Below are 72089 nucleotides of genomic sequence, written 5' to 3' on the forward strand. Positions count from 1 at the left end.
ATTAGACCCCATAGCGTAAAATCTAACAGAATGTAATCAATCCTCGAGTTGTAGTTGGTTCTATTATATGTGGCAGCACCCAGGGGGTCTGATGGTGTACGACCATTTGCGGCTCTTAGGCCGAACTCCAATGTCAGAGCATTTAACTGAATCGCACTATGAGACCATCTTTTGTTCGGGGGGATAGTTAGGGCTGGAATACCCCTTCTGGTGTCATCCTCACCCAAGTCCAGGATGTCATCTGAGGAGAGTGGCTCATAGGTGCAATTAAAATCACCTGCAACTAGGATTTGGGCACCCTCAACATTTTCTCTTAGTTCAGCTTCAAGAGTTGTTACAATCGGGGACATGGACCCATGTTTGGTGCCTCTAACATATATAATGAACAAGTCAAGGGCTAACCCCCTGCGAGGACCTTTCAAAGAGAGTCCTAGAATGTCAAGACTATTAATCTGCTTAGATTTTATACAGCAATTAAGGGAGATGCTTACCCAAGTAAGCAGGCCCCCCGAAGGGCGTCCTTTCCCATTTATATGTTTTTCCGCAGGCACAAAATATGTGACATAGCCAACGCGGTGGAGTGGTACTAGGCTCCAGGTCTCCTGAAATAGGCAGATCTTATGTGCCTCCACCAGAGTGTTCCACTCAGGTGACCCCAATTTCCGATGGATACCTGCTAGATTCCAGCTAAGAATCTTTAGTGTACCCTTGGGATCATAACCATTACTATTATGAGTGCCCAGAGCTTCACTTAGAGGCATAGTCAATGTTAAAGGTATAACCTGGGCGTTACTAGACACTAATGTAGGGATAGGATGGGAGCATAGGATTGGAGTTTCCATTGGTATGTTCCCTTCCTTAGCAAATCTAGAGTCTAGTGGCAGGGTATTGATTTCCTCAGGATTGAGTCAATCCACCTCGTCCAGTGCGCAGAACCTGTTCCAGTGTGCGTACTGTGATAGAAAAGGATCAAAGTCAAGGGTGCCTTGCCAGGGGGATTGCCATTGTAGGAATCTTTGCTGGGGTGCTTGCTGGAATGTCCTGCCCATGGGTATTCTGTTTCTTTGCATTTGCCTTTGGGGTATGGTCGGATAGAAATATGAGAGATTTGTGTATTAGTTCCACTAGGGGGTGCATTACATATGTATTCCACTGCAGCCGTGTCTCTAAAATTAATGGTTATAATGTCCCCTGCTATTGTTTTAATACTTCTACCTATCCATTCCCCTCGTCTAACCGTTAATATTTCTCCAGAGATGTTGGGAGGTAGAGGTCTATTTAGCTGTAACCATTGTGCACATTTGTTCTTTAGTTCAATTTGTGTTTCCTTTTTTCCCTCCTTCATGGGTGGCACTCCTGTTAATACGACCACAAAGGGAAGGGCTTCAGGTGGAAGATTGGTTGTCTTGAAGCGTGCCAATCTTGCCTTTCCTACTTGGTTTTTTATTTGAGCATTATCTGTGCTTATACTTTTTTTAGAATGTTGTCCAGTTTTATCATGTGAGGGCGAGGCGTTTCCAATTCCTTGTCCTTGCTTCGGTTGGGCTTGTGGGATGGTACTCGGTACACTGGGGTTCAAGAGTGCAGAAGCTTTCTTCCCAGCCAGGGTGTTATTTTGTGTTGCTTCCTTAGATGTGCTGGCTGAGGATTGATTAACTGCTGTGGTCTTATCATTTGGTATATTAGTTGCAGAACCCACTTTTGTCCCCCCCTTTGATCAATATACCCTTGTTTGCCACTTGCCTAGTAGGGCCCATTCCTTTATTGTTTATAAGGGACGTCAATCTGTCAATTTTTGACATAAGTGGTTTAATATGGGCAATGATCGTGTCTTCGAGATCGGCCTTGAGATCAGCTATCATATTCGCTACCCAAAAGGTATTCCAGGTGTGGAATTGGGAATTGGGGCAACTAAATTGTGATTTGGCATAGTATTCTGGCCCTTTTTTTTCTTAATGTGTGCACGGGCTTCACAAGCTTTTTTCGGCACAGGATTGATTGGATTCGGAATCTGTCCATCCCGTAGAGTACTTAAATTGGACTGTGAAATTTCTATGTCCCCTATTGACTCAGTGGGTGCCTGAGCACACGGGAGCTCGGCAAAGGAGGAGGTGACACCAAGGCTTAAATCTGAGACATCAGTGGCATCTCTAGTGGCTGCCAGAGGGTCGATTACTGCATCTTGAGAATCATGAACAAGTATCGTTGGGGGTAGGGACATCCTCCTTTCTGTATTGGCTATTGCAGTTGATACTGCCCCTATGGTCTGCTGCAGCATTATATCAATTGCTGTAAGTGTGGGAACCGGTTGAGGGGTAACCACCTTCTGTTCAGTGTTTGACCTTAGAGTGGGCATCCTGGTGGTTTTGGTGGTCTTCCTCATGTTACTCAAAGTCAGAAAAGGTGTAAATGGCACTTGGATATTAGCTGTTCTTACTTAGGTGGAACAATGGAAGGTCCACCCACAAGCGGTATGAACAAATTAGAGCATCAGATGGATTTAGAAAAAGTATGAGTACCTTTTTTGGTGTAGCAGTGAGGTTAGGGGGGTGGCCCAGCCCAGCCTCTTCTGGCCTCTGAGGGTCGTAGAGGGCCCGCCCTTTGCCCGGGCTTCGCCCGGCGCTCCCGCGACGTGGATGTGGAGCCTTGTTTTTAAGCACCGCCTGGCGCGCTGGTTGTCAGACTCCCTTGCGGTCCCGGTGCAAGGGCAGCTGGGTGATGTAGTTAGGCGCCCTCTCGCTCTCCCTCACTCGGCGGCTGCTGTTGGTCTGCAGCGGCGGGGGGGGGGGGAGCGGAAAGCACACGCAGGTCCGGGGTCCAAAGTCAGATTTATTTACACCAAAGGGAATGAGCCGGTAAGAAGTAATGGGCAGAATCAGTGTTCCGGCACACACCTGTTCAAATTAAGCCTGTGTATGGGTATAGTGGCGCTACTAGGAATGGTGGGGGGTTTCTGTTTGATTTTGTAACGTTAAGGAAGGGCGGGGGTGGCTGCTGGGGAGGTGGTTATGTTGCTGGTTGAAATACAGAATTTAGTAACATGCAGATGTCGAGCTACTGAAGGTGCCACTAGGCGCACTTATAAAGTGTTCTATGGCATGGTATATGTTTTACTCACAAATTTGCATGTTTTATTATGCTTTGCTCATGAGTATTCCGGCAGACAGTTGTTGAAATTAAGTTCCTGTATTTCTATAGTGTGGCTACTAGGTTTGTTGTGGGTCTTTCTTTGATTTTGTAAGGCTAAGGAAGGATGGGGAAAAGGGTGGTGCAGTGGCAGTGTGCCCATTTATGAATCGCTTTATGGTATGGTATATGTTTGTCTGGCAAATTCCCATGTTTTAATACCTTTGGTGATGAGTGTTCCAGCAGACAGGTACACAAATTACACAACATTAATGTGGATAAGAAATCTTTGTGCTGATAGACACTCTTGTACTGTGGTAGAAGGCTGATAGCGATGATGGGAAATTATGAAACTTGGTGCCATTGTAGATTTCGATGGAAGCTTATACTGTTTCTTTGTTACTATGGTGTAGTTAGGGTTCTCAGTGGGAGAAAAAGGTGGGAGTGCTCTAAAAGGGGGGGGGGCAAATCTCTTAAAAGGGTGTGGGTTATGCAAGTTGGGCCGTGGTCTAAATCAAGATAAGTATCATTGTGTGCTTTAGAAAATCCTCTTCAATTATCCTACGCTCAGAAAAAAACATTCTTTAAAGGATTTCCCTTCCTTCTACAACTTGGGTAACCTAGCGTGATGTCTCCAGTTCTCAGTAGTGAGCAAAAAAAGCATGCCTACATCGATGTGCATGCTCTCACTGCAGTGCAATAAAAAAAAGTATAATTGACTATGTTTGTGAGGGCCGAAAATAGAGCCCATTGGAGACCTGTTTGGAGGCTCCCTGAAAATAAGTGCTGGTCCTCAGACCCAGCCCAATTAAATCCCAGCATCCATCCATCCTAAGCACTGCGCTATCAAAATATCTTTTAATTGATCCATACATTCCTACTTATAAATATACATACATCTGATCCGGCACTTATATTAAGCATCTATGCGCCCACTCGCCTATTGTAAGCACTGTGCCATTCAGGCAGCCATACGCCTATATATCCATAGATACATCTGTCCCAGAACCAATCCTAAGCATCTATCAGCCCACCGTCTAACGTAAGTACTGATCCCTGCATTCATTCATCCTTCCATCCATCCATACATTGATACATCCATCTATGTATCTATGCATTGATGCATCTGGCCATGCATCCATTCACCCTTTATTCAACTGTACGTTCTGATTTCCGTGCATCGTCCGCCCCAATCCTAAATACGACGTATTATACTCATCCACCCAGCCTCTTAAGGGGTCGAAAAGGCTTGCGAAAAGTATTGACAGACAGATTTTTTTTATAAAGAATAACAAAGCTTTGAGTTGCTCCCTGTGGAGTATATGTCACCACCCTTCTCTGGTGGTGTTTTAAACAAAGGTACATCTAGCGACAGAAATGTAAAGGAGCTTTTAAGTGTAAGACGTTAATTTAGAAACATAACCTTTTGTCAAGTTGTATATACGTACACTGTTTTAAAGTGGCCATGACTGACAGATACTGAATATCTGTTCTTCTTACATTTGAGAAAGTATACCAGAGAGCTAATTTGGGTTGGTGAGAACCTTGAGTTCTAAATTTCCATGTGAAGTACAGTACAGAAATATAAAAGTATTTGGAAAACTTTTATGTTCATATTAAAGAGGGGGTGTGAGAACTAAGTGAGACAGGCAAAGTTTGTGTTTTCATAGCACTAAAACAAGAGAGTGTGTATGGTCAGAGCAGGTTCATGCTGGAGTTGCCTGCTTGTGGTCATTTCCAGAGGCGCAACAAGAGTGAAATTTCGGGGGAGCCTAATTCTTTCAGCACTAGCCAGAGTGGGGATGTAGGGGCTGTACAAAGGGGTGAAAAAGAACAGAGTCTTCATTACCCAACAATTATCTTTTAAAGACCTGTGAAGTACTCAGGCGCGAAGTACTCAGGCGCGGCTGTGTGTGTGCGCCCGGGAAGCTGTCTGAGAGAGTCCTAGGCAATGGGCGATGCGCGCCTGGTGGTCTGTTTGCTAATTACCCCACAATGACGTTGCTCCTGCGTTGCAAAAAGAGAAGGGAAATTCTGAGAGAAAATTTATCTTTTTAAAGGATTTCCATTCTCTTACAATGCAAGTCACCTGGCATGATGTCTGCACTTCTAAGTAGTGAGTAATGTGCATGCTCTCACAGTCTCACTGCAGTGCAATAAAGAAAAAAAAAGGATGAGGTTTGCGAGGACTGAAAATAGACCCCCATAAAGACCTGTTTCGAGGCCCCCAAAAATAAAGTGCTAGTGCTCAGACCCCCACAGACAACCGCCCACACTTAAAGCCCTGTGTACAGTGTTCTGTTTGGGAAGTTGTAGATGCAATTGTAGGCTAATAATGGTAATTTGTGTGTGTGCTGTTTGGTTGATTATATCATCCTAAGTACATAGATTACAATTTTTAAAAATACTTTCTGTAAAGTTGTCTGTGTTGGGTTGCAGAGCGAGTGCTGTGGGGTGGTGGGGTGCAGCGGAGAGGTAGTGCAGTTACATATAAATTGCAAAGGTGTATGTAAATAATTAAATAAATACTTGCTGAATGTTCTATGGCACTACTTGTCATCCTAGTGCTCCTCTGTCATGCTTCATTAAGTTACAGCACTGGGTGTGGAAGTCGTTAGTTGAAGTTTTGTAATTGTATTTTATTATTTTAACGTAGTGAACAAATGTGAAAAATTGAATCTATTTTCTGTTTTTCAGAAAAATATTTCATTTGGATTAAAATTTGGAAATACCAAGAAGAAGTAAAAAAAAGAAAAGAGAAGAAAAATATATATTTCAGCAAAAGGAAAAATCTTCAATTAGAAAAAAATGCGAGTAGTACAGAAACAGTTTGTTCTAATATAAGTACAAGATAGTTTGTGAAAAAAAAAATATTGTGAAAATTTAATGAAAAAAGGATCACACAAGAGGAAAAAGAAGAATTTTTCAAGTAAGGTCAATTTCAAATACCAGGAAAAGGAAACATGATAAAGAAATAGTAGCATTTGGCAAGGGGGAAGGTGACGGCCGGCTAGGACGCCAGGTCGGGAGCTCCTGAATGACTGCTATTGCTATTGGAAGAATGCGCGACCCCCGTTAATTGCATTTTCTACCGCATATTGTGTGTACCCTTTTCCCTTTACCTCCGAAATTCCGCTAAATGCCCTTAAAACCTACACAACAGAAAACGGCAGAAAACACTAACCTTTGACACTGTCTCTGCCCCCACGATCCGCTGATAGACGACCTTGGGCGGTGCTTGCACGCTACATGTTGCCGCCCGTTCTGGAGAAGTTGCTGGCTGAGTCTCGCCAGTTCGATCTTGCACACCCGCCCGGTTCAGAGCTTCCTGGCTTGTGTGTGGCTTGGCAGGGGAGGTGGGAGTTTGTGGTCGCGCTGTATCCCGGTGTGTGGAGCGCTGCGAGCGAGGCTCACAGGGCTTGCAGGAGAGCAGCAAGCAGAGTCAACTTCCTGTTCCGGGGGAGCAAGGTCAGCGAGGGAAGTGGCAAGACCCGGTCTGTAAGCGGTGATGCTGCTCAAAGAGAGGAGATGAAAAAGCTGCCCACTGTGGAGTACAGAGGAGAAGGAAGGGTGAGTGATACCTCGCAGAGTGTGGGAGTGGAGGGAATAACATACTCTTTAAAAAATGCCGTCTTAGGAAGTTCCTTAACTAATGCTATAATTAACGAGACCAGGGGGGTTAAAGTATTAAAGTTTGTGCCTGGGAAAGGAGATAAAGAAAGAAGAGGAAGAGGCTTAATTGCTCACGGTGCAGCACAGTTACAGTCCAAGGAACACCCCGGTGTGCAGCAACAGCAGCAGCGGATGAAAAAAATCGACAACACTGGGGGAGCAAGAGGCAATGATGGAGATAAAACCCTAAAAAGGGGGGCTGGAGGCTCAGAAGTAGTTCAAATAGGTCAAGCGCTCGGATTGAGAGCGGAATCAGAGATAAACTGTACTGAATCAGGCGGTGCTATGCTAAAATAACAAGCGAGGGTCGAGGAGCAGTAGCATTTGTGTCTTCGGAAGAGGTATGCTCTGAAGAAGCAAAATAAGTACGTGCAGGAAAAGGGCAGATCAAGCTACTGCCTGAGAAATAGACAGTTCCTTAAATACACCACTCCGGTGGTATCTAAGCAATATATCGCCCCTCGCAGCACCAAACGGAAGTCTAAAAACACAACCTCAGATAGACTCAAATAATTACTATACCAAGAGGAAAAACCCAAAGGAAACAGGGAAGATCGGTAATACATTAGAACTTCCTCTCCAGGTAACTCCATCTCTCAGATCCTTCTTTAAAGTCCAGGAACAAAGTCAAGCGCCTCCCTCTAAGGGGGCCCAGGCAGCTGAAGCATTACAAATTAATGCTTTCTCTTTAGCGCCCAAACCGCCCTCAGCTATATCAGGGTCACCTATAACTGATCTCTTAGCAGCCATATACAGTCCCGTATCTGCTCTTACTATAAGAGAAGTGAATAATATAGATCCCACACAAAGTAATCTGACGGTTACTACATTGCAAAGGCAAGTGCAATCAGATTTAATATCTGAAGGGGCAACAGTCTTACAATCTCCTCTGCCAGTAAATCAACTGAGTCCACATCATAATGGCAGCAAATCTGGAGAAGATCAACCCCAAAATTTGATGCCTGGTCCAAATTCTGGCTCAAGTTCTACGGACTTGTTCCTCGAGAAAATGCTGGAGGAAATGAGGGCAAAGTTCGCCGTATCGGAAATAAATCAGAGTAAAATCCGGGAGGTATGAGAAGCTCTAGATACTAAAATGATTGCCTTGAATGATCGGGTTACAGAAGTGGAATCAGTAGTTGAGGGACTCTCTAAAAGAATGGAAAGAAATGAAAAGGACATAAGGGTTTTAAAAGAAAGTGGGAAAAGTACTAATGAAAAACTGGAATCCCTAGAGAACCAAACTAGAAAACACAATCCGAGAATATTGAATGTTCCAGAAGGAAAAGAAGGGGCAGATATTAAGAAATTCATAGTACAGCTACTTGAGGAACATTTCCCATGGACAAAGGAGATAAAACTAGATGAAGATATTCAAAGAGCGCACCGAGACCCCTTTGGTAGAAATAAAGAAAGAAAGAACCCAAGGAAAATCTTGATAAATTTTAAAACTTATACTATCAAAGAGAGAATCTTGAGTGAGGCACTAAAAGATGGCCCATATAGCAAAGAGGATTGGGCATTCAGGATTCGGTCAGATATCTCCAAAGCAACCCAGGACAGACAATGGGAATTAGGCCAATATATGCAAGAACTGAAAAGCCTAGGGGCCACGGTACAAATGAAGTTCCCTGCTGCACTCAGAATTATGAGGCGAAATAAAATGTATAATATAAGGGAGCCAGCCGAAGTTGCCCACTTCCTAGAACAGATGAAAGACCAAGTGAGAATGCAGCCTGGGTCAGGTACCTGATCTTTACATTTGTGAAGAAGAGAAGCAAAACAAACTCAGTTGAGGAAATTTAGTTAAGGAAATAAAGAGTCTAAGAGGCTAACGTTTAACTTGAAGGAGGGAAAGGGAAACGGAAAAGGGAAAAAAAATTGCAACTTTAAGAAAAATAAAAGGGGCATCTGTTGGAAAAAGTGAGCAGTCATGGAGCTCAAAATGGGCTAATAATGCAGCCCACCAGGGAAAGAAGGGAGGCTTCCCCAGGGAGGTTGTTTTTAAGTCACAAAAAATATAAAAATAAGCACAAGGAAGGGGAGCAAACTAGGGGGAAAAAATGAAAAAATGACCTCGGAATGCAGAAAAGAAGTTATCAGGGTCTGTCAAGCACAGTTAAGGGAGGGGATTTTAATCTGATTCCAGACCCTAAAGTAGATCGCCTGCCCCCTATGAAACAAGTGAATCTCCCAATAATGAGGGAGTGGTTGGGAATCTACAAAAGAGATCTGGGTTTGGTGGATATTTGGAAGGAAAAAGGGGACAAAAAATACCCTTTCACCTTCAAAAACAAAAGATTAAGTTTACATTCCAGAATTGACTTCTTTCTGACAGATAAATTATTATTGGATAAGATATACAAAGTGGAACACTTGCCTGCCCTGTTGTCGGACCACTCAGCCGTGCTATTAAAAACTCAGCTGGGTAATGAACAATTAGTAACGAGATGGACGGTAGATCGCACCATTTTTAATGATTCCCAAAATATTGAGAAGCTTAAAACAGATTCGGTGGAATACTTTGAGATTAATAAAGAGGGAGTATCGCCGCAAGTCACGTGGGATGCATATAAGGCTGTTATTAGGGGGAAGATACTCAGTTTGTCTGCATACAAAACAAAAAGATCAAAGCAAGAAATAGGAATATTGGAAACTAACATCAGAAACCTAGAGTTACTAATAGAAGCTGAAGCGGACTCAGACGCCAGTAGAAATAAGATTCTTAATATTCTACCGCTAGATGGCTCAGACCTCTGCTCAGAAGAGACAGTAATAATGAAAGAATTCGTAGACTTTTTCTCCTCTCTGTTTACGTAGGATATAGCTCCAGTATGAGAGGACTTAGACGAGTATCTAGGAAATCTGGGTCTTCCCGAGTTCACAAGTTTGGAAAATTCCCAAGCGCCTCCTCAGATCAACCAACCACGCCCTCGCCGCCGTCCCCCGCATCCGAAGAGCGACAACAGGAGGAAGATCCTTCTCCTACCTGGCTGCCAAGACCTGGAACTCACTCCCGACCGACCTGCGCCTGACCCAAGACCACCTCTCCTTCAGGAAGAAGCTCAAGACCTGGCTGTTCGAGCAGTAAACGGCACCCCCCCCCCCCCCACCCAGCGCCTTGAGACCCTACGGGTGAGTAGTGCGCTTTATAAATGACCTGATTGATTGATTGATTGATTGAAAATGAAGAATCGAACGCCTTAATCACAAAAGAAGAGGTAGAGGAAGCGATGAAAGACCTGAAGAGGGGTAAAGCAGCAAATTAATTTTACATCAAACTTAGCGAGGTCCTGTCTCTCCCACTTACAAACTTATTAAATAAAATCTACTTAGAGAAGGGAAAACTTCCTCACTCGTGGAATGACGCCACGATAAGCATCTTGCTAAAACCCAGTAAAAATCCCGCTAAATGTGAATCTTACCGCCCTATAAGCCTACTTAATTGTGATTATAAGATCTTCACACAAATTCTAGCAAAAAGGCTTGGTAAAATTGCAGGGAAATTAATAAAAGAAGATCAGAAAGGGTTTTTAAGGGGCGGTCAGCTGCAAGAACTTACACAGGAACTTATCGGGTCAATAGATATAGCGACAAGTGAAAAAATTCCCCTAACTATAATAACTCTGGAAGCGGCCAAAGCGTTTGATAGAGTGAATTGGGCTTTTCTGAATGTGACTCTAGAAAAATATAACCTGGGTGAAAATTTTCAGGGTGCCATTAAAGAACTGTATCGAGCACCAAAAGCCAAGCTCCTAATAAATGGGAATTTAACAGAGAATATATCTATATATAGAGGGACACGACAGGGATGTCCCCTATCTCCCCTGCTTTTTAACTTATATATTGAGCTGCTAGCACATAGGCTTAGAGCTCACCAGGAAATAACCCCATTCAAATAAAGTGGATGGGAAAAGAAAATAGCTTTGTATGCAGACGATCTAATGATTTTTACGGGCAACTATGATGAATCTATTAAAGGTATCGAAGACACCTTAAGAAATTTCGGGAGGGTATTGGGTTATCAAACCAATTAATCAAAAACGGAGATTATGAGTTGGTATACCCAGGTAAATAGTACCTACTCCAGGGAGAAAATCAGATACTTGGGAATAGATCTGGTTAAAAACTTAGACAAGATAACCAAGACAAACCTGGATAGAATAACAGCGGAAGTCAGAAAGTTACTAAAAGCGTGGGGAGGCCTCCCTGTGACATTTTTGGGTAGATCTAATCTAATTAAGATGTCTATCCTCCCAAAATTCACGTTTTTATTTGGTGCAATCCCTCTAGAATTCAAGAGGGATGCATTAAAGAAAATACAAGGAGAACTAGCAAGCTTTATTTGGGCGTCCAAAAGTACACGTATAGCTTGGGGAAAATTGCGAAGAAGAAAGGTAGAATGAGGAATCGCTAGTCCAGATCTAGTGGAATATTACAGAGCTTTTCAGTTTAAGCATATGAGGGTTCTCTTGAGGAATCATGATCAGTACCCGGATCATCTTAAAGTAATGACTGGAAATACCGGACACCCAAAGTATTTAAAAAAAATAAAATTGAAGAGTTTAAGATGAGCAGCCAAGCTTTGGTATCAGATAAGGAGCACCTTGAATATTCCATATTATAGTGAGTTTGCTCCTATATGGGACTATCCAGGGACCCCAGACTGTCTAAAAGACAAACTGACAAATCCACTGTAAACATCAGGTTTCCAAGTATGGGGCCAATTGATGGTTGGCAAGGGTACTCTGTGAGTACAAATGAATCCCTTTCAAAGTTTAAATTCTATCAACTCACTAGTTGGGCGAAAACATTGAAGGAGAAAAGCAGTGGGAATAAAATCTTAGAAACATCCATGATAGAACATTCATCTAAGAAAAAAGAAATTGCATTTTGGAACTGGGCATTTATTGAAGCCGGGGAGGAGGACTTCCTGATTCCAGAAAAGACCTGGGGGAAAGATCTGCCGTCGCTGGATCTTCAAAATCTGTGGCAAGTATCTATGAATAAATGCTGGTCCATTGTGAAATCTGCTGCCTTAAGGAGAAATCACCTCTTTACCTCCCACAGAGCCTACTGGACGCCGAAGCGATTGTCTAAATTCGGCGGACCTAACATGAAAACCTGTCCCAAATGTGGCTTACCAAGGGCAGATGACGTGCACATGTTTTGGCAGTGGCCCCAGCTTGAGGACTTCTGGTGGAAAAGTGAGTAATATCTTAGAATCGGTACTGAGAAGACCAATTGTAGTAAGTATTGATCTTGTTATCTTTGGGGTTAAAGACAAGAGGTAGAAATAGCCTTAACAAAAAAGGAAGAAAATCTCCTGCTTATGTTGATTTTGCTTGCACGAAGGGAACTATGCATTAAGTGAATACGATCAGTCCCCCCTATTCACTAAGAATGGGTGGCCTCTATAAACAGAATAAATAAGTGGGATAGGAAAGGGAAACCCAGCAGGAAGTATAATTACTGGGAGATATGGGAAGATTCCCAATTTGGAAACTAAAATTGGGACACTGGGAATACAAACACGTTATGGCCTACCTATTTCCAATGATTATGCAATGGCAATAAACTTACAGGCAAAATACCTGTGTGAGTGGCCAGGGTGGCCAGCTACCCCATCCCGAGTGGAAGGTATTAAAGGTGTTACGGACGTAAGGGGACCCTACTCTGAAAGCACGCATGGCGAAACCCTATAAGACCGAGGGCTGTGAAGGTTCAGAAAGCAGAGAAGCGGGTCCCTGATAACTCCAAATACACTCTATTGCAGAATGAGGAAATACATTAAAAAAAAAAAAATAGTATCTGTTACTCGGAGACAAAAGCAGTTTCATGAAATTCGTCAGAGACTTTTTCGATCTAGAGTGATTCAGAATTCAATGAAAACATAATGCAAATATAAAAGTAAAGTGTTTGAATTCAAAGAAAAGCAGCGTATTGAAAGTATAGTGAATAGTGCTTTCAATTTAAAACAGAAGTTATTCATTGTGATTTTGAAGAGAAGGTATTAAACCGAACATTAAGTTGGTACAAGGACTAGATCTATGTTATGTAAGAAAATATTCTGAGAAGCATGGGCATTCTCTGGCGTGTCTTTCAAGAAAAGTTTATAACAGCTGTAGCGCACAAATACTACATGGCATAGTTGTTTTGCAAACACCTTAGTATATGTCTGTCACATGAGAAGTGTCCGCAGAGCTTGTTCTTTGCGTGGTCCAGGATTGATGTTTGAAAATTCTGTCCATGGTCGGAGAACATTTTCCCTTATCATTCTGTTCTGGACTGGCCCTAGCACCTGACTCAACAAAGTATCACAGCTGCTAGAGGACAAGGGTGCCTTTTGGATGTCATGGGAAGGAGGGATAGATTCCCCACACTTGGAGAATGATCTATCCAGTGATGAGAGCAACACAGCACATGTGATGTACATTTTACCATGTATAGGCTGAGTAATGGGGTCTGCTGACAAAACTCCTAGACCTGGGACATCTCATACAACACCTCCCAGGAAGGGGTGGGGGGCCATGCTTGTGGGTCTTCGTCCAGAGGGATCATTGATGTGACATCTTGCTTCATGTGTTATGAACGTGTCACTATGGTAACCGGTTTTGTACTCATGAATTCTCAAATTGTTGTGGCATGTATGTTGCATGTTTTGACACTTTAGAAAAAAATGCTCATTTCACAGCGTTTCTTGTCTTCAACTTATCTACTTGTGTACAGGTGCTTGAATACCTCTGAGTGAGTAGGAGAGCTAGTGGGGCAATATAGCAATTGGGTGTGCTTCTGGGTGCTCACTCTCTGCCTGCCCAAGTTCTGTATTTCTGTGCATAGTACTGTATGTGTACAAAATGCCAGCAACAATTCTCAAATTTGTGAAACAACAGCAAGGCACGCAGACACAGTCATAGTTGCTCATTGTTCACTTACACTCAACAGAAGTAGTTGACAATGAGCTGTTGATGCTCGTCAAGGCCCTCTTCTTCACCACTGTCATCGTCAATCGGCATGTGTGGGTTGGAAGCGAGGGGCTGTTGCTGTTCATCATCGTCCAGAATCAGGGGGATCCTTCTGCACAAGGCAAGGTTGTGAAGCATGAATCAGGCGACTACCATCTGGCATGCCTTCTGGGGTGAGTACATAAGTGCATCACCAGTCTTGTCCAGGCACCTAAATCTTGACTTCAGCAGTTCTAAAGTGTGCTCCACCACACAACGTGTCCTCCCATGTGCATCATTGTATTGGTCTTCCCCCGGCGTTGTTGGATTCCGCAGTGGGGACAGCAACCTTGGACTATTGGGATACCCAGAGTCACCTAGTTGTGAGACAAACTGGCAAACAGTGTGATCTGAATATGTGAGGAGAGCTGCATGTCACACATACATCACAGTCATTGACACTCACCAACAAGCCAGGTCTGCTCGGTGTGCTGATTCACCATCATTTGGGGTATGGTGCTGTTCTGCAAGATGTGGAAGCCATGTGCCGACCCAGGATACTTTGCACACACACACTTGTGAGATGATCTGATCTGCATGGCATACCACTTGCACGTTGATGGAGTGGTAGTGTTTGTGGTCCCTATAGAAGTGTTTATATGCCTGTGGTGGAGCAAGGGCATTGTGGGTACCATCAATGGCTCCCACAACATTTGGAATGTCTCCCAAGTCATATAATTCCCCCTTCACAGCTGCCAATCCTTCCATCCTCGGGAAGTGGACATGACTGTCCTTGTAAAGCATCAATGCTGACAGGATGTCACGCAAATCTATGTTGAACATGGGCTGTGACATCCCACCGGCGCTGGCCACAGTGTACTGGAAAGACCCAGTAGCGAAGAAATGCAGTGCAGCCATTACCTTCTCTGTAGCAGACAATGCAGCCAGATATAATCTTTTGGGCTTCAATGGGGGCTCCAACTGGGTACATAAGTTTCGTAGTGTGCAATGATTCAAACAGAATTTCCGGATGATTTTGATGTCCTCCATCGTCGCCAGATCGGGGACAGTTCGAAAGATGGCCGGTCTCCTCCTATGTATGTCAGGAAACCTGAGTTATAGATGAGATGTGGGGAACAGATTACCCAGAGACTCACACAACCACAACGTTGACAGGACTCATGGCCACGTGAAATGCACAAGTGACTTGCATGCAGATGTTTTTCTTCACTCACTCGACATACTGACACTACAACATCCAAAGAAGTCGATGTGGATGGCATATAGTACACTGCTACATCATGGATGAGCTGCCCTGTGGTTAGATGGCACAGCAGTTGTGTTTCTCAGCGTCAGAGCTGAGTTGCATGGAGCTGCTGTCACTGAACGACCGCAAGCTTTAGTCCCACAATGAACAACAACATTACAGGATGAGGGAAGTGAGTATCATCTCGACAAGGCAACATGGATATACAGCACAGTGGACAACACATGTGGATAATATGGGGTCCAACCTGCGTGACATGCCCACATAGCTGAAAATGACTGATGATGTCGGTCAGAGTTATGTTTGTTTGTTCCACATGTGCACTCCTATGACGTGTGTGGGAACATTTACGGGCAATGGCATCTAGGCACACTGCACGCCACACCAGTACGTGTGTTGGGAGTGCTAGGGATTAGAAGTATGTTTGATTTGCAGACAATGGACACCTCCGATTGTCTGCCTACGTCACTGGCCCTTTGCAAGACGTCCCCTGGCCAAGAGACGTCAGTCAGATGTCAAGGGATAGTCAAGCGATGTTCACAGGTTGGATGTTTCATTACACAACATTGGTACAGTGCAAGAGACCTTTGTCCTTTTTTGTCTCCTTCCCTCATTTCAGTCCATGCTGGCCAAGAGGCATGACTATGTAGGTAATTTCACTCTCCTTTTCTTGGACATACATTGTGTGTGAGAACTTGACTTAAAGGTCACACTCTCTCCTACCTTCACAGTGTTGTGACCAACTGGTCACTATTCTAGTTGTACTGATGTACCAGCCACTCCCAGAGGGCTGGCTTACCCACCACCCCACAGCCACCCAGCACAGGCGTCACTGGGCATGTGACCCTGCCAACAAATGAAGCAGGACGCACGTGCCGTGGGCCAGTTGTCCTATACATTTATGGTGTCTGTGCGGTTACTTTATAAGCATGGGGGCCTCGTGCCCCACAACATTACACCTGGGGTGCACTAATCACTTTAGGCAAATGAGTTGTGCTGTGTGATGTAATTTACATGGTGCAGATGCAAATGCAGTATGTGTTTGCATGCGTGGTAGCTGGCATCCGCAGCGATGACACACATTGGCCCTAATTGAGTGATGTAGGGTTGCGTTCACAGCTTCCTGGCTGCTGCGGTGTGGCAACCACTTTATGAATGTGCCATCAGCCAATGTTAGCCTTCAGCTTATATATTTTGATATTGCGTTGTACGTGATCTGTAACCACAGGGCTTGGCATTGGCCCCAATTGCCTTTAGAAGCAAAAAGGGTCACTCATGGGAATTGGGTGGGCCTCACACTTTGCATTTGGCTGGTTGCCACATTCATCGTGGTGCCGCAACGATTGCTGGGAGTTGTAGTTGTTCAGGGTTTGCATGCATGTAGATGTTTGGTACGTACCTCTGCTTGTGAGCGCAGCGGCATCTTGTCTGCAGGTAGTGGCGACTCCGGTAGTTTAAATGGGTTCTTTATTGGCTCTTCCTCTCCGTTGTTGTGTTTTCGCCATCCGCAATGTGGTGGTTTCTACACGGTAGTGGGAAGGGCTGTTTGCCACATCGTCATCTGGTTGACAGACGGAATGTCTTTCCACACACCGGTCTTGCTCTGTTGGCTCCCCCCACCACCCTTTTGTACGCAAAAAAATGTTTGGAGCCTGAAAGACCACGGCGGATAGAAAAATGCCTTTGTTTGACCATTGTAATGTGGTGGTCGCAATGTCCGCATCTGGAGCGGGAAGGTTAACGTTTTCCACCACCAGTATGGATGGGCTTCCGTCCGTCATTGTAATGAGCCCCTTGATATGCAAAGGCCATGCGGAAATTGCAGAAAGGATAAAAAAAATGAAGAAATTATAAAGACAAGAAAAATCTTTAAATTTGCGTGTGAAAAAAAAGATTATGAGATAGGAAGAGTATTCACGTTCTCAAAGAAATTTGATACGTTTAAAAGACAAGCATCTAAGTTACCCAATGTTCGAAAAACAACACAGGAAGGTAGCACCATTCTCACTTCAGAATCCGAAGCAAGTTCTATTATTAGTAACAGTGATTTCAGAAGAAGGTAGGGAACAGTCATCAGCCACTCCAGAGACAATCTCACACCAGCAGAAGAAATTAATTTTTTAAGACAGGACAGGAGACAGACCCAATTGAAACAAGGAGAAGAAGGACCCAACGCATGAGAGAGAGGCGGAGGAAATTCAAACTGCAATACAAACAGAGGGGCACAAGCCAAAAAGTGGAAACGCTAATTGCACCACAAGACAACACCGTAATCAACCTAATTGATACTCTCTTAACTGTTGTTGAGTCACAACTATTATCCCTGGGACTTACCTATTGTTAGGAGAGTAATTTTAAATATAATCAATCTAGAGTCGATGTGAACAAATTCATTCACAAATTAAAACTAATAAAATTCCATCAACTCAAAATCTTTATGACTAACATCAATCACGATACACGCCCCAAGAAACCGATATTAACCTGCAGGCAACATACATCACCACACTAAGGATTCTACATTCCTTAGAGAATGACAACAATGATTCCTCAAACTCAACACAACAGGATTTGTCTATGGCTGGGATAAACAGCAATAGAGTAGCGCTCAGTCCTTTCCCCCCAGTTTCTACATTTGTTCCCATGATTCCAAAGTATGCCATCTATGTTTTTGGTCATAGATTTGTAGATGAATTAAAGAAACTAAACAAAACCACCAAATGACAAGTACGTCATAGAAAATATTAACACACTCAATATTGCAACCTGACGAAGAAACTGGGGAACAATAAAGATATAGGGCCTGATTCACAAAAGTAATCTAAAACAAAATCCAAACTTTACGACTTTCGGTATTCACAAAAGGCATTTAGGAGTAGTAAAGTAAGGATTGTGTCATAAGTTTGTCTTAAGTTTTGGTCTCAAGACAAAATCCTAACCTAAGTTAGGATTTTGGATGATGAGTGGCAATCCTCAATGCCTGAGAAAGCAACTTTCTCAGGCATTGAGGATTGCCACGCATCATCACACATTGTACGGACGTTCAGCTCTGGTGGTGTGGGGGGTGTGTGGGGGAACATCTATTCGTGAATCACAGCCTGTTAGATACAAATTAAGATAATATTGTGCGTCATGCGTCCATCAAAGGAGAGAGCGAGAGAGAAAGAAAGAGTGAGCAGAAGAAAGTGAGAGTAAGAGAAAGAGAGAGAAAAAGAAAGAAAGTGAGAGGAAGACAGAGAGAAACAATGAGAAAGAGAAAAAGAGTGAGAGAGAGGAAGAGAGAGATTGGTGCTGGCAACAAGTACAACAGTAATCACTGGATCAGACACAGAGATTCAATCTTAAAGGGTCAATGATTTGTGCTGCGCTAAGGTACGGGCACCAGATGTCAAATAATACAGAACCAATTCTATCGTAAAGGGTTCATGACTTGTGGTACACTGAGGTAGGACACCAAATGTGAAATTATACAAAAAAGATTGTATCATAAAGGTAAATTCAGAAGAATGAGGGTAGAGGCTATAAGAGACCGCACCTGACAAAAGAATAGTGTCGCAGAGTACCATGTAGTACCAGGTAGTGAACAGAACAGTTAACATAATATCCAATAAACCCAGAGTGGTGTACCGGAAGAGCTGAACATTAAAAAGCTTATTAATTCCTAGCTACGTTAAAAGTGCTCCAACACGTAACTCAACTTGTCTTCCGGATACACCAATAGGTTTTTATATATATGGCAATTGCTGCATATGCAAATTTGGTCTTAATAAGGTTAAGAAGTTCAGTGGCAGTCACTCGAGAGAGTTTTCTATAAATTGTTTCATTAACTGCAATCCAACGTTCATGGTGTACATGATTGTATTTGCCTGTAAAAAGGCATACATTGGCAGTAGCATTCGTAGTCTTAAACTGCAAATTCAAGAACATGGGAGAGCCATAAAAAACTGTGATGCTAAATACCCTGTTGCCATACACATACATCGTGATCATCCAAATGACAAGAACATCACCTTTTGTGGTATTGATCATGTCCCGATATCTGAGAGAGGGGGTGACAGAGAATTGACTCTCAGACAGCGAGAGGCGTCCTGGATATGTCATCTCAGGACGGTTAAGTTTGGGCTCAATATCAATGATGAATTACATCATTTTTTGTGAGACCATTTGGAGAACGCTTGCTGAAAATGTATACTGATTACAAATGTAAATGGGCGGATGCCCATATTTGTTCAATTAAATGTCAAACAACTGTAAACTGATTAAATTGTTCTTTATTTGGAGCTATTGGATAACTATACAGCTAAATATTTTTACTTTTTAAACCTCTGACTATATATGACTTTTTTACTCGAAATGCTACCATCTGACATTGGAGTCTGAAATATGATACCTACACATTATGAACTAAAAACATTTGGTGACATATTTGTTCACTCCACCTGTTAGATACATGTTCTGTTATATACAGAATTTTTATTAGAGTTGAAGGGTAATGACATCCAAATGTTGTCTTGTTTTCTGAAATATGGGAGTTTCTTATATAAAATTCGAGCACTGTGGTTATTATAAATTTATGTAAGCTAAACGATTTTGCTTGAAACCAATTCGATGCATTGCGATTGATACATGATAGAGGACTTCTATTCTAGCTCAGACACATATTCACTTATTGTGCATATAATGGTCATTATTTAGCATATTACCGCAATAATTCAGTCACATATTTTATTATGTTTTCTATTGTATAATCTGTCTCTAAGGATGAAATTGCAATAGGTTTTTTGTCCTAATGGCCAACTTGTGAGTTTTACTTGCGCCTAGCAATAATGTGATATCAATTTTGTGCTCGCCTCTTTCTTATAATTCATCACCTAAAAATGACAGCTTTTTATCAACAATTCCGGGTTGTGCACTGATCTGACATTGGGGAATCATCCAAAAATATGGTTGGTTTATTACATTGCGGATGTTTCGTTTGCCCACATGGTGATGTATGGGTGACTGACTACGTACTATATATATATAGGTCGTTGTGGAATCGGGCGACCACTACATTGTGTAATCCGATGCAGAATTCTTACCTTAAATTCAAAATTAGTCTTTTAAACTTTTTGCCGCAAATAGACCATTGTGTAACCTATGGGTTAGAATGATCCATGTGGCGATGGATGTGCTGATGGGGGGCCTCATATTGTTCTAAGATGGCTGTCTCTTTTACACTTTTTGGATGGCGTTGGCTGACGCTTTCCATTGTCATCACATGACAAAGATTTATCACTTCCGGGCGGGGGATTTAAAAATGCCCTTCTCCGTGCATTCGGTTTTGAATTGTAATGCTAGGAGAACGTTAGCTGTGGGTTACCATGCTATTGCTGGTGAGTGACATTGAGACGAGATAACGTTATATGCATTTTTGTTTAAACTGAAAAGCTGTTCTAGCTTTCTAAAAATGATTAGGCCATGAAGCTAAGTAATATGTTTGATATATAAAATAATACAGCTTGGCAACAATTATGCTCATGATGTCACTAGCTGAGATATACAATAGCCATATTCTTTAAAAAAAAAAAACTTTTTTAACTATGCTCAGCAGGATGCGGGACATTTAAGATGGCCACTACTGTTACACATTGACAAAAGTAGAACAATCAATCAATCAATCAGGGGTTTGTTAAAGCGCAACTACTCACCCGTAAGGGTCTCAAGGCGCTAGGGGTGGGGGAGTGCAGGTTCCATTCCATCAAGGAGGGGGTCTGTCGAAGAGCCAGGTTTTGAGGTTTCTTGCGAAGATGGGGAGCGATGGTGTCTGTCTGAGGTGGAGCGGAAGGGCGTTCCATGCTTTGGCAGCGAGGAAGGAGAAGGAGCGGCATCCCGATCTGGTCTTTCTGGTGCTGGGGACCATGGCGTAGGAGAGTTGGGCTGATCGTAGGGTCCTTTGGGGTGCGTGGAATTTGAGTCGGCTGTTCAGGTATGCTGCTCCGGTGCCATGGAGGGCCTTGTGTGCGTGGGTGAGCATCTTAAAGGTGATTCTCGCCTCGACGGGGAGCCAGTGGAGTGTGCGCAGGTGCTGGGAGATGTGGCAGTGTTTTGGCAGGTTGAGGACCAGTCTTGCGGTGGCGTTCTGGATGTTCTGTAGCTTGCGGATGAGGTTTTTGTTTATTCCGGCGTAGAGTGCGTTGCCGTAGTCGAGTCTGCTGGTGACCAGGGCGTGAGTGACTGTCTTTCGGTGTTCGAGGGGGATCCATTTGAAGGTCTTACGAAGGAGGCGGAGGGTGTGGAAGCAGGAAGATGAGACAGAGTTGATCTGGCGGTCCATTTTGAGCTCGGAGTCCAGGATGATTCCCAGGTTGCGTGCGTGGTCTGTGGGGGTTGGCGGGTTTCCGAGGGAAGTGGGCCACCAGGTGTCGCTCCAGGCGTCGGGGTTTGGGCCCATGATGAGTACTTCTGTTTTGTTGGTGTTTAGTTGTAGGCAGCTGTTTTTCATCCATTTGGCGACGGCTTCCATGCCTTCTCGTAAGTTGCGTCTGGCGGTGTTGGGCTCGTTGGATAGGGAGAGGATGAGCTGGGTGTCGTCTGCGTATGACACGATGTTGAGTCCGTAGGTTTTGACGATGGGGGCAAGTGGAGCCATGTAGACGTTGAAGAGCGTCGGGCTGAGGGAGGAGCCCTGGGGGACTCCGCAGGTGGTAGATGTGGGGTCCAAGAGGAAAGGGGGGAGTCTGACCTGCTGCGTCCTGCCGGAGAGGAAGGAGCAGATCCAGTCGAGGGCCTTGTCCTGGATTCCTGCGTCATAGAGTCTGCGTATTAGGGTGCGGTGGGAGACTGTGTCGAATGCCGCTGATAGGTCGAGGAGGATGAGGGCTACTGTTTCTCCTTTGTCCAGTAGGGTGCGGATGTCGTCTGTTGCGGCGAGGAGGGCGGTTTCCGTACTGTGGTTTTTTTCTGAAGCCGGATTGGGAGGAGTCGAGGATGTTGTGTTCTTCAATGAATGTGGCGAGTTGGCTGTTGATGGCTTTCTCAATGACTTTCGCTGGGAACGGGAGCAGGGAGATGGGTCTGTAGTTTTTGAGGTCGGTGGGGTCCGCTGAGGGTTTCTTTAGGAGGGGGTTCACCTCGGCGTGTTTCCAGTCGTCGGGGAACGAGGCAGTCGCCAGGGAGCAGTTGATGGTGTTGTGGAGCATGGGTGCGATGGTGTCGGCGGCTCTGTTGAAGATGTGGTGGGGGCAGGGGTCCGTGGGGGCCCCTGAGTGGATTGACTTCATTGTTTTTAGTGTGTCTTCGGTGGTGAGGGCTGTCCAGTCATCAATCGCTGGTTTCCGGGTGTCGGGGTGGTTGGTGAGGGTTCAGTGTGTTGGTTGTCTTCGTCGAAGTTGTCGTAGATGCTCTTGATTTTGTGGTGGAAAAAGGTGCTGAGTTTGTCGCAGAGGTCTTGTGAGGGAGGGATGTCGGTAGACTCGCTGGTGGGTTGGGCGAACTCCTTGATGATGCTGAAGAGTTCCTTACTGTTGTGTGTGTGGGTGGAGATTCTGTCTTCAATCGCTTTTTTCCTCGTTTCTCTGATGAGTTGATGGTGGGCGTTTGTGGCGGCTCTGAAGTTGTTGTGGGCTTCTGTGGATTTGGTGTTTCTCCAGGCCTTTTCGAGGCGGCGGCATGTGCGCCTGGATTCTCGAAGTTCGGTGGTAAACCATCTGGCTTTCTTGGCACGGGTATTGTTGTTTTTCTTGAGGGGGCTATGGTGTTGGTGCTGTCCGAGATCCATCTATGCAGGGTTCGGGCTGCGGTGTTGGGGTCGTCGTTTTCCGCGATGGTTGGGGTGGAGTTGTTGAGTGAGGAGGTGAGCTGGTCGTCGGTGATTTTGGTCCAGTTTCTTTGTGGAAGCAGGTGCTGGTGTCTGTGGATGGTGGGTGTTCTGAAGGTGAAGTGGACGCAACGATGGTCGGTCCATGGGAGTTCGGTGGTGTGGCTGAAGGTGATGGAGTTTCCTGTAGTGAAGAGGGGGTCGAGGGTGTGTCCTGCTGAGTGCCTGGGCTCGGTCACGATCTGGCGGAGTCCAATGTTGTGGAGGTTGTCCAGGAGGCATGTGTTGTTGGGGTCCAGTTGATTGTCAAGGTGGAAGTTGAGGTCTCCCAGCAGGGTGTAGTTGGTGGATGCGATGGTCTGCGGGGAGATAATGTCCGTGATGGAGTTGGCGAAGGGTCAGCGGGATCCAGGGGGTCGGTAGATGAGGGTTCCTCGGAGGGCGGCGGTGGGGCTGGCCAGTATCTTGAAGTGAAGGTGTTCCGTCAGTTCGGTGGACTCGTCAGGGAGTGTGCTCAGGCGGAGGCTGGATTTGTGGACGATGGTGACTCCTCCTCCTGGGTGGGTGGGGCGGTCCTTCCTGGAGATCTTGTATCCTTGGGGGATGGCGATGTCCGGTCCCGAGGTGGTGTTGGTCCAGGTTTCGGTGAAGAATGCTACGTCCGCGGTGGTGCTGTCAAGTAGGTCCCAGATTTCTGTGGCGTGTTTGTGGAGGTATCGGACGTTGAGGAGGATGCATTGCAGGGTCTTCGGTTCGGTTGTGTTCTTGTGGGCGGGTTGTGCTGGATCCGTGTTCTTGGCGGTGCTGCAGGTGTGCCGGCAGTGGTGACAGCTGAAGGGTCCATGGGTGTCGGCTGGTGATGCTAGCTTGCAGTTGTTGTTGCAGCCTGGGTTGAGTGCGTGGAGTGCTGCTTGGTCGTAGCGTTGGCGGGGCGGAGGTCCAGGGTTCCTGGTGCTGGTCGCGGACGGGTCGCGGACATGCGCAGATGTGCTTGCCTTTGACGCGCCTTCGCTGCAGAAAGGTGAAAGATAGAAAGGGTAGAAAAACGAGAGAAAACGAGTGAAGGAGCAGAGGGAGAGAAAGGGAAAATGGGCAGAAATAAGGCACAAAAGAGCAGAGATGCAGAAAGGTGCAGAAAGGTGAAAGATAGAAAGAGTAGAAAACCGAGTGAAGGAGCAAAGTGAGAGAAAGGAGACAGAGGCCCACTGGACCACCAGGGATGAGGCGCAGGGAAACCTGCGGGTGGCGGAGGGCCTCGATCACCAACAATCAAGAGTGCAGGGGCAGGGGCACCTCACTTAATGGTGGAGCTGCGAGGGTGGGAGAGCAATTTCACTGACAATGAGTCAGTGGTCTTGCTGGCCTGTCCCCGCAGTGGCCGCCATTAATTAGGGGTCGGGGAGGGCTGGACAGCTGGGAGGCGGGAGCGGGGAGGGGAGCTGAATTGGGCCCGTCGCGCTGGGGGGGAGGGGCCATGGGGGCAGCAGTGGTGGGGAAAAGTAAAGGGAGGAAAGAAGGGATAAAGAAAAAGGGAAAATAAGCAGAAATAAGGCACAAAAGAGCAGAGATGCAGAAAAGAGCAGAAAGGTGAAAGATAGAAAGGGAAGAAAAACGAGTGAAGGAGCAGAGGTAGAGAAAGGGAAAATGGGCAGAAATATGGCACAAAAGAGCAGAGGTGCAGAAAGGTGAAAGATAGAAAGGGTAGAAAAACGAGAGAAAACGAGTGAAGGAGCAGAGGGAGAGAAAGGGAAAATGGGCAGAAATAAGGCACAAAGGAGCAGAGATGCAGAAAGGTGCAGAAAGGTGAAAGATAGAAAGAGTGGAAAACCGAGTGAAGGAGCAGAGTGAGAGAAAGGAAACAGAGGTCCACTGGACCACCAGGGATGAGGCGCAGGGAAACCTGCGGGTGTAGGAGGGCCTCGATCACCAACAATCAAGAGTGCAGGGGCAGGGGCACCTCACTTAATGGTGGAGCTGCGAGGGTGGGAGAGCAATTTCACTGACAATGAGTCAGTGGTCTTGCTCGCCTGTCCCCGCAGTGGCCGCCATTAAGTAGGGGTCGGGGAGGGCTGGACAGCTGGGAGGCGGGAGCGGGGAGGGGAGCTGGATTGGGCCGGTCGCGCTGGGGGGGTGGGGCCGCGGGGGTAGCAGCGGTGGGGAAAGGTAAAGGGAGGAAAGAAGGGATAAAGAAAAAGGGAAAATAAGCAGAAATAAGGCACAAAAGAGCAGAGATGCAGAAAAGAGCAGAAAGGTGAAAGATAGAAAGGGTAGAAAAACGAGTGAAGGAGCAGAAGGAGAGAAAGGGAAAATGGGCAGAAATAAGGCACAAAAGAGCAGAGGTGCAGAAAGGTGAAAGATAAAAAGGGTAAAAAAACGAGAGAAAACGAGTGAAGGAGCAGAGGGAGAGAAAGGGAAAATGGGCAGAAATAAGGCACAAAAGAGCAGAGATGCAGAAAGGTGCAGAAAGGTGAAAGATAGAAAGAGTAGAAAACCGAGTGAAGGAGTAGAGTGAGAGAAAGGAGACAGAGGTCCACTGGACCACCAGGGATGAGGCGCAGGGAAACCTGCGGGTGGAGGAGGGCCTCGATCACCAACAATCAAGAGTGCAGGGGCAGGGGCACCTCACTTAATGGTGGAGCTGCGAGTGTGGGAGAGCAATTTCACTGACAATGAGTCAGTGGTCAGTGGTCAGGGATTGTTTATCCTCTTCTATGGTGAACCTTACATTACTGGCTAAATATGGCTCTTATATCCTTGGTTTCAACTAATCACTAGAAAGGAAGTTGGTTACTGAGCCACCGTTTTTTAGATGTTTCATACATATTTATGATGACATATATTAGCTACCTGGCATTTGCTAACCTGCGCTATACATAGTAAACGTAGGGTATTCAAGATGGCCGCTGCGGTTGTATATTACCATGTGATGCCGCTGAACGAACGCTCTCCATTAGCTGGAAGAATAGGGGCTACATATCCTGATTTGCGGAAAGCACTGAAATTGCAATATGAGAATTGTTAGTTAAAAATATGTATTCTCCCTCCTACCAATAGAATATATTATCTTGTCAGTTAACATCACCCTCTAAGTGAATAATAAATGCACCAATAAAGTCGATTCATGAAATAATTGCTTAGATCCTATACATCACTATACGGGGTGTTCTTGATTCCCTTTTGGACAAAACTGTTTTGTGCCGTATCATTGGCCTTGTTGCCCATAATTGATAAAAAAGCTTTGGTCAGCACAAGTATCTTATGCAGGTGGCTATGAAAAACATTAGCCGCATTTCTGAGGATAAATTTTGTCAGTTATTACAATATATAATTTTTGTTTACCTTGTCACATCACCAGTTTCCAAAATATGGTCGCACTGAAAACACATCATCAGTTTTAAATCATGGTCGAACTAAAGATATGATATCGCGTAGCTAGCTATAAAGATCTCTCTGGCATCTGCTCTTGCCTGTAGAGGTTCTTTATTTGCATATGAGAGATATTTCAGGAATAAGTTCTCTCCTTGAGGCCAGTTCTCTGTTCGTGATGCAGGTCTCTCTGGCATCTGCTCTCACCTGTAGAGGTTCTTTATTTGCATATGAGAGATATTTCAGAAATAAGTTCTCTCCTTGAGGCGAGTTCTCTGTTCGTGATGCATATGCCCAAGATCCTAGTATTGCCCATACGTTGTCATTTCTTCTTGATTATTAATGTGTTGTATTTTGGCAATCCTTCTTCATTAAGGTATTTTTGGGGGATCTGTTGGTTTCACGTCGCCTCCCTGCTCCAAGCGTTCAGTTCCGGAAGTGCCTCGGAAAGGTTTGCCAAAATACAACATATTAATAATCAAGAAGAAATGACAATGTATGGGCAATACTAGGATCTTGAGCATATGCATCACGAACAGAGAACTCGCCTCCACTTGTAATTTAACACGTACGAGTGCGGCTCCAAATGTACAGCGGTAATTGACTATACCTTAAAGACAATTAATTTATAAGGCACTATTAAAATAACCAGAAGATATACTGAGTTGTGAAGAAATTCTGAAATTGAAGAATCAGAAATTCGTAATAATTCGATCAGATTTTAAAATGTTCTCGTCCTGATAAAGGTGGAAAAAGATAAACTGTACACCGAAACGCCGCGTCGACTGTTTTTATGAGATTTTGTTTTTTATATATGATACTAGAAATATAATTGTTTTAGATTGTAACCCATTGGGAGGTCTTTTTTTTAAATCTAAATAAATGCATTTTATATTTTACTCCAGACATGATTTGTAGTGCACTGTGAGATTGCTAATACTGTTAAACGTACTGATAGAGAGTTAGGGAGTGATAGTACTCCAATGAAAAGAGGTGTATTCAAGGTCACCTCAGAACAGGGTTTTTAGCTCTTCTGTTTGATAACCCCTTCCCTGACATTAAATACAGGGGTACCTTCCTCCTATTTTTTTTTGTTGAAAATGACTTTGACACACTTTCCTAGAAAGACATGCCAGAGAATGACCTTGCCACTCTGTATTTTTCACTTTGGAAGGATCTAGTTCTTGTAATATCTTAATATTCTGCTTCATAGTTTTTTTTCTATATTGTCTTAGCAAATTTAGTAAAATATCAATAGATTGGGTACGTCTCCCTTGAAGTTCTTGAGCTATTACTCGCTCGACATTTCTAGGAACTATCTTTTCTTTTTCAATTGGAAAGACATTTTTGAGTTCATAAGAACGATCACAGGTATGAACTGCATGCAGTAATCTATTTTGTTGAAAATAAGAAAATATTGTTTCATAAAGGGTCCATGAGGTGAGCTGTACTGAGTTAGTGGCTCCAGAAGCACTCAATGTGTGTAAACCCTGCGATGATGCTATAATTGATGTCTAAAAAGTTCTTGAAGCTAGGATATTAAAAGGATATTATGTAGGTTTTATGGACATTGTAGTTAGTTGCCTACTCCACTCTGTAAGTACTGACTGAAAAGTCACTTTAATTGTGAGCCCTGATGATCGCAGTGTAGACAGGAGGCAACAGTGGGCAAGGGCGCACAGGCACGTGGTGTTGAGTAGACCTGCACAGTATTGGAAATTCAGCGTGTGTGCAACCAGTGATGATAAGTGGTGCATTGAGTTAGTGGCAGCTGAAGCAACCAGCGCATGGGCACCCTATGATGATGTGTGGTCCAGGAGGGCCACACTCGGAGCAATGTCTTTTGTCTATTGAATTCTGCCTCAATATGGCCACGTGGCGATGACTTATGGTGCAGTGAATTAGTAGTACCTTTGGCGCTCAGCGTGTACATACCCTGCGATGATGCATGGTTCAAGGAGCCGCGCTCGAAGAAATGTCCTGTGTCTATTGAATTCTGCCTTAACCCCTTCCCCACCGGGCTAATTCCCCTGCTGTGCTGGGGAAGGGGTGCACGCAACGCCGTGGTGCTCATGACGATCTTGGCTCGTCATGCAGCACGGTTGCACTGTGCTCATGACGAGCTGAGCTCGTCATGAGAGGTCTGTGCTCTGCATAGCGAGGTCTTTCCAGCCATCACCGCTACACTTGGTATTGTGTGAATTATTATTATTTTTTTTCTTTTGTTTTTTTTCTTTTTTTAGTCATCATACCACCGTAAGCGTTCGCAATTGTAACATAATAGACCCCATCATCCCTGCGCACCCTGGGTCCATGTTCCTGCATTCACTTTCGGGCCCACCAGGCCAGCTTCTTTTGTACGAGGCTTGGTGTAATCATCGGACCATCTTAAACCAGCCGCAATTCCGTGCCCCAACATCCCAAAGGTAACCAGATGTTTCCCTCCCTTTGGTCCAATCTCGCCATATTCAGTACAGCCAGAACCCACTTCTCATAAGAGGGAGGAGCAGGGTCTTTCCATGATTTACAAATTTTCCTTCGGGCTAACAAAATCAAACATAGAAATAGACCCGTTTGTAAGCTAGATATACAATTTACAATATCAGCACTTATACCAAATATGACTAGAGCTGGATCAAGATTGACCTTAAAATTAAAAATTCCCGTCAGTGCAAGCTCCACGTTCTGCCAATAGCCTTTCAACTGAATGAACTCAAAGAACATGTGGAGGTCATCTGCTTCTATCAAACCACATTTAGGGCATTGAGGGGGTGGATCTGAGGCAAACTTTGCGATTTTCTTTGGCGTATAGTACAACCTATTGATAGTAAAAAAATTCTTCTTCTTCAGGGAGGCGGACTTAACAAACTTATATACATTTTTAAGAGAGAGAAAATAAGACTCTGCAGAACTATTTTCTAATATAGATGAATTCCAAACTAGGGGATCGATTATGATGGCGACGGAAGGATGACCGCCGGCCTGGAGTAGGCGGAAAATGCCTTTGTACAGTTCGCCAACCGTGGCCAGTCCGTCCGCCATATTAGGATGGGAATCACTGTCAAATGTCCGTACGCCGCGGAAGAGCACGCATCGCCGCGGAACTACACCCGACCTCGCGGTGGACGTAACCAATCCAGAGACACCGCCGTACGGAATGACGTCTCCGACCGTCCTCTAAATCACGATGGCGGAAAACACACATCAAAACGCTGTGGAAAACCAACCTGCCTGAACACGGCGGATTCACCACAGCGGAGATACAACACATTGCAAAGATACCCACCACAGGCAGATCGCCGTCATGGACCCAGCGCTACAGGCATTTCCGATACTCTTCGTGCTCCACCACCAGCAAGTCATGGACCATCGCTGACGACGACGTAAGTACGCCAACACACCAATTGCTGTCGGAAGGGGAGTACCTTCCGGGGTCGTGACGTGGGGAGGGGGAGCGTTATGTTGGGGAAACAGCATTTACGATAGCACCAATATATCAACAATGCAAGGAGACAACCAGGAATGACAAAGACAAACCACTACACATGATTGACTTGCTTTATTGCACATAATATGGGTATATTCCTAGAGTAGCCAAGAGCATGGGCAGTGTCCATAACAGAGCAGGTACATCAGAGGCAGCACATGAGAGGGCACAATGCAGTATCATAACCGCAACAGGGCAGTGTCCATAACAGAGCAGGTACATCTGAGGGAGCACATGAGTAGGGCACCGAGCATCAACAGTCCATGGCACAGAACAGGTGCATCAGAGGCAGCACAAGAGAGGGGCTAAGTGCATCAAAAGTCCATGGCAAGGCACAGGTACATCAGAGGCAGCACATGAGAGAGGCTAAGTGCATCAACAGTCCATGGCACAGAACAGGTACATCAGTGGCAGCACATGAATGAATGAATGAATGAATGAAGTAGGATTTACACATGCGCGACTTAGCCCAATGGGCGTCAAGGCGCCTAACATTAATCTAGCTGAGTCAAAGGATGGATAGAGCTTACTGATATGCGTTAACAAAACACCAAGTTTTCAGAGCTTTCCTAAAAAGATCCAATGAGGGTTGTGACTTAATCTCTAGGGGAAGTGAGTTCCATATTTGGGGTGCCAGGATGGAAAAGGCCTTACTCCCCCATCTAGCCTTCATGGAGCGAGGAACTACCAGTTGATTAAGTTCTGAGGAGCGTAAGCACCTACTCGGAACATATCGTGTAAGCCGAGATCCAAGAGCATCAGCAGGGCCAGCCATAAGGGCACGATATGTGAGGCAAAGAAGTTTAAAAGATACTCTAGAGATGATGGGGAGCCAGTGAAGACTCTTCCTTGCCACAGTCGCTGATGACAGCCAGGGCAGGGCCAAGACAAACCGTGCCGCCGCATTCTGTAGGACCTGCAAGCGCTGCAGAAGGCCCTTGTTGGCTCCGGCATACAGGGAGTTACAATAATCGAGCCTTGAGCCAACAAGGGCGACTACAACCTGCTTGCGTGCCTGTGGGGGGAGATAATGTAGGACTCTCTTCAGAGTCCTAATAACACCCCAACAGGTGGCCACAGTTTTGTTGACCTGGGCTTCCATAGATAGCCGAGTGTCAAAAATGACCCCAAGATTCCTAGCAGATTGAGTGGGAATGGGGCAGTTGCCTAAAGATGGAGGCCACCAATCACCAGACCATATGTCCTGGTCTTTGCCAAAGACCAGGACCTCTGTTTTGTCACCGTTCAACTTTAGAGAGTTGAGAATCATCCACTCTGCAACAAGTTGCATACAGGACCTAAAGTTAGAAGCGGTGACAGTCACAGAGTGGGTCATGGACACCATGATCTGCATGTCATCGGCGTACGACACTACCTCCAACCCCTGAGATCTTACAAGTCTAGCAAGGGGGGCCACGTAGATATTAAACAGGGTCGGACTCAATGCCGACCCCTGTGGCACCCCACATTGCAAGAACTTGGCAGGGGAGAGGAGATCACCAAGCATCACACGCTGCTCTCTTTGTTGTAAAAAAGAGCTCAGGATTCTGAGGGCCGGTCCTGTTACTCCTGCCTCCCTTAACCTAGATGTTAATATAATGGGAGACAGGGTATCGAAAGCTGCCATAAGATCTAGCAATACTAGCACGGTGGTTTGACCCAAGTCTACTTTCCTACGTATGTTGTCAGTAACCATAGTCAGAGCAGACTCCGTGCTATGAAGCTTTCTAAAACCATGTTGAGACCCATCCAAGAATCCTGAGGCATCCAAAAAGCGAGAGAGATGACAGTTTAGGTGGGCTTCAAGCATCTTAGCAGGGGCCAGCAAAAGAGATATGGGTCTAAAATTCTGTAGGATTCCTGGATCCAAAGTGGGCTTCTTAAGCAAGGGTTTCACTATGGCTTTCTTCCAGGCTACAGGGAAAATACCATGTTCCATCGCATCATTCATGATTTTCAACATGGGAGGTAGGATAGTATCCCTGCAGGCCTTAAGCACTTTCAAAGGGACCGGATCTAAGGGAGAAGCAGACTTAGTTCTTTCCAGCAAGAGGTTCAGTCCTTCCAGCGAGAGTGCAGGAAAGTGATTAAGCACCTGGGGAGGCTCATCGACCCAGGCTTCCAGATGTCTAACTCGAGCGGAGTCCTCTTCACTCAGGAAGCTCCTCTGAGTTTGTAGAGCCAAATAGATATCATCTATTTTTTTTAAAAAGAAGTCCGAGATGTTGTTACAGAGCTCCTGTGCGACTACCACGGGGTCAGGGGCCTGGAGAGAGCAGAGAGAGCTCACAATCTTAAAGAGCTCTTTGGAAGATGTAAGAGAACTGGTTAAGTTGGTAAAATAATCCTGTTTCTCCTTAATGACTCTGCTTTTATACTCTCGTATCTGGCACCTGTACACTTCCCGATCAGTCGGATCCCAGGATTTGCGCCAACATCTTTCCTTCCTTCTACATTTTTGTCTAAGAAGCCTCAGAGTATCGGTGAACCAGGGGGCTGTAGGTTTTTGTCGCGCAACATATTTAAATGAGGCAGGGGCTAGCTCATCCGCCGCTTTGGAGAGAGAGTCAGCCAACTCTTGTGCTGCATCATCTACCATCAACTGGGATATGCTATTTACAGTTTGAACAAAAGGTACCAGTCCCTCATTCGTAATATTTCTAAAATTTCTTTTAAGACAGTTCTTAGTGATAACCAAGTTACCTTCCATATTGGGCATATTTAGATATAGTGGTACTGCTAAATGATCAGACCAGACTATCGGCAAAGGAGTGCCGACCGTTAGCCTGGGGTCATTAGAAAACACCCCATCAAGGGTATGACCCGCCTTATGCGTCGGAAAGGACACCCTTTGGGAAAGCTCACCTGCGTCCAGGGCATTAACCAAAGAACATGTATCCGAGGATGACCGGTCATCTAAATGAAAGTTCATATCACCAAGAACAGTAAAGGAGGATCTCCCAAAATAGGGTTCCATAATTCTGAATAGTTCAGGGCAAAAGTTAGCCCTGGGTCCCGTAGGTCTATATACCAAAATTCCGGTAAAGGAGATCGAAGAAGCACATATAATGCAAAAGTATATAGCCTCAAAGGGATCAGAGGGAACAGACAAAGGTTTTATAATACAGGAGAGGGTAGTTTTATAAAGGACTGCTAATCCCCCCCCTCCTGCGTCGCACTCTGTCCAACCTGAGAAGAGTATATCCTTCAGGTAAGGCCAAAAGAAGATCGTGGCCCGAGGACTCAGAGGCCCATGTCTCGGTCACAAAGACCCAATCAGGTTGCCTCTCACTGACGAAATCATGAAACTCTATATTATGTTTGATGAGGGATCGTGCATTAATCAAAAAGCCCTGTCTAAGTTGAGAGGTTCCCCCTCCGTCATGAGAAGGGAGAACAGATTTCGTAGCCGCACATGAAGTGAAATTAAAACCGGATTTACAAGCAGAACATACCAGAGCTTGACGCAGGATTTCAGGCCGGAGCCGATGATGGCATGACTGCACGGAAGGTCTATAAAGCAAGAGATCGCGTGACAGATTTTCCGGAGGCATTGAGACCGTCCTATCAGGAGTCCCAGGGTCCAGCCCGTCCTGCAGCGCGTCCTCAGCGCGGACGGGCGCAGACGGGCTGAACTCTGGCGTAACTCCGGCGTCAATCAGGCGTCCCCGCAGCGCGTACCCGCTGCGCGTCGACATGGCTCTCCTTTATACTATAAAATCAGGGGAGAAAAACGAAAATCACAAATTAAATAGGAAAACAGGCGATAGTTAAAATATGCCAGCAGCTCAGCACTCGCGCTGCAATAGCGTAAGCACAGGTATAATGACAGCTAAGAAAGGAGAATTGAAGATTTACCTCTCCTTTATACCCACCTAGCGTCCTTGTGACGACTAGAGCGTGTAGGCTGCCAGAATGCGCCGGAAAGCGGCACCGCCTACCCCCAAGATGGTGCAGCTGTAGGAAGAGACGCCGGGAAGCGGACCCGGCCAACAGCGGTGGATGATACAAAATTTTTGTGCAGGTAAGGGCCAAGCGCGTTATAAAATCAGGGGAGAAAAACGAAAATCACAAATTAAATAGGAAAACAGGCGATAGTTAAAATATGCCAGCAGCTCAGCACTCGCGCTGCAATAGCGTAAGCACAGGTATAATGACAGCTAAGAAGGGAGAATTGAAGATTTACCTCTCCTTTATACCCGCCTAGCGTCCTTGTGACGACTAGAGCGTGTAGGCTGCCAGAATGCACCGGAAAGCGGCACCGCCTACCCCCAAGATGGTGCAGCTGTAGGAAGAGATGCCGGGAAGTGGACCCGCCCAACAGCGGTGGATGATACAAAATTATTGTGCAGGTAAGGGCCAAGCGCGTTATAAAATCAGGGGAGAAAAACGAAAATCACAAATTAAATAGGAAAACAGGCGATAGTTAAAATATGCCAGCAGCTCAGCACTCGCGCTGCAATAGCGTAAGCACAGGTATAATGACAGCTAAGAAGCTAAGGGAGGGGCTAAGTGCATCAACAGTCCATGGCACAGAACAGGTACATCAGAGGCAGCACATGAGAGGGTCTAAGTGCATCAACAGTCCATGGCACAGTGCAGGTACATCAGAGGCAGCACATGAGAGGGGCTGCGTACATCAATAGTCCATGGCACAGAGCAGGTACATCTGAGTCAGCACATGAGAGGGGACAATGCAGTATCATAACAGCAACATGGCAGTGTCCATAACAGAGCAGGTACATCTGAGGCAGCACATGAGAGGGGCTACGTGCATCAACAGTCCATGGCACAGAGCAGGTACATCTGAGGCAGCACATGAGAGGGCACAATGCAGTATCAGAACAGCAACAGGGCAGTGTCCATAACATAGCAGGTACATCTGAGGCAGCACATGAGTAGGACAACGAGCATCAACAGTCCATGGCACAGAACAGGTACATCAGAGGCAGCACATGAGAGGGGCTAAGTGCATCAACAGTCCATGGCAAGGCACAGGTACATCAGAGGCAGCACATGAGAGGGGCTAAGTGCATCAACAGTCCATGGCAAGGTACAGGTACATCAGAGGCAGCACATGAGAGGGGCTAAGTGCATCAACAGTCCATGGCACTGAACAGGTACATCAGAGGCAGCACATGCGAGGGGCTAAGTGCATCAACAGTCGATGGCACAGAACAGGTACATCAGAGGCAGCACATGAGAGGGGCTACGTGCATCAACAGTCGATGGCACAGAACAGGTACATCAGAGGCAGCACATGCGAGGGGCTAAGTGCATCAACAGTCCATGGCACAGAGCAGGTACATCAGAGGCAGCACATGAGAGGGGCTACGTGCATCAATAGTCCATGGCACAGAGCAGGTACATCTGAGGCAGTACATGAGAGGGCACACTGCAGTATCAGAACAGCAACAGGGCAGTGTCCAGAACAGAGCAGGTACATCAGAGGCAGCACATGAGAGGGGCTAAGTGCATCAACAGTCCATGGCAAGGCACAGGTACATCAGAGGCAGCAAATGAGAGGGGCTAAGTGCATCAACAGTCCATGGCACAGAGCAGGTACATCAGAGGCAGCACATGAGAGGGGCTACGTGCATCAATAGTCCATGGCACAGAGCAGGTACATCTGAGGCAGCACATGAGAGGGCACAATGCAGTATCATAACAGCAACAGGGCAGTGTCCATAACAGAGCAGGTACATCTGAGGCAGCACATGAGAGGGGCTACGTGCATCAACAGTTCATGGCACAGAGCAGGTACATCTGAGGCAGCACATGAGAGGGCACAATGCAGTATCAGAACAGCAACAGGGCAGTGTCCATAACAGAGCAGGTACATCTGAGGCAGCACATGAGTAGGGCAACGAGCATCAACAGTCCATGGCACAGAACAGGTACATCAGAGGCAGCACATGAGAGGGGCTAAGTTCATCAACAGTCCATGGCAAGGCACATGTACATCAGAGGCAGCACATGAGAGGGGCTAAGTGTATCAACAGTCCATGGCAAGGCACATGTACATCAGAGGCAGCACATTAGAGGGGCTAAGTGCATCAACAGTCCATGGCACAGAACAGGTACATCAGAGGCAGCACATGAGAGGGGCTAAGTGCATCAACAGTCCATGGCACAGAACAGGTACATCAGAGGCAGCACATGAGTGGGGCTAAGTGCATCAAAAGTCCATGGCACAGAACAGGTACATCGGTGGCAGCACATGAGAGGGGCTAAGTGCATCAACAGTCCATGGCACAGAGCAGGTACATCTGAGGCAGCACATGAGAGGGCACAATGCAATATCAGAACAGCAACAGGGCAGTGTCCAGAACAGAGCAGGTACATCAGAGGCAGCACATGAGAGGGGCCAAGTGCATCAACAGTCCATGGCACAGAGCAGGTACATCAGAGGCAGCATATGAGAGGGGCTACGTGCATCAATAGTCCATGGCACAGAGCAGGTGCATCTGAGGCAGCACATGAAAGGGCACAATGCAGTATCAGAACAGCAACAGGGCAGTGTCCATAACAGAGCAGGTACATCTGAGGCAGCACATGAGTAGGGCAACGAGCATCAACAGTCCATGGCACAGAACAGGTACATCAGAGGCAGCACATGAGTGGGGCTAAATGCATCAACAGTCCATGGCAAGCCACATTTACATCAGAGGCAGCACATGAGAGGGGCTAAGTGCATCAACAGCCCATGGCAAGGCACATGTACATCAGAGGCAGCACATGAGAGGGGCTAAGTGCATCAACAGTCCATGGCACAGAACAGGTACATCAGAGGCAGCACGTGAGAGGAGCTAAGCGCATCAACAGTCCATGGCACAGAACAGGTACATTAGAGGCAGCACATGAGAGGGAATAATTGCATCAACAGTCCATGGCACAGAACAGGTACATCAGAGGCAGCACATGAGAGGGGCTAAGTGCATCAACAGTCCATGGCACAGAGCAGGTACATCTGAGGCAGCACATGAGAGAGGCTACGTGCATCAATAGTCCATGGCACAGAGCAGGTACATCTGAGGCTGCACATGAGAGGGCACAATGCAGTATCATAACATCAACAGGGCAGTGTCCATAACAGAGCAGGTACATCTGAGGCGGCACATGAGGGGCTACATGCATCAACAGTCCATGGCACAGAGCAGGTACATCTGAGGCAGCACATGAGAGGGGCTACGTGCATCAACAGTCCATGGCACAGAGCAGGTACATCTGAGGCAGCACATGAGAGGGCACAATGCAGTATCAGAACAGCAACAGGGCAGTGTCCAGAACAGAGCAGGTACATCAGAGGCAGCATATGAGAGGGGCTACGTGCATCAACAGTCCATGGCAAGGCACAGGTACATCAGAGGCAACACATGAGAGGGGCTAAGTACATCAACAGTCCATGGCAAGGCACAGGTACATCAGAGGCAGCACATGAGAGGGGCTAAGTGCATCAACAGTCCATGGCACAGAGCAGGTACATCAGAGGCAGCACATGAGAGGGGCTAAGTGCATCAACAGTCCATGGCAAGGCACAGGTACATCAGAGGCAGCACATGAGATGGGCTAAGTGCATCAATTGTCCATGGCACAGAGCAGGTACATCAGAGGCAGCACATGAGAGGGCACAATCCAGTATCAGAACAGCAACAGGGCAGTGTCCATAACAGAGCAGGTACATTTGAGGCAGCACATGAGAGGGGCTACGTGCATCAACAGTCCATGGCACAGAGCAGGTACATCAGAGGCAGCACATGAGAGGGCACAATGCAGTATCAGAACAGCAACAGGGCAGTGTCCATAACAGAGCAGGTACATCTTAGGCAGCACATGAGAGGGGCTACGCGCATTAACAGTCCATGGCACAGACAGGTACATCTGAGACAGCACATGAGGCATAATGCAGTATCAGAACAGCAACAGGGCAGTGTTCATAACAGAACAAGTACATCTGAGGCACCACAAGTACGTGGGTCAAGCGCCCCGTCCCATGGACATTAATAATGCAAGGGTGGTTACAATGGACAATCTAGACAACAAGTCCAATGACATGTGAGTGATGGGAGCTACACCTCAAAGCACAGAATCTGGTGGACTGTTTGACCTAGTTGCCTCGGACACACTGCCAGCACCAGAAACAGGAGTGTGAGACACAGACACAGCTCTAGTGACTGACACATGAGCCATAGACCCAGACACACTGCCAGCACCAGAAACAGGAGTGTGAGACACAGCCACAGGTCTAGTGACTGACACATGAGCCATAGACCCAGACACACTGCCAGCGCCAGAAACAGGAGTGTGAGACACAGCCACGACTCTAGTGACTGACACATGAGCCATGGACCCAGGCACACTGCCAGCACCAGAAACAGGAGTGTGAGACACAGCCACAGCTCTAGTGACTGACACATGAGCCCTAGACCCAGACACACTGCCAGGACATGTCCCTGTACAGTTACCAACAAATACCATGCCAGCATCTGAGACATGAGAGTGGCGGACACACACAGTGCCAGTACCTGAAACAGGAGAGGGCACAACTGACACAGTGCTACTGCATGAGGCATTACAGCGAACAACAGACACAGTGCCACCATCTGCCACATGAGAGTGAACTGCAGCAGGACCACTGAAATGATGAGCCACAGGGCTGTATGGGCCAGGAGGCATGGTGGCTCTGGGAGCTAGTGACAGCTGTACTGGAGCGACATTGGGGTGGTCAGGTGTCACTGGTGTGTGTCTCCATTTCTTTGGGATATGTAGGGGCACACAGGACATGACTGGACTGGTAAGTGGTGTGGCCTCATCAGAAACATCACCCATCAAAGGTGCATCATGTGCTGGTGGGGGTCTGCTCTCTGGGGATGTGCTGGATCCTGCTTAACGTTTGCTGTGGCCCTGCCTTCTGCCCTCTGCATCATGTGTAATGAGGGACGCAACTACAGTGTACTCCTTCCTCTGCTTCAGCAGGGTCTGGATGGGAGTAGAGGTATGGGGGGACTTTACCGCTGACACATGTGTTTTACGTTCCTTCACCAACATCAGCCTCAGGGCAGGCAGTGGTGATGTATGCCTGTCCTTGATGGAGCCCATGTCCATGGGAGAACCCTTGGCCCTGGGAGGTGCCTTGGCCGTAGGAGGTGTCCTGACTCTGGAATGTGCCTGATCCGTGGGCGGTGCCCTGTCCCTGGGGGTTGGCTTGTCCTTTGTAGTGTCCCTGTCCATTGTAGTGTACCTGTCCTTTGAAGTGTCCTTGTCCTTGGGAGTGTCCCTGGCCTTGAGAGGTGCCCTTTCCTTTGAGGTGTCCTTGTCCTTGAGAGTGTCCCTGGCCTTGGGAGGTGCCCTTTGCTTTGTAGTGTCCTTGTCCTTGGGAGTGTCCCTGCCCTTGAGAGGTGCCCTTACCTTTGTAGTGTCCTTGTCCTTGGGAGTGTCCCTGGCCTTTGGAGGTGCCCTTTCCTTTGTAGTGTCCTTGTCCTTGGGAGTGTCCCTGGCCTTGGGAGGTGCCCTTTCCTTTGTAGTGTCCTTGTCCTTGGGAGTGTCCCTGGCCTTGGGAGGTGCCCTTTCCTTTGTAGTGTCCTTGTCCTTGGGAGTGTCCCTGGCCTTGGGAGGTGCCCTTTCCTTTGTAGTGTCCTTGTCTTTGGGAGTGTCCCTGGTCTTGGGAGTATCTTTTGAGGGGGATGCCTGTGTTACATGTGAATCCCTGTCCCCCAACACCCCTTAAAGATCCTGTGTGTCAACTCCAGGGTAGCTGATGTCATGTTCGGTGAAAGATTTCCTTGTCCTAGGGGATGGTGTCTGTACCCTCCGTGCCCTGCGCAACGCCTGTGGCTGCTTCTAGTGCAATACCCAGAAATATAGGCCTGGTCTGAAATCTCACTCTCCCCTGACACATCAAGTGGTGTGAATGGGGGAACTGAAGTAGAACCTTGTCCATGTGACTGTAGAATGGCTGCAGACACTGTGTTTGCCAATGACTGAACTGTTCTGTGGAGACCAGCAACATCGCCATGCATCCCCTCCATGAATGCTACCACCTGCCCCAACTTCCTATCGTGGTCTTGGAATGCATTGATCATGTTGGTCTGCCCTACACACAGCTGTCGGAACAGATCAACAGCCTCTGCACAGAGTGCACTTTGTGTAACAGGGACAGGGGCAGCGGTGCCCTCACCGAAGGTAACTCTGCTCCCCCTACTCTGGCGAGCACGAGCAGTACTTGTTGCAGTTGATGGCAGTGTGGGCCCTGTGTGCTGTGTACCGACTGAAGATGTTGATTACCCACTCCCTGTGCCTACCAACAGTGCTGACTCACCACCACTGTCTGAAGATGAGGACGATGGTGTCTCAACATGTGAGCCCTCAGGGACAGTTCTGTCCCCCTCTCCGGGGCTGCTCTCTTCAGTCTCAGTCTGCATGTGTGTGATCTCGGACCCGGATGCATTGCCACCACTCATCTCTGTCGTCTGTGGGTCAGTGCCCTCTGCCAAAGCTGAAAGAGAGAGAAAAGAGGTTTACCTAAGTGCCACACTCACGTACTGAAGGTTACAAAATCAAAACTTTCCTCACAGTCGACTAACATGTAGCACCCATCCTGCACACGAACTACCCCTACCAGACATCCTCTTGACAAAGAACCAGGGGTGCCTGTGAAACATGTACATCAAACAAACAGGGCAAGTGCATGCAGACCACCACACATGTGATGCCACAGACCTCAACGGCATGTCCTGGGACCCTGCACTACAATGCAACTGGTATGTCCACCTGGCGGACATGGATGCTAATGCTCACTCCGCTAATGGCACCAACATGCAATTGCAGCAAAACATACGCACCACGGATGTAACTACTGTGTGTGAGCACCAACACATGCAGGCACACACAAGTCACAGACAAATACAGTCTGCCTACCGCTAGTTTGCTGTTGATCCCCTCTCAGCTGCGCGGACAGGTCAGGATGCGTCACAGCTATGATACGGTGCATTAGAGGGGTCATGGTGCGTCGTGCAGGCCGGGTTGATCTTGGAATCAGCCCCAGTGTCATCTCCGCCACATTCTTGCTGAGCCTGGAGATGTCGTCCCAGCACTTGTGGCAGTGTGTGTGTGGTCTATTGCACACCCCCCACTGCCCGTACATCACGTGCTATGGTCCTCCACACGGCCTTGCGAAGGTGCAGCTTGACCTACCATGATGGGAGACAAGAGGGGAACGTCAGTGGACAGTTGGACATTCACAAACATAGTAGCAACACGTATCTTTTAGCAGCCATGCACAGTACAACACATGCGAAGGTCCCACAGCACACCGCCAAGCTTGCAGAAGCCAGGAGTCAGTGACCACCGCATGCACACCAATATGTCCACCACTGCACTTACCACCTGTCCGGGGGCACCGTAGAGCCGTTCATAGTGGCGGAGCACACCATCCACAAGGACATCCAGCTCCGTTGCGGTGAAGGGATGAGACCGGATCTCTCGCACTCTCAGCATGGCAAGGTCCTGGACTGTGGCACTACAGCAGCAGTTGTTGGATAGCTCAGCAGCAGCAGGTCGAGGTGATGGGTGCAGGCAGCAGTTGTTGGATAGCTCAGCAGCAGCAGGTCGAGGTGATGGGTGCAGGCAGCAGTTGTTGGATAGCTCAGCAGCAGCAGGTCGAGGTGATGGGTGCAGCCAGCAGTTGTTGGAAAGCTCAGCAGCAGCAGGTCGAGGTGATGGGTGCAGGCAGCAGTTGTTGGATAGCTCAGCAGCAGCAGGTTGAGGTGATGGGGGCAGGCAGCAGTGGCTGGAAGCAGTGGATGTGTGCTGCTGAAATGCACACATTTATAGGGCCCTGAGCTCACATCAGTGGCACTTGTCTGCAGCAATTGGTTTTCCCGGGATGCCTCATTCAAAATGAACCAATGACTGGCCCTGGTGTGGCGGTGCTCGGCTTCCGCTATTTTTGAATGCGCTTACGCGCCCCGTGTTACCTGTTTCCATTGGCTACATGTGCATGGACCGTCACGGTCACACACCGGCAACCGCATGTGCTCGCTATCGCCATGGTGCATTATTTGAAATTAATCAGGGCCAGGGCCAGCGGTGGGTGACTGGCCAGGGCCGGCGGTGGGTGACCGGCCAGGGCCATCCATGCCAGGGTGACCTCAATGCACAGGGCGCTCACCCACCACCAGCACCCGGCGGTGGGTGACTGGCCAGGGCCAGCGGTGGGTGACCGGCCAGGGCCGGCGGTGGGTGACCGGCCAGGGCCATCCATGCCAGGGTGACCTCAATGCACAGGGCGCTCACCCACCGCCAGCACCCGGCGGTGGGTGACCGGCAAGGGCCGGCAGTGGGTGACCGGCCAGCACCCGGCGGTGGATGACCGTCCAGGGCTGGCACTCTGCGGTGGGTGCTGCAATGTGACTGTAAGGGGGGTACCAACTGCCATTTCCACTTGCATTTTCAAATGTATGTGTTAGCCTGCCCCGCCCCCGCGGAATGCGTGCTCCACCATTGCGATGCCAGTGAGTGACGATTTTCAAAAGATGCACCGTCGCGGTAGTGCGCACGTGCGTTTGGCGGGGTGTGACCGTGATGGTCCTTGACCATGCAGCATCTGTTATGCACAATTGCAGTATCAAGGATCATCTTCTGTTTTGGGGGAAGGCGTACCCGGATGGCGTGTGTACACACACAGCATGTCTCCGCACACATGTAATGTTCATAGTTCTACATGTGTGTCAGGACATGTCCGGAATGCATCAAGAATCAATATGTCAAGTCAATGACCCGTGTCCACGTGTGTCATTCATGTCCATTGGTTGCATGTGTGGTCATACTATTGACCTTGCCAATGGTTAACAAAGGCCAGTGATGTGCACTCAAGTTGCGTCAGATGTGCATGGAGATGTGTTGCTTGTTGGTTTTGCGGACACACGTTTCTATTTCTACACATCTACACAGTACCTCAAGGCTGTGTACCCACATTCAGAAGCTGTTGTGAGTGTGTTTGTGTTTGCAAGTAGCAATGATGGGGATATACATGCATTCTGTTTATGCGTATGTGTGTCGCCTGTTGTGTGCCCATGCATGTCATGTGAGGATGTCCAGCATTGTAGGTGGGGTCACGGATGCATGAAGACAAGGAGGGTGTGTTCCATGTTCGTGTTGTGTGTGCACGTCCATGTGTATCTGTGGGGACACTTGTCCTCACTTGTGCCCTCAGTCATGTGATGTTGGCTGTTCTTTCAACATGTGTGCACGTTACATTGTACATGTTTGCACACAGGATGTTGTTTGTGGGTGAACATTGTGTGTGTAGTTAGCTGTACTGCCTTAGATTTCGGTCACGTCACACATACAATCAATGCCTGCAACATGTAATATTTGTATTGTGTTGGTCAAGATGTGATAGTGTGGAACAGCTATGCGGTGTAGGTCAATTGACATCTGCTCCCATCTACTCCCACACAGGAGGTCTCCAAATGTGCATCGACCCTACACTGTGCTGGAGGACATGGTTAACGAGGAGGTGATCTGCAAATTCCGGCTTGACCGACGTAGATTGCAGGAGCTTGTAGCCCAATTGGCACCTCATCTGCATCCACGCAGGACATATCCAGGAGCTATTACACCCACAGCAAAGGTGATGGCCGCACTACACTTCTTCGCAACAGGCACTTTCCAGTACACAGTTGGTCATGCCGGGGGGATGTCACAATCCATGTTCAGCATGGTACTGCGGGATGTTCTGAATGCCATGATGCATTACAAGGATGATTACATCCATTTACCACAGCCGGCAGAGTTGGCTGCAGTCAAAGGGGACTTCTATGCCCTGGCCCAGATTCCACACATAGTGGGTGCAATTGATGGCACACATATTGGTCTCATTCCACCCCAGGCACGTGAACCCGTATATCGCAATCGGAAGCACTACCATTCGATCAACGTGCAAGTGGTGTGCCTGGCTGACAACATCATCTCCCATGTGAGTGCCAGATTTCCCGGGTCCGCACATGACTCCCACATCCTGCGGAGCAGCATTGTCCCCCAACTGATGGCCAATCTGCGTCAAGAACATCAAGAACTTGCGTGGCTTGTAGGTGAGTGTACTGTGATCACTACTGTGTTGTATGTGTGCCATGCTGTATGTGTCTGTCATCCCCCCACCTAGGCGACTCTGCGTACCCGAACCGGCCGTTGCTGCTAAGCCCCCTACGGAATCCTACTACCCCAGGGGAAATGCGCTATAATGAGGCCCATGGGAAGACACGTCGGGTGGTGGAACATACATTTGGACTGCTGAAGTCTAGGTTTCGCTGCCTGGATAAAACCGGACGGGCCCTGCCATACTCACCCGGCAAAGTATGCAGAATAGTGATTGCTTGCTGCATGCTCCACAACCTGGCCTTACGCAACAATATTGAACTGATCATGGACCCTGCAGGCCAACAGGTTGCTCCGCCTCCCATCGCACCCATGTCCAGTGATGAGGATAGTGGGGAGGAAGAAGGTGTGGACCAGAGGCGTGAGCTCATTGCTCGCTACTTTCCTTGAATGTGAGTAACTACCTCTTGTGCTGCTGTTCAATGCGTGACGTATGTCTGCTGGAGATGGTTGGATGTGGTGTGTGAATGCTGCCTGTTATGTTATGTTTGCACATGGGTGTGGGTCATGGTTACGAGCAATGCTCCCTGATGTGTGTCCTGTGTTCCGCTTACTTTGAGATGATTGTGGTTTGTGGGATGTTGCTGTACGTTCTTTTGTGAGGGTTGTGATTCAGTTTCCTGACCTGTGCTTGTTGTTCTCTATTTGTCCCTAGGTCACTCACACCGAGCCAGAATTCAAGACAACATTGATCCCTGCACCTGCTGATGACAAAATCTGAGACATACCTGTATATAAACATGGAGATCACACAGCATTGAGCATTACAGTGAATATTTTTTACAGGGTGTGGATAAGTGTTTGTGCATATTTACAAAAAGGTGGTGGTGGGGAAGAGTGAGTTGAAAGTCATGTCAGATGAAAACACCGATGGGGACACCACATTGTGTGATGTACACCTAGTCCAACAGACGTGTGACAATGCTTGGCAATGTGGGACAAGATAGTTCGCAGGGTCAATGCCAGGCTCAAGGAAGGGTGAAGTCATTTTCGGCCCCTCTTCGGGCGGGTGGATGGGGCATTGCCACTGCTCTGTGCTGGGTCCAGCCTCGGACGGCCCCTGCGTCTTGGAGCCAGAGCAGACCCAGCTGTGGGGGCAGGTTGTTCAGGGTCCACCTCCCTGTCAGGGGCCTCATGTGAGGGTGGCGGTGGTGTTGGTGACCTGTCCCGCTTGGCACTTGGGGGAGGGGGAGGTGGTGTGGCGCAGGATAACCACTCCCTCCAAAGTGAAGTTTGCTGCCCCATGAGGTCCACAATTTGGCCCATACGGGTGTCCATGGACCTCAACAGCTGGCAGGTCTGTTGCGAATCATGATGTGCCCGATCAGCCTGTGCCTGCGGCCGCAGGTAGGAGGCATTCACTCTGGCAATGGCTTCCAGGGTCTCGTTCCCAGGATGGGCTGGGTCTTGCCCCCGACCTCCCCTTACACCTCCACTCCTGTTGGTGAGCTGTGGCCTCACCTGTGTCCTCCCACGTCCACTCTCCCTGCTTGCCTGAGACATTGATGGCCCATCATCATCCGATGGTTCAGGCAGGGTGGCACTGGCAGGGGTGGTGGTGGTGGTGGTGCTGCTGGTGGTGGTAGCTGCACTTCTCACAGTGGCAGTTGTTTGTGTAGTACCACTGGCCAAGGTGGTGGAGGCTGGGAGGTCCTGGGAGCCTGATGGCCCTAGAAGTGTGCTTGGCCCAGCATCGTCCTCTGCACCCGATGTGTACTGGGAATCCTCTTCGGAGAGACCTGGCTGTGAGGGGGGCGACTGGTGCTGCCGGTTGGTGTTTTGGCGTGTCAAGTCGTGATCACCTGAGGGACAAGAATGTAAGAATCAATGCTGTGGACATGACAGGTTTCTAGTAGTTACATTTCAAATCTCCATGGAATCAGGACATGGTTGTTGGTGTCATCATATTGGTGTGGCACACATGAGTGGACATTTTGGTGGTGTGGAGGTGGGGAGACAATACTTGGCAATGTGTGTTCCTGTCCTGCTATTGGATGGTGGAATGGGACATGTGGGCCTGTTGGGAGTTGTAGTGCAGGACACCCCCACACCCCCCACCCTCCCAGCAGACATATGGGCCTGTTGGGAGTTGTAGTGCTGGACCCCCCCACACACCCCACCCTCCCAGGAGACACGTGGGCCTGTTGGGAGTTGTAGTGCTGGTCTCTCACCACCCCCACCCCCACCCTCCCAGGAGACATGTGGGCCTGTTGGGAGTTGTAGTGCTGGACACCCCCACACACCTCCACCCTCCCAGGAGACATGTGAGCCTATTGGGAGGTATAGTGTTGGACTCTCACCACCACCACCCTCCCAGGAGACATGTGGGCCTGTTGGGAGTTGTAGTGCTGGACTCTCACCTCCCCCACCCCCACGCCCACCCTCCCAGGAGACATGTGGGCCTGTTGGGAGTTGTAGTGCTGGACACCCCCACACACCCCCACCCTCCCAGGAGACATGTGGGCCTGTTGGGAGTTGTAGTGCTAGACTGCCACCACCCCTACCCCCACCCCCACCCTCCCAGGAGACATGTGGGCCTGTTGGGAGTTGTAGTGCTGGGCTCTCACCACCCCCACCCCCATCCCCGCCCTCCCAGGAGACATGTGGGCCTGTTAGGAGTTGTAGTGCTGGACCCCCACCCCCACCCTCTCAGGAGACATGTGGGCCTGTTGGGAGTTGTAGTGCTGGACTCTCACCACTCCCACCCCCACCCCTGCCCTCCCAGGAGACATGTGGGCCTGTTGGGAGTTGTAGTGCTGGACTCTCACCACCCCCACCCCCGCCCTCCCAGGAGACATGTGGGTCTGTTGGGAGTTGTAGTGCTGGACCCCCACCCCCACCCTCCCAGGAGACATGTGGGCCTGTTGGGAGTTGTAGTGCTGGACTCTCACCACCCCCACCCTCCCAGGAGACAAATGAGCCTGTTGGGAGTTGTAGTGCTGGACCCCCCCACACACCCCCACCCTCCCAGGAGACATGTGGGCCTGTTGGGAGTTGTAGTGCAGGACACCCCCACACACCCCCGCCCTCCCAGGAGACATGTGGGCCTGTTGGGAGTTGTAGTGCTGGACTCTCACCACCCCACCGCCACCCTCCCAGAAGACATGTGGGCCTGTTGGGAGTTGTAGTGCAGGACACCCCCACACACCCCCACCCTCCCAGGAGACATGTGGGCCTGTTGGGAGTTGTAGTGCTGGACCCCCACCCCCACCCTCCCAGGAGACATGTGGGCCTGTTGGGAGTTGTAGTGCTGGACTCTCAACACCCCCACCCCCACCCTCCCAGGAGACATGTGGGCCTGTTGGGAGTTGTAGTGTTCGCTGCTTGACCACATGCGAGCATGGGAAAGTAGGAGGCAACATTTGTGATTGATCATGGTGGGTGCATTTGAGCCCTGGCCTTCACATTTGGGTGACTGTGTGATTCACATGCATGGATTGGAGCCTCGGAGATGTGTCTTAGCAGTTGTGCAAGGCAGAATATGACAGTGTGATAGTGGTCATTGATATGTACTTACCAGCCTCAAGTCCCTCTTCTATTCCTTCCAGGCTCTCAGGGTGCAGTATGCCAAGCACCTTCTCCTCCCATTCGGTAAATGGTATGGGATCCGGGGGACTGCAGATGCCAGTGTGGTGTGCCCGCAGGTGGTTCTTGGCCCTGATGCCCTTCACCCTTGTCTTGAGGTCGTGCCACCACCTCTGGATGTCGTGTTTGGTGCGTGGCACGGTCCCTGAAGCATTGACTCTGGTCACTATCCTGTCCCACATGGTGGTTTTAGTTGCCAAGTTGGTCTGCTGGACTAGGGTACCAAACAAATGTGGTTCAACACGGATGATTTCATCCACCATGACCTTCAACTCACTCTCTGTGAACTTTGGGTTTTTCTTGGGTGCCATGGTGTGTGATGTGCAAGGTGTTGGTGGTGTGGGGTGTGCAGGTGTGTGGTATGTAGGGATGGTGCTGTGAGGGTTGGTGTGGTGGGTGTGTTGGTGTGCAGGTTGTATGTGTGTTTGTGTGTCTCTGTTGTTTCTGATGTTCTGCCTCTTTGTTCCAGCTGTGCTGTGATGCAAAGGATTGGGGTAATGGGAGGGATTCCTTTTATACTCTGTGTGGTGGTTGTGTCCCAATGGTTTATGGCGGTCAGGTGTTTTGTGGGTGTGTTGACTTGGGTGCTCTTGTTAAGGCTGGGGGGTGTCATTGGATCGTGTAGTTGTTGGACTTGGTTGTTCCAGGTGGGTGTGTCTTCTGTTAATTTTTTTTTCCTATTTACTACCGTCCGCCATTTTTGCTTCCTTCGGTTTGTTTGCAGGGGTGATGTTCGTTTGGTCCTTCCGCAGCCAAGCTCTGTTCGTCGATGCTGATTTTCCGCGGCGGTCGTGGAAGTTGGTGAGTTCCGTAGGGATGGCGGGGTTATCCTAATCGTGCGTCCGGAACCACCGAAAGTATGGCAGCGGTTGAGCCTGTTTCCGCGGCCTTTGCGTCCGCGGTGGACGGTGGTTCAGTGGTTCCGTTTGCTTGCGGCAGTCTTTGGTGTGATCCGTTCGCCGCGGTCGGTGCGTGTTGACATAAATATCCTAATCGCACCGGCGGTTTATCCGCGGAGCTGTCGCGAGTATTTATGCCGCGACCATGGCGGACGGAACCCGTTTGCGTCCGCCATCCTAATAGGCCCCTAGGTGTGGTGAAGGAAGCTCAATATCCTCCCTATCAAGTAGGCCCCTATACCATATCCCAACTTCCTTTTTAATGGGAGCTGGGTTTTGGAGCTTATATTCCACCTCCCAATTCACGCCTATGTTTGCCTTCTCTGCCGCATACCATGAGCAAAGTTGTATAAGCTTAAATCGGGAAAAAGAATCCCCAATCTTTGCTTTTAGAACCTCCCAGGGGTGAACTCCGTTTGAAGAAATTAAATCAGACCATATCAGAGTTCCTGCGTGCTCGATTGGAACAGCCAAGCTATCTTTCAAACAAGCAGGAAGCCCCAGGGAGTCCCAGATTGGGGCAAAGTCAGAATAATATTTTATCCCCCACCTTGCTTTGAGAGCATGCCAAGTATTAAGTGCCGATCTAATCACCTTTAAGCAGACTTTCTTGAAGAACCTGGGAGCCCCAAACTTATACAGAAATCCAGGCCCCTCCCTCTTGATTATTATTATTGATGGGTGAGTTGCGTAATTCACACATACTTGGTTGCCATATCTGCCAACATTCAGCTACTGTGTGGCTGAGGGACCATGCTGTTTTTGGAAGGTCCGCTGGCCCATTCTGCGCTGCCACTGTGGTAATAGGGAGGGGGGTGGTCCGGGGAGGACGTCCTGAGGCTGGTGGCAGTGGGTGTTGTGGCCTTCATGGGTGTCTGAGCTGCATGATCAGTAACTCCATGACATATGTTGGTCTTCAAATGTGATTCTGGGCTGGGCTTCCTTTCACATTGTAGGTAGTTTCCCTGGTTTACACCAGTTAATGGCAAATGTTAGATTCCTACTGCTAATGCGGCTTATTGCCTGTTTTTGTATCGCACCCCAGATTTGGCTGCTTGTTGAAAATATCGGGAAGTGGTGTTTTTGTTTTATTTTTGCACGGGAACGTCTACTTTGCATATTATTACCGTTAGTTGTTGCTCTCATTAGTGGCACATTTTTTTATGCGGAAGCTATTGCTAAAAAACTGGGGATCTCGGCTGTTTTTACTAGGTTAAGAATGGAGTGATAATTTAAAATCACTGAAAAAACTATAGGTTTAAAGAAGATTATGATTAGAAATTAGCATTTAAAAAAACCATTGAAATTCACTGAAAAACATAGGTTTCAAGGACATTATAGTTACAAATTAGCATTTAAAAAAACATTGAAATTCACTGAAAAAAACATAGGTTTCAGGGATGTTATAGTTAGTTGGACATTTCACTCATACAAAACCATTGAAATTCCGCTGTTATAGTTAGTTGAGCTAACTATAACTTGCGCCCCTGCAATGCACTGCTGATAACGTCACATATTACATCATTCATGACATTGTCACATGTTTGTTTTTAAAAAAAATTCTAAGAGAATAGACGTTATGGAAAAGGCAGTGGATTAGGGAAGGATGATTAAGTGGGCCAAGATTGATGGAGACAGATTTTATAAAAAATTGATAATAGAAGGATTAAATGCTATAAACATATGTCTTGACCCTCTAGTGGAAGGAGCGACAGTAGTGAGCGCGTTTGAAGAAATTGCATGTCACGTAGATAATCTTCTGAAGTCATCTAAAAACAATAAAGTGCCTTCCACTGCACGATGGTTTGACACTGCTTGCACTAAGGCGCAAAAAAAACCTGAAACTTAGCCTTCACGCCAAACCCAGGGATAAGCTGAAAATAGCACAAAACCGAATTGATTATAAAAAGGTACTGATTGAAAGGAAAAAGAGTTTACAGATCCAAGCCTGGGAGGATTTAAGGGAGGCTGCTGAAAGGCGAGACATTTCGGGTTTTTGGAAGGTCATCAACACCCCATGCTTCCAGGACCCAGGAGCACCTAAAATAATGAATACTATTCTACCTGAACAATGGCAGACTCACTTCCAGAGCCTTTATAACTTCACAGGTCATGTAACTCAAGGGGAAGTACCAAGGTTAACTCAAAATCAGAAACTGGACTTTTCCATGGAAGAAGTAGAATTGGCAATAACAGGGCTCAGTAAGAACAAAGCACCCGGCCCGGACGGAATACCTTCCGATCTTTACTTGAGCAATATAGATCTCTGGGTCCCGCTGCTCACGAGGGTCCTGAACGAGGCAGTGGTGGCAGGACTGCCCCGTTCTTGGTCAACAGCAACTATAGTACCGATCTACAAAAAGGAGAATCGTGACGACCCCCAATGCTATCGCCCCATATCCCTCATAGATGTGACAGCGAAAGTATTGGGACGGGTCATTTTACATCGTTTGCAAGAATGGGCTGAGGAGTATCAGATTCTGACAGATGTCCAATATGGCTTCAGGGAGGGCAGATCCACCACCGACCAATGTTTGAACTTATATCTCCTGACTGCAAAATATACCATTGCTTGTAGTCGGACCATATATATGGGGTTTATGGACCTTTCCGCGGCGTTTGATTGCGTAAATAGAGAAAAACTTTGGTCGCTGTTGCTAAGTTTAGGAGTGGATCAACCCCTTGTAGATGTCTTACAGGCTTTACACTGGAATACGTCTGCAAGTGTGAGGTATAATCAACAGGGAAGTAAGACCGACCCCTTTGTATGCACCAGTGGAATGAGGCAGGGCTGCATCTTAGCGCCCTTCCTATTTTCCATATACATAAACCTCTTAGAAAAAGAACTCCTTAAGTTACAGGTGGATTCGCCCCAAATTGGTCATTGCGTGGTGCCGGTATTACTTTATGCCGACGACGCAGTATTGTTAGCAAGAACCCCCTTGGGGTTGCAGAAGCTGATTGATGGCTTTGTCGATTTTATGGCCAAACTTGATTTATCGACAAATCTGGAAAAATCTTATATTATGTCAACAGGATCAAAAGAAAAAGGGAAATTTATCTATAACATCGGATCACATAAAATTGGCCAGGTTAAGACTTTTTCATATCTTTGCGTACTGTTTGACAATCAATTGACTTTTAAACCCCTGGTGGAGAAACATGCAATGAAATTGGCGGCGTCATCAGGGGCTATCATGGGGTTCGGGAGAAGACTGGGTAGATGGTCCCCAGAGCAGATATTAAATCTGTATAGGTCAATATGTTGTGCAAAGGTCACTTACGGTGCAGAAGTCTGGGGTTTTATAGATGAAAAATTGCAACAGATACAGGTGGAAGAAAATAAATTCCTCAGAAGAATTCTGAAATTACCACAGATTGTCTCAACTTTCATTATTCATGAGGAAGTTGGAGAGTCTTATATCGAGGACCAGATTAAAGTCAAACCTCTCCTAGCGTGGGTTAAAATCTGGACCGACCCTGATGCACACTTCACAAGACAAATTATAAAAGACTGCCTCAAACGGGATAAATGGGGTCATATACCCTGGCTGAAGTACATCAAGGACTCTATGGAGGACATTGGCTGTAAAAATTTCTTTGCAGCCCCAGAATCCCTAACTGCCGAGAATAAATCAATGGTTAAAAAACTTTTCTTAGATTGGTCGTGCACGACTAGGGCAGAAAGGGAAAAATGCAAAACCACGGTTTCATCTTATTGCCAATTAACAGTGAAGCAGGGAATGGAACCGTATTTGAGGGTCATGCATAATGCTCAGGACCGTTACCATATGACCCGCTTTAGACTGAACATGCTCCACCATTTATTTGCGGTTCCTACCGGGTTTACCCTTACAGTGGAGGCGAAGGGTACCTGCGGCTGCGACGACAGGTCTCCGCAGGATACCCTTCATTTTGTTTTACTATGCCCCTTTTATTCTGCCCCAAGACGCAAGTTCCTAGTAGGGATCCTGAAAGAAACAAAATTCAGACAAGCAAAAAGGGCCTTGAGATTCTTACAGGAAGCCACAGATGCCCACACATTGTTCTGTATTGTAAGCTTCATCCGGGTTGCATTACGGTTAAGGAATACAAGAGAAAACTGACTCTAATGCCAATCAAATCCCGTAAAGACAATCCCTTTCCCCTAGCCTAATGAAATATCTCTTTCCTTTTTAGCTGATATTTTTTAACTCATATCTTTTAACTCATACTTTTTAAATTTTTTTAAAATATTGTGTGTATATTGTGTATGTGCTTTTATGGTGTCTTTTTAAGTACCGAATAAAGATTAATAATGAAAATGACATCATTCATGACATTGTCACTGACATCACTGATGACATCTCAAATGACGTTATTGATGACATCAATGGTCATCAATGTTTCAATGGTTTTGTATGAGTGAAATGTCCAACTAACTATAACGTCCCTGAAACCTATGGTTTTTTCAGTGAATTTCAATGGGTTTTTTAATGCTAATTTGTAACTATAACGTGCCTGAAACCTATGGTTTTTTCAGTGAATATATATGTGAGAAAGAGATTGCCCCTAGGAGAGATGCACTCACAGGTAGGTTGAATTGCTGCAAGAGTCAGCTCACATGAATCACACTCGTCAGTCTTCGCCGATGCATTTCGGCCATGCGCCCTTCTTCCAAAGCAAACTGCCCAAATGATGACAGACAGCCAACTCCAGTGTCTTCCCTTTATTTATCACGCTCAGGTGAACAGCTTCGCATTGCATCATGGGCCTGGAAGTTCCAATAGTTTATACCCTCGTGGGCTGCTGTCTTCTCACCATTTTCACAAAAAGTTCTTTAAAAGTTTTTTCCTGATTCACAGAGTCAGTCTCTCAATTAGAAAAACGCACTACCTGCTCCGCATTCACCATCCAAATAAGACAGCAATGGACCCGCCGGTTGTCTTGCGGGGGTTCGTCTCACGACCGAGCCAGCCGTATTAATGTAAAGAAAGAGGTTGCCCCTAGGAGAGACGCACTCACAGGTAGGTTGAATTGCTGCAAGAGTCAGCTCACATGAATCACACTCGGCAGTCTTCGCTGACGCATTTTGGGCCGGGCGCCCTTCTTCCAAAGCAAACTGCCCAAATGATGACAGACAGCCAACTCCTTCCTTTTATTTATCACGCTCAAGTGAACAGCTTCGCATTGCATCATGGGACTGGAAGTTCCAATAGTTTATACCCACGTGGGTTGCTGTCTTCTCACCATTTTCACAAAAAGTTCTGGAAAAGTTTTTTCCTGATTCACAGAGTAAGTCTCTCAATTAGAAACACGCACTACCTGCTCCGTATTCACCATCCAAGTAAGACAGCAACGGACCAGCTGGTTGTCTTGCGGGGGTTCGCTCACGACCGGTCCGGAGGTATTAATGTGAAGAAAGAGGTTGCCCCTAGGAGAGACGCACTCACAGGTAGGTTGACTTGCTGCAAGAGTCAGTTCACATGAATCACACTCTGCAGTCTTCGCCGACGCGTTTTGGGCCATGTGCCCTTCTTCCAAAGCAAACTGCCCAAATGATGACAGACAGCCAACTCCAGTGTCTTCCCTTTATTTATCACCCTCAGGTGAACAGCTTCGTATTGCATCATGGGACTGGAAGTTCCAATAGTTTATACCCACGTGGGTTGCTGTCTACTCACCATTTTCACAAAAAGTTTTTTTTAAGTTTTTTCCTGATTCACAGAGTCAGTTTCTCAATTAAAAACTGCCTGCTCCGCATTTACCATCTGCAGGTAAGACAGCTACCGACCTGTTGTTGCAAAGGGGGCAGGGTAGACACACCCTGACCCCATAGGCCTGCTCAGGGGGTCCTACAATGACCCCCAAGCCCCACATTTTTTAATTTTGTTTTAAAAAATCACGGGATGCGCGTAGGATCCGTGCATCCTGCTGCTGAAAAAAAAACAAAGCGTGGGCTCCCGTGCTTCATTTATAATTCGCTCCCGGGTGGTCCAAGTCCTGGCGGCATTATATTATATTTATGGGGGGCCCAGAGGGGCCTCTCAGCCCCGGGGACGCCACCCCCCAGTGCTTTATTATAAATTGTGGGGGGCTCATAGCCCCCTCAGCCCCGGGGACCATCATCCCCGGGGCTTTCATCAGAAGTGGGTGGGGGACTTTTTGCTAATGTATGTGGGAGGCTCACAGCCTCCCCTGCAACCTCTGGGACTGCCAACCCCAGGGCTTTTTTTTAAAATAAGAAAATCTGTGTGGGGGGCTTAAGCCCCCCCACATGCTCCGGGGACCGCCACCTCCCCAGTCCACTAAGTTGTTAATTTGGGGGTCCGTTATGGACCCCCAAACCCCGGGGACCACCACCCCCGGGGCTTTTCAAATGATGGGAGGGGAGGCCGTGCGGCCCCCCTCCTGGAGCCCTTGATGGCCCTGGGGACTGCCACCCTACAGGGTCAGCTCCTGCAGTGTCCCGGGGTGCCCACCCCCGGGACACTGCCATTTGTAATGGCAGGGCGGGAGCCTCGCGGCTTCCACCCTGTCATTGCAAACTGCTTTGCTATTTGGTATCAGGAAACCTGCTCTCTCTTCCAAATAGCAAAGCAGATTGCTTTTCCACATGGGGAGCAGCATGTTAGTTGCTCCCCAGGTGGAAAAGCAATGCCGGCTCCCGCAGGATGTGGGGAACCAGCTGGGACCGTGGGGGGATTGGGGACCCCCCCATGGTCCTCAACAGAGTGGGCCAGCCCCGGGGGATGGGATCCCCAGGGCTATTAGTGGCCCGGTAGGGGCCCCCTCCCCAAAATGATTTTTTTTTAAAAGGGCCGGCCCCGGGGGAGGGGGCCCCGGGGCCATAAGTGGCCACAGGAGGGGGGCAAGGCAGCCCCCTCCAAATAAAAAAAATTAAATAAAGGCCCATGCCCCAGGGGATGGGGTCCCCGGGGCAGATTATGACCTCAGGAGGGGGGCCAAGCGGCCCCTTCCCAATGGTTTATTTACAAAAAAAATTGGGGACAGGCCCTGGGGGATGGGGTCCCTAGGGCCAAAAAAAGAAGAGGGGCTACCCAGCCCCCCTTCTTAAAAAAAAGGGGAAAAAAACGGGATCGCAGACAGAGGCCACGCCCCCTCATTGCACCACTCTGCAAATACACCCTTGGCGCATTTGCAGTGGTGGAACAAATTCCCCTTGAATACTGGGGGTCCCTGGGGGGCAACTAGCCCACCAGGTACCTCCAGTATGCACCAGGGAGCTGCGTTGCAGAGAGGTGTTCTGAGGCCACACCCCTTTTTACACCTCTCTGCAACGCAGCTTTGTGGTGCTTACTGGAGGTCGCTGGTGGGCTAGGTGCACCCCAGGGACCCTCAGTATTCAAGGGGAGTTAATCCCCCAACTTAAAACATTCCACAGGGCGTGTTTGCTCAGTGGTGAAGTGAGGGAGCGTGGCCTGAGTTCACATGTGTGCAAACGCGCCCTGTGGTGCGGTTTAAGTTGGGGAATTAATTCCTTGTCAAAACTGAGGATCCCTGGGGGCCAACTAGCCCACCAGGTACCTCCAGAAAGTGCCACGGAGCTGTGTTGTAGAGTGTTGTAAAAAGGGGCATGGCCCCTGAACACCTCTCTGCAACGCAGCCTACTGGCGCATACTGGAGGTACCTGGTGGGCTAGTTGGCCCCCAGGGACACACAGGATTGAGGAGGAATTAATTCTTAAAATGCGCCACAGGGTGTGTTTGCACACATATCACCTCAGGCCACACCCCCTTCCTTCACCACTGTGCAAACGCGCCCGGTGACGCATTTTAAGTTGGGGAATTAATTTTCTTTCAATACTGAGGGTCCCTGAGGGCCAAATAGCCCAACAGGTATCCCCAGCATGCGCCAGGGAGCTGCGTTGTAGACAGGTGTTCAGAGGCCATGCCCCTTTTTACAACTCTCTGCAACGGGGACTTAATCTCTCAATTTAGAACGGTGACAGGGCGCGTTTACACAGTGGTGAGGGGAGGGGACGGGCCCTGACATGATGTGTGCAAACACACCTTGTGGCGCGTTTTAAGTCGGGGAAAAATTCCACTTCAAACCTGAAGGAGCATGGGGGCCCAGTAGCGCACCAGGTGCTTCCAGGAAGCGCCACTGTGCTGAATTGCAGAGAGGTGGTGCAGGCCATGCCCCTTTTTACATCTCTCTGCTATGTTGCTCTGTGGCGCTTACTGGATGTACTACAGATTCCTATTTGCTCACCTGTTATCCGGAGAGACCTCAGTGCTGCATCTTTGAGCCCAGTATTGATCCTGAAAAGTAATTCTGAACCATACTTACCAGTAACTTGAATTTCCTTCCATAGGCTAACATTGACTGGTTTCACTTGGAAATTCTTCTAAGTGTGGAGTTTTGGAACTTTTAAATATTCACCTAAAATCATCCGAACAATGAATTCCGATTTACTCACCTGTTATCAGGAGAGAACCCAGTGCTGCATCTTTTATCCCAGCACTGACCCTGAAAAGTAATTTTAACCGTACTTACCAGCGACTTGTATTTCCTTCAGTAGGAAACCATTGTCTGGTTTTCACCAGAAAAGTTTCTAAGCGCCTGTATGACTTAAACTCATTCTTTCAACTGTTTACAGGAGATGCACCAGTGCTGGATCCAGGATCCACCACTGAGTAAGAAAAAGTAACGATAACACTACTTACCTGCTAAGTGAATTTCCTCCCGTAGTAAAACTTGGTGATTCTATGTAAAAAGGTTTCCAAGAGTCAACTTTTAAAATACAATAATATTCCTTAAAAATCACTTCTGTAAGCAAAACGCTTTTATTCTACTGTTTACAGGAGATGTCCCAGGACTGAATCTAGGATCCAGTCCTGTGGTTAGAAAAGTAATCCATAAAGTAACTAATTGCATTTAACTAGAAATTCACATTGAGCTCAATGTTGCATTGTGTTTGAAATTGAGTTGCCCATTGCAACAACTGTAACTAATGTACTTAGAAGTCTATTGCCTAATTGCAAAGTATTTAAACTAAAGTAGTTCATTCTGAGAAATTATATTTTGTAATGTAATGTATAATGTAATTATAATGTAATTTAAAAAATAAAATGTATAAAAATAAATAGTTTAAAGAAATGTAGTAAATCAGCATCAAGAAAATAAATATAACAATTAATACATTTAAAAATTGTCATTTACAAAACCTTTGAAATTGACCGAAAAAAATATATGGTTTTCAGATATGTTATAGTTAGGAATTAGCATTTAAAAAACCTTTGAAATTCACTGAAAAAAGATAGGTTTTAGGGGTGTTATAGTTAGCTGGACATTTCAAGGCTGTGTACCCACATTCAGGAGCTGTTGTGAGTGTGTTTGTGTTTGCAAGTAGCAATGATGGGGATATACATGCATTCTGTTTATGCGTATGTGTGTCGCCTGTTGTGTGCCCATGCATGTCATGTGAGGATGTCCAGCATTGTAGGTGGGGTCATGGATGCATGAAGACAAGGAGGGTGTGTTCCATGTTCGTGTTGTGTGTGCACGTCCATGTGTATCTGTGGGGACACTTGTCCACACTTGTGCCCTCAGTCATGTGATGTTGGCTGTCCTTTCAACATGTGTGCACGTTACATTGTACATGTTTGCACACAGGATGTTGTTTGTGGGTGAACATTGTGTGTGTAGTTAGCTGTACTGCCTTAGATTTCGGTCACGTCACACATACAATCAATGCCTGCAACATGTATTATTTGTATTGTGTTGGTCAAGATGTGATAGTGTGGAACAGCTATGCGGTGTAGGTCAATTGACATCTGCTCCCATCTGTTCCCACACAGGAGGTCTCCAAATGTGCATCGACCCTACACTGTGCTGGAGGACATGGTTAACGAGGAGGTGATCTGCAAATTCCGGCTTGACCGACGTAGATTGCAGGAGCTTGTAGCCCAATTGGCACCTCATCTGCATCCACGCAGGACATATCCAGGAGCTATTACACCCACAGCAAAGGTGATGGCCGCACTACACTTCTTCGCAACAGGCACTTTCCAGTACACAGTTGGTCATGCCGGGGGGATGTCACAATCCATGTTCAGCATGGTACTGCGGGATGTTCTGAATGCCATGATGCATTACAAGGATGATTACATCCATTTACCACAGCCGGCAGAGTTGGCTGCAGTCAAAGGGGACTTCTATGCCCTGGCCCAGATTCCACACATAGTGGGTGCAATTGATGGCACACATATTGGTCTCATTCCACCCCAGGCACGTGAACCCGTATATCGCAATCGGAAGCACTACCATTCGATCAACGTGCAAGTGGTGTGCCTGTCTGACAACATCATCTCCCATGTGAGTGCCAGATTTCCCGGGTCCACACATGACTCCCACATCCTGCGGAGCAGCAGTGTCCCCCAACTGATGGCCAATCTGGTCAAGAACATCAAGAACGTGCGTGGCTTGTAGGTGAGTGTACTGTGATCACTACTGTGTTGTATGTGTGCCATGCTGTATGTGTCTGTCATCCCCCCACCTAGGCGACTCTGCGTACCCGAACCGGCCGTTGCTGCTAAGCCCCCTACGGAATCCTACTACCCCAGGGGAAATGCGCTATAATGAGGCCCATGGGAAGACACGTCGGGTGGTGGAACATACATTTGGACTGCTGAAGTCTAGGTTACGCTGCCTGGATAAAACCGGACGGGCCCTGCCATACTCACCCGGCAAAGTATGCAGAATAGTGATTGCTTGCTGCATGCTCCACAACCTGGCCTTACGCAACAATATTGAACTGATCATGGACCCTGCAGGCCAACAGGTTGCTCCGCCTCCCATCGCACCCATGTCCAGTGATGAGGATAGTGGGGAGGAAGAAGGTGTGGACCAGAGGCGTGAGCTCATTGCTCGCTACTTTCCTTGAATGTGACTAACTACCTCTAGTGCTGCTGTTCAATGTGTGACGTATGTCTGCTGGAGATGGTTGGATGTGGTGTGTGAATGCTGCCTGTTATGTTATGTTTGCACATGGGTGTGGGTCATGGTTATGAGCAATGCTCCCTGATGTGTGTCCTGTGTTCCGCTTACTTTGTGATGATTGTGGTTTGTGGGATGTTGCTGTACGTTCTTTTGTGATGGTTGTGATTCAGTTTCCTGACCTGTGCTTGTTGTTCTCTATTTGTCCCTAGGTCACTCACACCGAGCCAGAATTCAAGACAACATTGATCCCTGCACCTGCTGATGACAAAATCTGAGACATACCTGTATATAAACATGGAGATCACACAGCATTGAGCATTACAGTGAATATTTTTTACAGGGTGTGGATAAGTGTTTGTGCATATTTACATAAAGGTGGTGGTGGGGAAGAGTGAGTTGAAAGTCATGTCAGATGAAAACACCGATGGGGACACCACATTGTGTGATGTACACCTAGTCCAACAGACGTGTGACAATGCTTGGCAATGTGGGACAAGATAGTCTGCAGGGTCAATGCCAGGCTCAAGGAAGGGTGAAGTCATTTTCGGCCCCTCTTCGGGCGGGTGGATGGGGCATTGCCACTGCTCTGTGCTGGGTCCAGCCTCGGACGGCCCCTGCGTCTTGGAGCCGGAGCAGACCCAGCTGTGGGGGCAGGTTGTTCAGGGTCCACCTCCCTGTCAGGGGCCTCAGGTGAGGGTGGCGGTGGTGTTGGTGACCTGTCCCGCTGGGCACTTGGGGGAGGGGGAGGTGGTGTGGAGCGGGATAACCACTCCCTCCAAAGTGAAGTTTGCTGCCCCATGAGGTCCACAATTTGGCCCATACGGGTGTCCATGGACCTCAACAGCTGGCAGGTCTGTTGCGAATCTTGATGTGCCCGATCAGCCTGTGCCTGCGGCCGCAGGTAGGAGGCATTCACTCTGGCAATGGCTTCCAGGGTCTCGTTCCCAGGATGGGCTGGGTCTTGCCCCCGACCTCCCCTTACACCTCCACTCCTGTTGGTGAGCTGTGGCCTCACCTGTGTCCTCCCACGTCCACTCTCCCTGCTTGCCTGAGACATTGATGGCCCATCATCATCCGATGGTTCAGGCAGGGTGGCACTGGCAGGGGTGGTGGTGGTGGTGGTGCTGCTGGTGGTGGTAGCTGCACTTCTCACGGTGGCAGTTGTTTGTGTAGTACCACTGGCCAAGGTGGTGGAGGCTAGTCATGGGCGTAAAATCCGCTCCGATGGCGGATTTTTCGGATTTTCGGCAAATTCGCAATCCGCGAACTCTCGCGAATTTGTCGAAAATCCGTGAATCCGCTCGCGGCGGATTTTTTGCTTGGTTGCGGCGCGCGGCGTGGTGCACGGCGTTCACTTTCCGTCATTAACCGTTTGCCGAGTTGTTTTTCTTTGCGAGTGCCGCTCCATTTTGGATCTTGCTGCGTGATCCCGCGGGAGTTTGGCGCCCGCGAATACGTAATCGCGGCTTGCCACCTTGCACAGCACACCTCGCGAGAGTTCGCAATTGCGAACACGTAGTTGCGGCGGAAAGGAACAATCTCGCACTCGCGAAATAGAGATTTTGCAATTCTGCACAAGAAAATCACCAGCAAACAGGATAAACCTTCAGAAAATTATGATTTTTATCAGAATCACTGCTCAGGTTGACATTTGCATGGCCTTTTTTTTTGCAAGGAGTCCATTTTTGGGGGGGGGGAGGAAGGAAGTGCCCCACAGTCTCCAACTTCCTGTTCCTGTCCAGCAGGCTCCTCCCAGTGCTTTGTCCATCTCCTGGTCACTTTCATTTGGATCTGGAGCTGGAAGGATTACTTTTTGTGGGTGCTGCTGGATATTTGGATTTGAGGCCTTTTTAACTGTCTTTGGATCACTTTTGGATTAGAAATCAACTTTCACAAGTAAGTTTGTTTGGGGCATTACAGTTGCTGCAAGTACAATTTTGGAACTTTTTCAGAACATTAAATAAATTATATTGTGGGTAGCCACAGTATCCAGTAGGACCAGGGTTGGTTAGGGGTGCATGATACAACTGTTTTGTTGAATTTAAACACCATTGAGGCCATGGGTGGGCTGGGATTGTGCTGATTTTTGTCGTTTTTTTGGGCCTGCTGGTGTGGCCCTTTGCCCAGGGGTGGTGAGTGTTGCATGGGCCTAGTCTTTCTGTGGGGTGTCTTCTTGAATTTAAACATAATTGAGGCCATGGATGGGCTGGGATTGTGCTTATTTTATTGTTTTTTGTCGTTTTTTTGGGGCTGCTGGTGGGGCCCTTTGCCCAGGGGTAGTGGTGCATGGACTGAGTGTGCCTGTAGTGTGGTCTCACTCTCTTTAATGTAAACATCATGGATGGCATTGGATTGTGGTGATTTCTGGCTGTTTTTCTGTTTTTTGGGGGTGTACTGTTGATGTGGACTGGCCATGTGGGTGGTGGTGGTGGCCATCTTGAGTGCTGGCTGGTACAGGCAACATGTGCTTGGGGTGTAAGGGGCCATTTTGAGGAGAGGCAGTGTCTGAGGCCTGCACTTATTTTGCCTACTTTTCATCCATTATGCCCAGGGGTAGTGAGTGTTGCATGGGCCTAGTGTTTCTGAGGGGTGTCTTCTTGAATTTAAACACCATTGAGGCCATGGATGGGCTGGGATTGTGCTGATTTTATTGTTTTCTGTCGTTTTTTTGGGCCTGCTGGTGGGGCCCTTTGCCCAGGGGTGGTGGTGAGGTGAGTGTTGCATGGGCCTAGTCTTTCTGAGGGGTGTCTTCTTGAATTTAAACACCATTGAGGCCATGGATGGGCTGGGCTTGTGCTGATTTTATTGTTTTTGGTCGTTTTTTTGGGCCTGCTGGTGGGGCCCTTTGCCCAGGGGTGGTGAGTGTTGCATGGGCCTAGTCTTTATGTGGGGTGTCTTATTGAATTTAAACATAATTGAGGCCATGGATGGGCTGGGATTGTGCTTATTTTATTGTTTTTTGTCGTTTTTTGGGGGCTGCTGGTGTGGCCTTTTGCCCAGGGGTGGTGGTGCATGGACTGAGTGTGCCTGTGGTGTGGTCTCACTCTCTTTAATGTAAACATCATGGATGGCATTGGATTGTGGTGATTTCTGGCTGTTTTTCTGTTTTTTGGGGGTGTACTGTTGATGTGGACTGGCCATGTGGGTGGTGGTGGTGGCCATCTTGAGTGCTGGCTGGTACAGGCAACATGTGCTTGGGGTGTAAGGGGCCATTTTGAAGAGAGGCAGTGTCTGAGGCATGCACTTATTTTGCCTACTTTTCATCCATTATGCCCAGGGGTAGTGAGTGTTGCATGGGCCTAGTGTTTCTGAGGGGTGTCTTCTTGAATTTAAACACCATTGAGGCCATGGATGGGCTGGGATTGTGCTGATTTTATTGTTTTTTGTCGTTTTTTTGGGCCTGCTGGTGGGGCCCTTTGCCCAGGGGTGGTGAGTGTTGCATGGGCCTAGTCTTTCTGTGGGGTGTCTTCTTGAATTTAAACATAATTGAGGCCATGGATGGGCTGGGATTGTGCTTATTTTATTGTTTTTTGTCGTTTTTTGGGGGCTGCTGGTGTGGCCTTTTGCCCAGGGGTGGTGGTGCATGGACTGAGTGTGCCTGTGGTGTGGTCTCACTCTCTTTAATGTAAACATCATGGATGGCATTGGATTGTGGTGATTTCTGGCTGTTTTTCTGTTTTTGGGGGTGTACTGTTGATGTGGACTGGCCATGTGGGTGGTGGTGGTGGCCATCTTGAGTACTGGCTGGTACAGGCAACATGTGCGTGGGGTGTAAGGGGCCATTTTGAAGAGAGGCAGTGTCTGAGGCATGCACTTATTTTGCCTACTTTTCATCCATTATGCCCAGGGGTAGTGAGTGTTGCATATTTGCATGTCCCTAGTCTTTCTGTGGGGTGTCTTCTATGTAAACATCATGGATGGCATGGGATTGTGCTAATTTTTCTGTGTTTTGTCGATTTTTTGGGGTGTATAACTTAACTGATGTTCCTCTGTCTTCCATTGCTTTTAGGTGCACAAGAAGACTCAAGAGAACCACCAGTGCCAGGAAGAAGTCCTGCAGCGGTGTGTGTGTGCAGCATAACGTCACGCGACGTCACGTCTGGACACAGAACGCTCTGCAACTCGTGCAACTGCTGCCTGCTGACCTGCTCTGAAGAAGATGGCCCCAAAAAAAGTAACCCGTAGCTCCTCTAGCAAGAAAGGTGCCAGTAAGGAGCAGAAGAAGCAAGTTACCAAGGACACTGGTGTGCCGCCCGCCCCTTTTTTTGGGAGTAAAAAAAAAAGTATGCCTGCAGCAGCAGCGGGATCTGCTGGGGACCAAGCTGGCAGCAGCACCCCCGCTCCATTGGGCTCAGTGCCACCACCACCACCAGGCCAACTTAAGTCCAAGGCCTTGAGTGCTGCAGAGGCAGCCAGTATAGTTCTTCAATCACCATCGACCAGTGATGTTGGCTCATAGCAAGAAAGCAGCAGCAATGTCCCTCAATCAACACAGGTTGTTGTAGCTCATCTGACGAGTGTTGAACAACCACAGCCGCAACAACAATCACATGTGCAAGTACAAGCCCAAGTACATGTGGAAGGAGAGGCAGCGCAAGGAGATGCGCAAGCAGAGGTGCATGGAGGGTCACAAGTGCCCACAATAGTTGTTCCTCCCGAAGTAGGGGCACATCAGGAAATCGACAATCAAGGCGAGGTATCATTTGAGGAAGCCACTCCTCCTGATGATCCTTCATTGTCTTCCACACCCCTAGCAAGGAAGAGATCAAGGGTGGTGTCTACATCTTCTTCAAGCACACCTCCTTCTGATGATACGGATCAAACTTGGGAACCAGCACCACAGCCGTCTGAGAGTGAGGCACACCATGATCCGACAAAGGTAGTTAAGCGTAAAAGGAAGCTTGTCCAAAGTCTCAGAGTTATGGAGTGTGATGAGGCTCAACAAGAAGTGGCGGATACTGCTGCTGATGAAGACTCTGCCAACGACGACCCAGTCATCATAAAGGTCACTGCAGCCCCAGCGGGCATGCAGCAAACAGACATTTTGACCCTAGCCCGAAGAGCTGCTGAGCGTGATGATGATGATGATGTTGTCGATGAGGAGGCAGTGGAAACACCACAATCATTGGAGTTAAGTAGTACACCAACTCGTCCCGCTTCCATATTTCTTTCTGGCAAGAAGAGACCTCCATCCACCTCGACCTTAATTAGTGGCGGTGAAAGTGCACAACGTACAAAAGTTGGGCAATCCAGATCCTCCACTTCATCTGGCATTAGCTTCATGACCACCACCACCAGTATCGCCGCCTCCTCCAGGTCCCACAGAGACTTGAAGTCCCCAGTTTGGGACTTCTTTACTGTTTGTCAAAAAAATCCAAAGTTAGCCATTTGTACCCTTTGTAAGGTTGCAGTTAGTCGTGGTAAGCCAGGTACCAACTATGGTACCGGAGGCCAGAGAGGTCATCTTAGGAGACAGCACACTGTCAAATGGTTTGCACACCTAGATGCGATCAAGAAAGGCCGAATTCAAGGAAACGTTGATGTTTCATCTGATGATGACGAGGAGGAAGAAGACGTGCCAAACACTTCCCTTACACCCAGTACCCCTGTCAGCAGCACACCCAATGTGAGGCACACTAAGAGTGTTGGAGCGAGTGAGACACCAACGCACAAAAGTTCACCAGCGAGCAAAATTGGGTCAACAAAGTCATTATCAGCCCGTAAATGCTTGGTCCAGGGCAACATTAGAACAATGCTTACTTCAGACGTGCCATATGAACGCAACCACCCACTGACGCGTCTGTATAACACTAAGCTGGCTAAAATGCTAGCTGTGGACCTTCTCCCTTTTTCTTTTGTAGAAGCGGTAGGTTTTCTAGAATTAGTGGCAACGCTCTGCCCTAAATGGAAGGTTCCTAGCCGGTTCTATTTTGCCAGAGTTGCGGTTCCAGCACTACATGAAGATGTGCTGGAGGCGATTGGGGCAGCTTTGCAGAAGAGTGCTGTTCACACAATACATCTGACAACAGACATGTGGACCAGTGGCGCAGGCGCTGATTACATGTGCATCACTGCACACTGGGTCTCTTTTTCAGGTGTTAAAGCAAAGCTAAACGCAGGTGTTGACCCGGACAAAGTTTTCGAAGCTGCTCGGAAACATGCAACACTAGCCATGTTTGGCTTGGAGAAAAGTCACACAGCAGAAAACATTTTGGAAGAGTTTGACAAAAAGGTCTTGAAAATGCTATCCCCCATAAAACGCAAGATTGGTTATGTTTCCACGGATAATGGCGCCAATGTAGTTAAGGCCATGTCGCAGGGTGGCTATTTCAGAGTGCCATGTTTGGCGCACTGTATCAACCTGGTAGTTCAAAAATTCTTGAGTGATAGAGACAGTGCAGCGTTCGCGGTAATGGCCACCTGCCGCAAAATGTGCAACCATTTCAGCCATTCTTTTAAGGCCCGGAAGCATCTGAGGAGGCTGCTACTTCAAAGTCGAATACCAGTGAAAGCACTCATCCAGGAGGTGGCAACACGTTGGAACTCAACCTTCTACATGCTTGAGCGTCTGTATGAGCAGTATACGGTACTCGATCACTATTTCTTCACAGAGGGTACATCTCAGAAGGAGGACCTGCGGATGAGTGCGGCGCAATGGGACATAGTTAAAAGCCTGACAGACATGCTTCGTCCTTTTGAGTTCTTCACGCGTGCAGTCAGCCAGGAGGACTGTAATTTGGGAAAAGCTATCCCATTGTTGTGCATGCTGGAGCACCAACTGATGGCGGTGTCTTCTGAGTTTGAAAAAGATGTACAAAAAAAGACCATTTTATTTTGTCTGAGAAATTATTAGAGCGCCTACGTGGTGATGAACGTCTTCAAAAGATCAAGTCAGAACAGCATTACATTTGTGCTACTATTCTGGATCCACGCTACAAAAAGGCGCTGGCAGGCGAAGCATTCTTTCCTTTTGCTGATGAAGATGTTCAAAATTACAAACATTGGCTAGCCTGGTCAGCCAAGAGGTTTGAAAAAGAACGGCAGGTTATTGAAGGAGAAGGCAGTACATCAGCATCAGCATCAGCAGGCCATCCCCAGTCACAAGAATCCACTTCTGCACCTGTGGCTGGGGCACAAGTGACCTCTCAGCCGTTAAAGACACCGGCAAGTGGATCATCTGCACCACACACAACACTAACAGTGGCTGCTGTGGAGGATTGGCTAAGTTTGCTTGGGTATGGTTCTCGAAAAAATTTCACAGGCACAGCAAAAAGTAAGCAAAGTGGAGGAACCGTTGATGACCTTGAGTCGATGGTGCAGGACTATCTGAATGACTCAACAGAGGTCTTTCTTAATGATGAGCCATTGCAGTATTGGCATGGCAAAAAACAATTGTGGCCACAGCTCTACAACCTGGCTATAAACTATTTGTCTTGCCCACTCGCAAGTGTGTCTTCAGAACGTGTTTTCAGTGCTGCTGGTGGCATTGTAACTCCCAAACGGAGCTGCCTCTCGCCCAAAAATGTGGAGCGGCTGACAATGATCAAGATGAATCAGCACCTCATACCACCAGATTACAAAGTACGAGAAAGCACGCCGCATGAAGATGAGGAGGACGGCAACGTAGATGAGGGGATTTGTTCTCTGTTCGGTGGCACTGACCTCATCCTGCCTGAATTCGCAGAGTATGATGATGAAATCTTCTTCTTATTCCCTGACACCGAGGCCTGAAAATGAGACAATGAATCAATAACTTTCTTTTTCGTCCTTATTCACTTTTATTCCTGTTTGTCTCTCTTTCTTTGTTTTGCACAGTTAATTTAATTCAAACTTTAATCACCTAATCCCAAAAACAAGACCATCAGCAGAACTGTCTTCACTTGTTTGCTTATTGATTTGAAGGTGCCGCAGTCTACATTCCTCAGGTTCACAAGTTCTGAAGAACATGCTCCTCTATCCTCCTCCTCCAGACTGCGATTTCCCTCAAAGCAGAGTGCTGGATTACGCCCAATGAAGAAAGACTCAGCACTTGTGGGGGTGTTGTACTTCTTTGCGGGTGAGTTGACGGATTTGGGCCCATTGCTGTGAAGCTCTAATAATGGACAAAAGTGTTTTGGACCAAATATGAGGTGGAAATTTCTTGCCGTTTTTGCTGACTTGCTTGCCTTTGGGGTGCTCTTTGGCGGGGTTCCGGGTGTTTGTGGGTGATTTTTGGTGTCTGGGAGCACTGCTGCGACAGTCTAATCTTGATTGCATTTGCTTTTCAGGAAATCCGTGCTGGAAAACAGGAGTTATGATGATTGATGATGATGACCTAGCTGCACAGCGCCGCGTTTGGACCGAAGGCCGAGAGATATTGTAAGTATGAGATTTAGCTTTTTCGCTGTTTGGGGGTGTTGTCGGGTGGTTTTTTCCGGGTGGGTTGGCGGGTCTTGCCTGGGGCATTCCTTGGAAGGTCTAATACCGGATAGAAGTGTTTTTGACAAAATCCTTAAGGAACAGCCTTTTTTTTGCTATTTCTTCTGTCATCTTGCTCAATGTAGCGTTTTGGGGGGCTTCCTGCTGTTCGTGGGTGGGTTGCGGCCGGGGTCTCTGTCGAAGCACTGCTGCGACAATCTAATCTTGATTGCATTTGCTTTTCAGGAAATCCGTGCTGGAAAACAGGAGTTATGATGATTGATGATGATGACCTAGCTGCACAGCGCCGCGTTTGGACCGAAGGCCGAGAGATATTGTAAGTATGAGATTTAGCTTTTTCGCTGTTTGGGGGTGTTGTCGGGTGGTTTTTTCCGGGTGGGTTGGCGGGTCTTGCCTGGGGCATTCCTGGGAAGGTCTAATACCGGATAGAAGTGTTTTGGACAAAATCCTTAAGGAACAGCCTTTTTTTTGCTATTTCTTCTGTCATCTTGCTCAATGTAGCGTTTTGGGGGGGCTTCCTGCTGTTCGTGGGTGGGTTGCGGCCGGGGTCTCTGTCGAAGCACTGCTGCGACAATCTAATCTTGATTGCATTTGCTTTTCAGGAAATCCGTGCTGGAAAACAGGAGTTATGATGATTGATGATGATGACCTAGCTGCACAGCGCCGCGTTTGGACCGAAGGCCGAGAGATATTGTAAGTATGAGATTTAGCTTTTTCGCTGTTTGGGGGTGTTGTCGGGTGGTTTTTTCCGGGTGGGTTGGCGGGTCTTGCCTGGGGCATTCCTGGGAAGGTCTAATACCGGATAGAAGTGTTTTGGACAAAATCCATAAGGAAACACCAGTTTTGGCACTTTTTGTAAGTTAGGGTTCGTTAGGGTTAGCCCTAGCAGCAGGATTGCATGTGTTTCGGGGGGTTCTATTGCAACGCAGTTCTGGTGTTTTAGAGCACTGTTGGAGCGATGCTGGCTATGGATACTTTTGCTTGCTTGCAAGTGGTTTGAATACCATCCACGGTCTGTATTTGGGCCTACTGTTACTTTCAAAATACGTTTTGTCACCATTTTTCTGCTAGGCATCGTTTTTGGAGATCTGATTGAGGTTCTTCTACATTTTTGCGACTGGCTTTAGTAAGGGTCTTGGTGGGAGCATTGCTGGGAAGGTCACATTTTGTTCTAAAACACAGTTTACAGTACACCTACCTTGAGGGGAAAGATCCGCTATAATATTTTGGCCATACTTATGTATCCTTAAAAAGGTGACTCAGACAGAGCACGCAATTTCAAAAATATTGGACTGTCTATTAGGGAAATCAAAGTGTCACTTTTTGAACCACACAGCGTACATACCTTTTATTTATTTATCAGTGGTATTGTAATAGCACTTCCTGTTTTCCGTTCAATAATTACAGGCCGGGTTTCAGTCAACATCCGCCAGGCAGGCAGTGGACAGGGTGTCTTCTGTCAGTGGTCACCAACATTGATGGACGAAGCGTCAGCTGGAATGGAGGAGTGCCGCCAATAAGAGGAATTGTTTGCTGCATGCAATGCAACTTACTTACCAAATTCAACAGGACAACTCCAACAACATACGCAATACAGATACAGTATCCATTGTTTTATTCTATGAGTGTGACTGCATGTGCTTAGCCTTAGTTTGTACCCAAAAATTCTCTTTATCTTCAATTATTGTTTGTCCATGCTGTGCTTTTCTTTTTTTTTTTTTTTCTCAACAAAACCTACCCAAAAAGAAACCCCCATTCCCATCCATTTTCCAAACCCTAACCCTCTTCCCCCGGGCTGTGTTGTTTTGCTTGATGTCTGACTAAAATGACATCAATAATTCCAGACACTTGCTGGGGAGGATAAGGTCATAGCAACAGGCTGGTGAAGGAATACGAGGATATATTCTAGACTTACTCAGCTTCAGTACTATTTCTTGTAGTAGTAGGAGCCAATGTCAAATAAATTCAACGCAAGTACTAGTTATACTTGCAATACTTTACCATTTGTTAGGCTACATTGTGGCACTGTTCTAGTGTACTGTCACCTGCTATATTCTCGAGCGTACCGTAACCGTTGTAATGCTACAGTAAGGACAAACCAGGTTTCGTTTTCTTTTTTTCCATAGGCATGCAACTGCCACTGTGTCACACCACTAGTACCACCGCAATGAGGAAATTTCACCCGCCCAGGATTGCCAACGTTAATCCCCATTTCACGTGGAGCCAGCCCTGGGCCTAGCCCTAATTTCTAACACAAATTACAGGTAAGATAAGCGTTTGGTGGGAGGTAGTATAATGGAGTATTATTTAGGAGTAGACGAGAGATTGACGGTTGTACTACTAAAGTCCTACGACTGTTCAGGAAAACAAAGTTACTGTTACACCCCCCTCCCCCACCCACCAGACTGAAAAGCAGTAAAAAACAGGTATGGTCAGATAAAGTTTAAAAATGTATATTTATGTATCCCTAACAAAATAATCTCCCTCAAGACCCACCCTAACCCCAACGATTGTCTTTGAAACGTCCCAAAACGATCCCAACTCCCAAATCCCACCCCCCAAAAGTCTATAAAAAAAGGGCAAGGGACACTCTCCACTACTGGAGGGTGCTGGTGCATTTTGCGGCATGGGCATCATACTCCTTGCGGAGGGTGGCAAGCTCGGAGCGGAGGCCCTTCACCAAGTTCTTATAGTTCTGGACCTCCTGCTCCAGGTAGGACATTCGGACTCCTAGGTGGCGTTGGCGCGCCTTGCAGCTCCTGTGGGGGGCAGCTGGTCTTTCTGTTGCTTGGCGGTGGCGGTTGGCTTTGTCAGCCCGGCTCGGTCCCGCTGGAGCACTGCGCATGCTGGCGTCCCGTGGGGTCACGGAGGAGGATGCAGCGGTCCCAGTCGAGGATGTTGTTGTTGCACCGGTCGACTGCGTGTCCTCCTCCTCCTCCAGGGCCACCAGCCGCCGATATTCGGCGACAGTGGCATCCAGCCTCCGTTGCCGGGCCATTCTAGCCTGCTCCCTCCGTGATGTTGATTTGGAAGGAGCAACTATATGAAGAAAGAAAGACATAGTCTGTAACCAATGCTCCTTAGCATTAATAACACAAAGTGATTGAGCCGAAAGTTGGGTCACACAGTACAAGTAGCAAATTGAAAGCACAGTACATAACTATTGAGGACAGTATCTATGTAACCTCCCACTTCTGCATCCTTGCTCTAACATTAGTGGTAGTTTAATGAACAAATTCTACGACCACTATGGACTTCCATTACAGTCGACTATGACAGTACACCAGTCTTATTCTTCTTCTTCTCTCTTGTTTAGGAAAATTGGTACGTTTTCTTATGCAAGCCGGCAGAATGACATTGACAGCACAGTGAACTTGCACCCGAGAAAAACAGTTGCACACCATGATGAGTGAGACAGACTTGCGTTACTGTACCGGTCCAGTACATGCAGGTGGTGAAGCTATTACTTTTCTATTACGGGTGGCACTGAGAATACTCTGTTACAAGGGCTACTGCTTAATTAATTTACCTTTCACCCTACAGTGCAAATGAGTACTAGAAAAGGAAAATGAAGAAGCTAACTAATTTGATTATCTATCACTTCACATGGGACTTATTTGATGACATATGGGATGACTTTAGGTGCTTTGCTTAATATTGAGTGAACAGTGATACACCCACACATGAATGACGTACTACAAGTAAACTAAAGTTATTAAGAGAGGTACAGAGTGTCCACCGTAATAACCAGATATATGCTGTGATTGCAGTCGCAATACAAAGTACTGCTACTATTCATGGTAGTATTGGACACATTTACAATTTCTTTTCCTTGCCTTCCCTGCACTGGAACGGACGTGCGGGTGCGGTGGTACATGCTCTTCAAGGTAACACTTAGTTCATCCAGCGACCATCTACTCTCTCTAGATACACATGTGCTATCTAAGAGTCAGAGAATACCATGCTCCAGGCATCCATTCATTCAAAGTATATGCACACATACAGTTTCTGTTTCACCCACCCAGGCTGCTGTCCTTCCACCCATCCTTGCTTCATCATTGACCCAGCCATGCACCATACCATATTCTTTCCTTCCCAGCCACCTCGGGGGCCAAGCAAACACATATCGTTCTTCTTTGCCAGCCATCATACAATTTCGCGTCCCACTTACTTACACCCTTCTTTCGCTTTTCGTTCATCCCATTTATCACGTTCGTCTAAGAACTTATTGGGATTCTTCTCACCAAAAACTTCACAGCTAAGTCGAAGTACATTTCGAGGAGGCTACTGCCTGGTTGATTTGTAATACACCCATGCAGAAAGCACACTATGCAGTCTTCAATCTCAATAAGTAAGGAATATATAGCTTACCTGTTTCCGCCACCACCGTTTGAACCCCCACAGGACCGTCTGCTGGCTCTTGCAC

Source organism: Lissotriton helveticus, chromosome 11 (genome assembly GCF_964261635.1).
Source record: "Lissotriton helveticus chromosome 11, aLisHel1.1, whole genome shotgun sequence".
NCBI lineage: Eukaryota > Metazoa > Chordata > Amphibia > Caudata > Salamandridae > Lissotriton > Lissotriton helveticus.